Here is a 60948-nt window from a genome sequence, read left to right on the forward strand (position 1 = left end):
CATGAAGACCCTCTTTTGTGTCTGGAACAGGGGATGCCCTGCCTCCTTTTATCCTGGAGCCCCGGTCAGAGGAGGCTAATGAGCACAGGGCTGTACCTCTCTCCTCGGTGAGGGCAGCCCCCTCATTCATTCACCGATCCTTTCTGTGAAAGCCCGTGTGTTTACCGACGGCCAAGCCCTGCAGCCCGTCAGTCTGCACACAACACTCCTGCCCCGCCGTGCTCCCTCTCCCTGCTGTGGTGCACAGACGGTCAAAGCCCAGGACCACCTTTTCCCACTGTGTCTGGCTCAGAGGGGGGGGCTGCAGGGGACGTGGAAAAGACCAGTGTTTGTTTAAGCTAGTCTTTAAAAAGCAAGGGTAGGAAACTTGTTAAATGCACACCAGAGAGCCTCTGCTGTGCAAAGTGGGGCATGAAGGAGTGGAGCTGCTATGTTGAGGCTGCTGCAGGCCTCAAAGGTATCAGTGTCACTCAGGCAACTCCTAATGAATCCTTAAATGCCACCATAGGAAAAACACTTATCTAGAGCATATATGAGAATAAGTTATTATTATTATTATTATTATTATTATTATTATTATTATTATTATTATTATTATTATTATTATTATTATTATTATTATACTGTAATGGTTATTCTTTTATATATTATTAAAATAAGCACTGTTGATGGTAAATCACTGCAGGGTTGGGCATGTGCTAATGTATATGTCATTTTAATTATCTTATTAATTATTTAATGTCATTGTTATTATTTTTTTTCTACAGTTCAGTCTGAGGTGTAGTGAACCTTGAGGCCTTTAAAGTCTCAGTTTATCTTTTTTTTTTCTTCTTCTTTATTTGCACTTTCCCAGAAGAACTCGTTCTGAGTTAATACAGTAAGTGACATTAACTGGATAATTAAAAAAAACAAACAAAAAAATCGGTGTTAAATGCCAAGCAAGTATTCACCACCCACATCTTACGTAATACAATTTATTATTATTTTTCTTCAGAAATTACTTTTTGATTTGATCGTATTCATTTTTTGTTTATTTGTTTTTCTTGCAAAAAAAAAAAAAGTCTAACACTGTTTGACGGATTCAGTGAAGATCCTCATGTCGATTGCGACTTCTTCCACTTGAGAATCCCGCTCTTTGTGCCGATGAGAGTAAACATGTGTTTAGTTGTTTTGCATGTCTAATAGCAGATCAGGTTTTCACGGGTGACTTTGCTCAGCGGCCGCAGGAAGACGCAGCCCCGTCACGCCTGGACTCTGTCACAGAGCCGTCCCCGCTACGAACACAAAAAACCTCCAGAATTAGGTTAATTTGCACCAATAACGAGGGTGTTTTTAATGTCCTAATGAGGCTGTTAACGCAGCGTTGTCTTAAAGTAATTAAAGACGAGCGGCCCGGCTGGGAAGTGCCACATTTGACTGAGAGAAAAAAAAAAAAAAAAAAAAAAAAAAAAGGCTGATCTGAGCTATCACAATATTTTCTTTTCTTTTCTTTTGGAAAATTAAAAAAAAAATACATGAGATTTTTTTTTTGTTTTAATTAAGCAATTAAATCAATATATCCCGTTTCAGTACAAACAATATAAAGTATACATGCATTTTGCGTTAACCTGCAGTAGAACTGCTGTCTGGGCTCACCATCTCCCCCTGCACAGCCATGACGCTCAAGGAGGACATTTGCATTTATGCAGATTAAATTAATCTGTTGATCTCCGTGTCTGTCTAATGAAGGAGGCACCGTGCTATGTGTGGATCTGAATGTCTGTGTGCATGAGGAGGACGGGTTAATTAGGGAAACTGCGCCTGGGCTTTCCCTAAAAGGTCACACGTTGCCAAAGGCTTGAATACATTCTCCAGTCTTGACATGCCACAAAGTGACAAGTGCAATGACAGATTTTTTTTTTGTCATTATTTTCTTATTTATTTATTTTTCTCCCTAGAAAAAAAAGGCAAGACATAAGCCATTAAGAGCTTCACTGGATTATTTTTACATGGTTTGCTTTATCTCTCTCATTAATACATAGCCCATGGAAAGTTCATTAATTCATTTATTATTTCCATTCGTAAAGATTCCACTTTCTTGCGCTTTGTCCTCAAATCAGCCACAGATTTCATGCTATTTAAAATTACAGATCATCTACATGTCTGATCCATGGTAAATAATAGCCTATGTGATCCCAGTCATGACAAGTTTTCAGTTTTGAAAACAAAGCACTCTTTATTCACATCTCACTGGATTTATCACAAGACTGAAACATGGGTGTGAAAAATGTTTTTGCATGCTCCATATTTTTTCCAGCTGTCTCTTCCTGCTTTGGCCTCTTTGTGTGATGGTTCTTGCCTCCTTGTCTCATCAGATCATTCAAATACAGGCTCTACCTGACAAAGCACGGCCATCGGCTGATTTCTCGAGCACAATCCCGCACTTATTTGTGTGGCCGCAGAATGAAGTAAGAAGAAGCAGCAAGAACAAATGGCTGCTCGAGTTTAATCAACAGAATCAGTGACTTTATATCCTGTAACTTATCAAACACAAAGCACAGAATTTCCTTCCCTTCCAATCAGAGTGCGACACCGGCAACACCCATCCCAATATGACTACTGAATATTTCAGTTGCAACTGACTTATTTGATGCCTCCTGTTCTCATAAACACAGAAAAAAATGCAAAACATCTTTCATGGTTTCGTGTTTACAGCCACATGATTACCCCGCAAGACCTATGACAGAAACAGAAACCTCCAAAAGTCTCCACTCTAGGCGTCTCTGCGAGTTAATCAAGGCCCTTTGGTTGGATCGACTGACCCGTAGGTCATTCTGTTGACAAGTGTTCCAATATATTTGTCTGAAGTGTCTTATTCCGTTTTTGATCATATTTTAGGGTAAATCACAATTTTCTTACCCTTTAAAGATGAAAGCTCCACCAATTTGAAGGCATTGGGCTGTATTTAGGGCCACTTTATACGCTTCAAACACAACCGACCAAATGCTGAAATCTACATAGCATCACTTTAAATACACTGACCACATTTCATATTTTAGTATTTTACCGCTTTTATTCAACAAACACAAACTATACAACAAATTAAAGCGAAGACTCCACAGAATATGTGAATGTAAGAGTATGTAATTTTAGAGCAGCTCAGACTCAACAGAATGAAGCAACAGGGTAAGTCTTTTATATCATCGCACTAAAGCGTTCAAATATAAAAGTGCATGATTTCATTGTCTCCCAATGAGCGTGCAACAATAAAACGTCCAGCCCAATATGGTTGTTAGCAATGATTGCCTGTTTATGTCTTGATCTTTCTATCACTCCGTTACACCACAGTCTTGTTATTCGATCCCTCTTTGCACCCTGTTCTCATAAACACTCACTGAAAAAATTTTTTAAAACATCTTTCATGGTTTAGTGTTTACAGCCACATGATTGCCCCCAAAGACCTATGACAGAGGCAGAAATGTCTGAAAATATCCACTCCGGGCTTTTTTTTTTTTTTCATGTGAGGAATTCAAGCTCTTTGGTTGGACTGATTGGGCCACACCATGACTTTTTTGTTGACAACTGATCCCATACTCAAATACATGTGTCCTTTTTCCATTTTTGATCTCCTTTCAGGATAAATCTGATATTTCCTAAAACTTTGAAAAACAACTGCTGTATCTGGAGACAAAGCTGCATAATCCAACTGAATGAATCACCAAGTACCAACATCCATGTTCATATTTTATTGCACTGTTAATTTATGCCAGAGAGAGTAGCAAATGAAAGCAAAATGCCCACAAATTATAAGAATATAGTGTAAGTCTATGTGATTTATCATTAGAACCAAAAGGAAGAGTTTGATTTAACGCTTCTTGGGATTTCTTTTGCAGTTTGTTAGTATTGGCGACATCAACAATAAGAAAACTTCCAAATGCATTTATGTAAATGTTTGTCTGACTCTTGTCATTTGCAGCTATTCATTTTGTTTTAATAGACTTATCAAATCACAATTAATTATTTAATCTTACAAGATCATGGGGATTTAATAGTTGTAATTGGTTGCGCTATTCTGCAGTTTATCTGTAGTCAGTTGTAGAGCCATTGCAATAGTTTGCCATTGCTGGATTTCTACCCTCCTATTGTGAGGCTCATATAAGTTGGGGAAAAGCATGTGGTGAAAATTAGAGGCATTTTACAGAAACTGGTAACGGCCAAACCGCACAAGTCTCACAGTTTCTTTTACCGTCAGTTCTCCTTTCTCTGCCTGCCCTCATTTTCATGCAACCAGACACATTTGCAACCTTCAAAGTGATTCATCAAATAAATATATTAAACCAGTTGTAGTGGTGTGTGTTCCAGAAAGAAAACAAACAGGGTGAAAGATCCTTATTAGATTTCCCTTCAAGGAATAAAAGTTTGTATTGCAGGCCACACATCATTGGCTGGGCTGGATAAATGTAACTGAGTAGCATGAGTAAGTGTGCACAAAAAAAAACTGACGCACAATGTTACTGGTTTTGATAGTGAATTAGGAATGTTGATACAGTCCTGTGCTTCAGATGTAAAATGACTTCAGCAGTGCATCACAAATGACCCCAGCTCTTATTCCAAATGCATTTCAATCAATCAACTCTTATACAAATAACTCCGGTTTTCCAAACAAACCCCTAATCATCCTTTGAGAGTTGCCATGGCGTGTTATCTGCCCCTACCACCGTCGGATCTATAAACACCCAGGTGAGTGGGCCGGTATTAACAGATTTCATACCAGCCATTGTGGTGCGCCATGAATCAGGATGAGCCAAATCCCTCTCTGGGTCGACCCGACCAAACCGCAGTGCTGCACTCTGTTTGAATAATGTAAAAAGAGAAGTTTGTGCTGACACTGAAAATGACACAAAGCAAACAAGCGCAGTGTAAGTGACACAACGGATCCAAAAGATAAACATGTATGACTGAATAAATGGATTACATGTTCCCCTTGACAAAGTAGCTTTCTGCACCTCCGGGATTTTGAAGTTTGCCAAGTGTTGATTGCCACGCCCGGCCAAGTGAATAGATTTGGAGTTTGGAGAGGAGGTGGAGGTGGAGGTGGGGGCGGGGGTGTGCTGACTGATCCTTGCAGCTTTAGTAGGAGAGTCAGTAATATTTTCCTTTTTTACACTCGATTGATTTAAAAAAATTTTTGAGAGGGAAATACATTCCTGAATATACTTTGTAGAAAGTAATTTATATCAGAACGAAGGTTAAATACACAGCAGTGGTCAATTTTATGCTTTTAATATTTTAAACTTTTTTTTTTTTTGCCTTCTTTTTCTAAGTAAATAGATTAATCTTAAATTATTTGGAAATTGTAAGCCACTTATGGTTGGTTCAGAGATTTGTAATGATCAGAGAAAAGAAATGCACATTTTAAAATGTCATAATATTTATTTTTAGTTGGTGAAATTACTCATTGATGACATTATAGTTTGATTTCACACAGAATCTGTAAAGAGCAAGGGCTCAACTGAAGTGATAAAGCCAAGACATTATGGGAGTCTGCGCTGGCAGCTCCACTCATGATGAAGAGAGTGAGGCGTGCTGCAGCACGTCCCCGTTGCACATACATTATCTGAAGAACTGTGGGAATTCAACACAGGATCTGGCCTACTGCTGCGCACAAGCTCCGCAGTCTGGCCGACAAAATCTTCAACTTTGAGTGTCAGGTTTTTGAAAAAAAAAAAAAAGTGAACATGATGCTGAAAATTGCCATTTCCTGTGGTGCAGAGTTCGCTTGGCTTCTCTGTGACGACTGTGGAGCCTCAGCTGCACATATTGTAAGGTGAGAAGTAAATTATCTACAGTGCTGGATCGACCAAAATCAGCGTCCCCCCCCCCAGAAACACGCACACCTATGCACACTTCCACTCTGCTAGATGATGGCCCCCCTCAACCCCCCCACCCCCAATGTCCCTTTGAAGTGTGGACCCAGCAGTAAATTCTTGGGCTCTTTTATGCTCATTCCTATTTCGATTAGTGGGGTTAACAAGCCGCTGCAGCTCAGGCTAATGAGACTGTACCACGGAGAGGGGTCATCAGAGGTGGGATGGGCTGGGATTGGCAGCAGGGGGGGGCGGGGGTTAGGATGGATGACTCAGTCTTCTCCCTACTGAGTTAAATGAGATTTAAGGGAATCCTCAACATGTGCTGTTCACTCATGTTTCACGTGTAAACATTATTCATTTCAAAGAATGCTTGAATTCCAGAAAGGCCACCCCCCCCCCCCCCCCCCCCCGCTATCTGCCACCACAGTACTTTACAGAACGTCATGCAGAACTTGACTATTTTTACCTGGACAGTCTGTTACTTGTAAGCACATCCTCGCAGTCCAAATGCACTCACAAACATACCTCCCCGCTAACATGGGGGCCTTGTGCGGCCCAGTCCCGCTGGGGACAGATGGGCAGACAGGGAGGGGGGTCTCATTAAGGCAGGATGTACCAGGATGCAGTAAAACCTCTACTTTCCTTTCCTCTCCTCTGTGCTCTCAGCACACAGCGCTGTGGAGATCACAAACAGATGGAAGGGAGATGGATCAGTTGGTGACACAGAAAAAACCCTGCTGTAGTCACTTCATTCATGTTTAGCAGAAAAAAAATTGGAAGCACAGGGAAGTCAGTTTAGAAATGTGACAATCACAGAAAGCAGTAAAATGTATTATGCCTTAAGTTACTTACTCCTGAATCAAGATCTTGAATGCTTCTTTAGTCATTAACAAGTTTTTATATCGGAGATTACAACTAAAAAGCGTGATGGACGGTTTTTACAGAAGTCGTCACGGAGGCCCTAAATAACAACAGATGGGATTTACATGAAACACAGAGAAATGAGTCTACAGCACAGCCTGAGATAACATAATATGATGGAATATGTTTCATATCAAAAGGTCAGTTTCTTATCAATGGGCGATTGCTAATGTTTCTCTGTTAAATATATGGTTATGGACTTATATGGATTCATGAGCACTGGACTGTTTTTTTTCACCATGTAGTTCAAATGATTCATTTATGTCAACAGGATTCAAACAATGTAGTTTTGAGTTCATGTTGATAGTAGCTTGTCATGCTTTTTTTTTATTTAGTTTGAAAAAAATTCTGTCTTAATATTTACTTCCTTATAATCTTTGGTTGGTGAATGTTCTGTCAAACTGATAAGCTTTTCGAGTCTCTGCTGAATAACTTGGCTTCTTTTAGAGGCAGCCATGTTTGTTATTGCTGTAAACTTTGAAATGGGACTTTCACAAATTATAACTATCCAACATTTACTGGTACATGTTTATGTGTCTCCTTCAAATGAGACGTATCTTGAAGGATTGTTTGAATAGCTTTCTGTTCTAAGTATTTTGATGTAAAGTTGATCCAAGATGGCTGGAAACTCTCTATATTTTAAAGAATGTAGACAGGCGAGGGTATATTGAAAATATGCTTACTTACCTACAGTGAAGCTTGAAATTTCAATTTTTGAAGTGTGTATAACTTGAGTTGGTTTTTTTTTTTTTTTTGCCGTTGAAAAATGTCATTTTCACTTGAGCTGGGTATAGCCACCCTTAAAACTCAGGAAGTAAGTTCACATTCATTCTCTAACTGTCTGACATCATCTATTTAACAAACACCTTAAATAGAAAATTCATCAGTGATCATTGATAACGCACGGAGGCCTTGTAGGGTTGAAATGTGTACACAGACAATAACCAGTGAAGAATAGCCCTGGGGGATCCTGTTCCACACGTAAATGTTTTGTGGGGGTCAGCACACTAACAGAGCAATCCGAGACTCTCCCACGGAGGTTAAGTGTCTCGAACCAAGAGGTCAGGCCATCATTTAGCAAATGCATCTCCATCGCATGCGATGCCGGTCACATGCTGGCATGGAGATCAGCCGTGATGGCTGGCCAAGTGAGCAGACAAATGAGGAGATGATGAGAAGTGGGGGGCCTGTCTTGTCTTGTCTCCAGCAGCATCAGCCCTTCCCTGCTGTGTCTGTGGCTGTCTGTGCCGTGGTCCTAATCAGGCCAGTCAGCGCTGACACACAGCATACTGTACGGCAACGCTGCACCGCTCTCAGTCCCAAAGTATTCCCGCTCCCGTCAAGCTCACTGGAAAGAAATCACACTTTGGAAGCCTCACACAGACACAAGTATGCTTTTTAAAATGGTTTAATCCTATACCCTTCTTCATTTTAAGACGTTGTTTCTCATCCTGACATCTCTCAATCACTGCCTCTTTGTGTCACACTCCCATGAGAAGATGTGGGATGAGTGTGAGACAGATGTTCCCTTTAGGTAAAAATGTAGACACAAAGCTTTTGAGCCTGTTGCTTGAAGCTATGAAACAAGCATTGATCTATGTGGTATGAAAAAAAAAAAGACGATACAGACTGGAAAACAGGGTGAAGCTGTCCATATTTCATATGGGGGTTTCTCTTTAATTTCATCAAGCAGCACCTCAGGGGGGATTGAGAGGAGCAAGAGGAGGCGAGCGAGGGTGGACCACAGTGGGCATCAGGATAATAATGATAATTCAATTAAAAGGTTACTCACCTCCTTAGTCACTCAGGAGGGGAGAGGAACACCCCTGCCAGAGATGCGTCTTCCAGTCAATGAGACCTATCACAGCACAGACTAATTGAGGCCCGTGTTTTTTCAGTGTGTGTATGTGTGTGTGTGTGTGTCTAATGACAAGAAGAGGACCGGACCCTCAAACGCGTCCCCGGGCCTCCACTCCTAATTGGTTAATTTATCCTCACAGAACTCGTCTGCAAAGCCAGAGGCGCTCAGAGTGTAGAAGAAGGGAGAGAGGTACAGACAGACGGCTGCAGGGATCTGGGGGAGTGTGTGTGTGTGTGTGTGTGTGTGTGTGTGTGTGTGTGTGTGTGTGTGTGTGTGTGTGTGTGTGTGTGTGTGTGTGTGTGTGTGTGTGTGTGTGTGTGTGTGTGTGTGTGGTGTGTGTGTGTGTGTGTGTGTGTGTGTGTGTGTGTGTGTGTGTGACGGGGAGGAGAGCAAGTTTGACAATGACATCAGAGCATCACAGAGGATATTATCCCTTAAAGCGTCACATGTTTCTCACTAAATCTGAAACAGTCTCCTTCTTTTAAGAAATCTCTGCTCAAATCCACATTCCGACAGACCTTTTTTGATGCAAAACCTTTAGATTTTTGCTTTTGAATTCGTCTCTCTTCGTTCACTTGGTAGTTATAACCTCTCCCCCTCTCTCTCTCTCTCTCTCTCTCTCTCTCTCTCTCTCTCTCTCTCTCTCTCTCTCTCTTCCTCTCTTCTTTCTGCTTTGCAGAGATGGGTTACAGTGAGCTGGAGGGAAGGGCAGACATGTATAGTGCTTGTCTGGGTGATACTCACTGAAAGAGACAAGTATGTAATTTGCCCTTAGATGCAGCACAACACATAGTCCGCTCTTGCATAATATGCTGGTTACATTGGGTAAAATAAGGATTGTCAAAACTCCACTCAAGTAAAGATGAAGTTGTTTAGATTTCACTTCACTGCTAAACATTCATGCACTAAAGAAAGTTTGTCTCTTTCATTTTGGCTGGTTGCTGTTAAATCAAGAAGTGTGTGTGTGTTTTTTTAAGTTCTTTTTTAATAAAGAGCTTTGAATTTTTGGCATTTTTTCGCTGTTGCTATTGGCCGCCTGCATTCAGTGCGATTACATAGCTTTTCTCTTTCATTCCGTAAGGATTTTTGTGCATAGCAAATTATTAACTTCTGAATATTGGCCAACTTGTTGTTTTCCTACAGTACAGTACAATACAGTTATTCAATACGTGATTAATTATTGTGAGTCATTGTTCTGGATAAATAATAATCCCCCCATAACAAAACGCAGGTGATATTTGTGCTCTTCTTCTCAAACCCGATGCAACTGCTTTATTATCACAGACATAACACACATTCTTTTACCAATCCTTAGTGTACACACACACACACACACACACACACACACACACACACACACACTAGCATTCAGTCATAATGTTTTCTGCATGCCATCTTGTGTGTGAACAGTGCAGAGAATTAAAAGATTGTGACGACTGAGGGAACCTGAAGGCACCATTCTAATCTACAAATAGCACATAATGAGGCAGCCGTCCCACACAAAGCAGAGATAGAAAACTCCATGACTCCGGACCGTCCATCATCAAGTGTTTCATTTGGCATAAATTTTTTACAGAATGAGAAAAAGTTTTTTTTTATGTATTTTTTTTTTTTTTACAGAAACTTTTCAATATTGTTTATTAGGACGAATGTGTTTCCACCAATATATGAGTGCATGCAACTTTATGTGTGGTTCAACACAGCTGCATATCATATTGGTCATTTCTTTAAGTGACTCCTCAGTGAAAGTAGTTCACAAAATAAGGTTTAGTATAAGTACTAATCATGCATTAAGAAGTATTGAAAGCTGTGTATTAGATCATTGTTATGATTATTGTTCATGACACTATTAATGGTGTCATGAACAATATGAATGTTTTTATCTTTAAAGCTGAAATTTCTCAAGTGAAAAGCAGCAACTTTCCTATTTAAAATGAACTCATAATTTATTTTCTTCCATCCGGCGTGAGTACATTACACTTGCCACACTGGTCACTGTTACACTGTGGCATAATAAATTAATTATCACCCAAGTCTGATACTGATTTTAATTCCATGTGCAGAAACAAATTATATGTATGAAGTTTCAGTTAGATGGAAAATATTTTGTTAGTTGTGCTCTTTGTTTCTTTAAGTTAAGAATCAGCATAATTTTTTACATGAAAAAAAAAAAAAAAATTACCCTTAAAAATACCCCAAGAAAATAAAGCCAAAAAAAAAAAAAAAAACGTATTTCTGAAAACATTTGAGAAGCCATAAGACAGAAATCCCAACAGCCCAACCACTACCAGCAATACTGAACCATGTGGCTGCAGTTTAAGAAGGATGTAAGTCACATCCAGCAGCTCACCTTCAGCAGCATCACTGCTGAATGTAAGGTTGTGCGAACCAGGGTAGCCCGGACTGTAGTCCAGGGACTGTAAGGGGTCATCAAGGGGCGTCAGGGTGGATGCAGGAAGGAAGTAAAGCACAGCAAAGGCAGCGGAAGTGCTGGAATCAAGGATGAAACTGAAGACCCACGGAGGGAAGAGGTTCACTGAATTTGTCAAGCAGGGGGCATGGACAAAGTGGTTGAGCGCACTGCAAAGCAGGATCAACTGGTCCAACCATCATGCAAACAGATTTCACTGGAATGCAAGTCCGTGTGCTCAACACTGGCAGGGTCCACTGAGACTGACCATAGACCGCTGGAGAAACAGCACAGTGCTGTCATGAGATGTTTATTGCAAAGCGAGACACGTTTTCTGAGCTGATCAGTGTCATTCGAACATTATTAGTGCTGAGGCTTATGTGAGGTATTTCACAAGGATTAATGTTCTTTTTCTTTCGTATATATTCACATTCTAACCATTTTTCTATTAGTTCATAAATCCACCCGTCCTCTTTACCTTTTCTGTCTTTTTTTAACATTATGGTTAAAGCTACAAGCATCTATGGAACTCTTGCCAGCCCATCTTCACTCTAACCAGCCCAACATGGTGGAAGTCAACAGTCTTTCACATGGCTAACACTGAAAGACTGACTGAGCAAGGCCAATGTACAGTCACCAATAGTTATGCTGGGAAAATGTTGGGTTTTATGAGGAGGCTGGAGAACCCTGAGAAGATACAGTCACTGGAACCCAGATCAGATCTGAACAATAAGGACACAGCCATTAAATATGGAGAAATTCCTTCATTTATGTATAGTCAGATTTCTTTCTTTAGACTCAGTCCATCCCACAGGGGCATTGGGAAACCAAGGTTTGAAGCCTAGATATCTTTCAGGGCGACTTGGCCTTGCTGAAGAGTCTACATGGTGACAAATATTTTAGAGACAAGCAAGAACAACAACAAGCAACTTTCCCAATGATTCCAACCACTTATGTTGTGACTGTAAGCTTGTTTAATTAACCTCCAGGCAAACAATACGCACAAATGCTCACAATTACAGCTCCATTCGTCTTCTATACCACTTAATCCAGTGCAGGGTCACAGGGTGCTGGAGCCAATCCCGGCTTACTATGGGCAACACTCTGGACAGGTCGCCAGTCCATCACCGTCACACACACTCAATTCCATACCTTCATTTTTCAGACCATTTCTTGCTGTGAGGCAAGAGTGCTAACCACTGCACCACTGTGTGGTCCTGCAATATACCCAACAATAAATACACCATTTATAGTCGACTCTATGTTTTGATCAGTAATTGTTATTTATTCCCTTTTAATTCTCTCTCAATAACTCATTTTTTAAGTTAAAACAAATCGAAAGCCGTGCATCGTCCTATTCTTTCCTTGTGTAGCCGAGGCCCAAAGAGTTCAGCGAAGACGAGCCACGGTGGCGTACCAGAAAACATGGCCCGAGTCAAATCAAGTGTTTGTCTTGAACACATCCGCCCTGAGGCAAAGACGAGTGCAGCACCCAGCAGACTGCATGTGACATGACAGAGCTCCAAATGAACCCAAATGGACACACGCAGGCAAACGCTTTGTGTGTGTGTGTGTGTGTGTGTGTGTGTGTGTGTGTGTGTGTGCGTGTGTGTGTGTCCCAATGTCAGACATAAAGCAGTAAATGATACACATATGCACATACGTGCACACATGTTGTACGTACAGATGTAAACATAAACACAAAAAGCTGGAGCAGTGACGCAGCTTGAAGGGTCTCCCGTGCCTTTCGTGTGTCCCCTGACAGTCCCTCTCCCTCGAGCCTCCACCAGTTCAGGTCGAGGATGCTAAAGGAAAACACATGTAGAGTAAATAGATACAAGTAAAAGAAAGCAAACAGAACAACCAACTGTCATGTTCCTACTTTGGGAAACACTGGAGCATCAAATTTTCCATTGAATTTTCCATCAGAAGAAACGGAACCAAAATGCAAAACATCTTGTCAAATGTTCCATGTATGTGTGTGTGTGTGTGTGTGTGTGTGTTCTCGTATTTCTATCCTTGTTGGGGCCAAATGTCCCCACAAGGATAGCAAAATGTGAAACGACGTGCCTTGTGGGGACCTTTTTCCGGTCCTAAGTAGGAGAAACAGTGTTTTCTTGACCATGTTGTTGTTACTGAAAAAAGTAAAAGTGCAAAAACATTTCTTTAGGGTTAGGCTTTATTGTGGTGTGGGTTAGGGTTAGGGTAAGGGTCAGGGTTAGGGGCTAGACATGAATGGGAGTCAATGGAAGGTCCCCACAAGGCTAGAAATACGAGACTGTGTGTGTGTGTGTGTGTGTGTGTGTGTGTGTGTGTGTGTGTGTGTGTGTGTGTGTGTGTGTGTGTGTGTGTGTGTGTGTGTGTGTGTGTGTTTGTGTGCGTGCGAGTCTCTGCTGACATATGTGTGTTGAAGATTAATGTTAGTGTTCCAGTTATGACATTGTGTGTGTTTGTGTGTGTGTGTGTGTGTGTGTGTGTGTGTGTGTGTGTGTGTCTGTGTGTGTGTGTCTGTGTGTGTGTGTGTGTGTGTGTGTGTGTGTGTGTGTGTGTGTGTGTGTGTGTGTGTGTGTGTGTGTGTGTGTGTGTGTGTGTGTCACCATGTTTCTTCAGACATCAAAGAACAAGGCGAGGAGTGTCAGAAGTCATTTGGCCAGGATGGAGCCACACGGCACGCTGCCATTCACTTCGAATCAGCCGCACTAAGAGAGATCCAGCTCAGCCTGCAGGGCACGGCCACTGACACACACACACACACACACACACACACACACACACACACACACACACACACACACACACACACACACACACACACACACACACACACACACACACACACACACACACACACACCTCTGTCACCCCACCTCATTCTGCCTCACAGACACACCAAACACAAGGTCCCAAACACGCCTCATCACCCTGCCCCTGGCCACCCCTCTCGACCCGCCCAGACAGACACACACGTGCCCGAAAGAAATGCGCATAAAGACACCTACACTGTCCATACACCCGTACTTACACACACGGACGTCAAGAAACACACACATTTAATACACATGCACATGCACCAGACAAGTGCTGTCTCTCCAATTTATTGTCCTTCCATCCAGCACCATCTCAAAGATTTCCTTCCTTCCTGACTTTGTTGTCTCCCCGTTTCCTCTTTCTTCTTGTTTCTCTCCCTCCTCCCTTTCTGAGATTTCAGAGAAAATAGCTGAGGGCCAGATTAGAGGTTGGCTGCCTCTTTGCATTACCAGCAAAGATAAATATTCCCAGGATGACTCCCATTGCCTGGAGGATGTTTATGTGTGTACATGCTGCTCTACCTCCCAAAACACACACACACACTCAAGCACACAGAGACATGTATGGGAGCACATGTGCGGCTTAAACTCGAACACTCTGCTGTATTTCCGTTTTCCTCGGTGTGACGGAGTTGATTGAGCAGAGGGAGGTCATCTACATCTGTCTGCGCCTTACCTCACTATTACCTTTGGGTGTGTGTGTGTGGGTGTGTGTATGTGTGTGTGTTGTGTGTTTATTTATATACCAGCCAGGTGATAAGTGCAAACAGCTGCTCCGTGATGTCACTGTCACAGGCGGCAGGAAGAAAGCTGGAAGAGGCGGCGTGTGTCCACGTTTAAAAGATCACTTATCTTTCCATGTTTTTTTTTTTTTAGTTCGAAGAACGTTAGATAGGTTCTATCTTCACCGGTGATGCCAATAGTTTCTTTTAGAACCCAGTGAAAAGTCATTTCAATGTTTCAATTATTCTTTAGTTTTATTTACAGTCCTCTAAATAATAAAGTTCAGGTGAAGACTTGAGATAATGTTAAAAATCAGTTATTGTTCTTATATTTTAGTTTATCTCTACTGTCAAAATTAAGTTTCCACTCAGCTGTATTTTTCATTTATTCTCAAAGATAATTTTGTATTGTGTGTGAAATTATGGACTGTGAAGTTGCTCTAACCCTAAATCATGTTTGGATCTTCATAATTGAAAAGCTAAACATTAAAAATGACCGACAAAATGAAATTTTAGTAAAAAAATCATCACAAGACATAAAACAAAAACAGAAAAGAATTACCTAATTCATACATAAATACAAGAAATACATATTTTATAGAAAAATATCAATAGAAAAAAATATGAAAATATGTCATTGTGTCATGCAGTCTTGTCTGTGCCCTAAATGTCAAATAATTGATGAAAGCAGTCAATAAGAAAAGACGTATTTCTGTTAGTTGGTATTATAGTGTCCTCTATTATCCTAAAATGACAGAGCACTGTGAAACTTTAAAGTGTTCAACTGAAATAACAACAAGTTGAATAAACATTAAATTGGAGCAGGACGACAGGATTCTCTGATTTTAGGCGTGTAACATCACATCCGATCTGTATGATCAACAATTCAACAAAGTGCCTTTTTGTTATTATCATTATTATAATGCCCGTTACAGAACACAGTGAAATGTCTTCTGTGTGATGCTTGGAATTTCTCACATTTTTTTAATGTAACGCATGACTCGATGTTGCCCTTTAATTAGCAAAGCTGTCAAAATATTTGAACTTCTATCTGTCTCAGTGTTTCTTGGGGCGCAAGATTTATTACTTTACCAGCAATGAAGGAAACAAGTCTTTCCTGCTGTATTACTGATCTCCATCCTACATTCATGGCATCTGCTGATCCGAGTTCTGTTCGCGTTACGTCTCTTTCTGAAACAGAGACAGTGGGATCTGCAGTGGACGGATCAGGAGCAGCGGTTACTTCTATCTTTTTATCCCAGTCAGGGTCGCCGGGGTCTTCAGCCAGTTTCAGCTGACTGGCAGAGCAGACCTGGGGCCGCTCAGTAGACTGTCACGGGTAAAACACAGAGAGACAGACACACACACACACACACACACACCGCTGGAACATTTACTGTTAAATAACTTCAAATCCATGTTTTTGGACTTCTTGAAGAAACCTGAGGGACAACATGCAGGCTGAACAGAAATGCAGCAAATATTCACTCTTCTGGGTCATGTGCAGCTAAACCACTCACCTCTGCTTCCACCCCTGCATTGAAATTTAAAAAAAAAACCTTATTGAGATATAAAATCTCTTTTCCAAGAGGAATTTGGCACTTTCAAAGTAAAGTACTGCCACGAAAGAAAAAGATTATTTCATTTTGACTCATATGAAGACTGAGTGTGTGTTGACTATCAAAATTGGAAACACATTAAATCACTGATGGATATTCTTGTGAAAAGAAAATGTTGCTTGAATTGTAATCATATTGTTTTTTTTAAGTAAAACTGCAATGTACTCAAAATACTTTAAATATTAGCTACTTTTTATTAAGTCAAATAAGCAATGGCAGGATGTTTATTTAATCCGCCTACATAGGGTATCCTAATTCAAAGTAGTTTTTTAAGCAATTCAGCATATTGAAGTTACATTATTGCAATTCAGTTTATGAAGAATTTCTTTTGAATCAGTAACGTTTTCAAAACTGCACATAAAAAAGTACAAACATAAATCAGCAGGAACTAGTGATTTTAAAAGTAGCAAAAACTGAAGTCTTCAATTTTCATATGATTACAATGATATACTTATAGAGAATCCTCATTAAAGTATGACTATTAATAAAGTTTAGTAAATAATCTTTTAACTTCTTCTTGTGGTAGACAAGAATATTGGTTTCGCCTTGTGTTGCATTATTTTGAGCATGTGTGTGTGTGCGTGTGTTTGTGTGTGTGCGTGCGTGTGTGCATGCGTGCGTGTGTGAGTGTGTGTGTGTGGGTGTGTGTGTGTGCGTGCGTTCTCGTATTTCTATCCTTGTTGGGGCCAAATGTCCCCACAAGGATAGCAAAACGTGAAACGACGTGCCTTGTGGGGACCTTTTTCCGGTCCTAAGTAGGAGAAACAGTGTTTTCTTGACCATGTTGTTGTTACTGAAAAAAGTAAAAGTGCAAAAACATTTCTTTAGGGTTAGGCTTTGTTGTGGTGTGGGTTAGGGTTAGGGTAAGGATCAGGGTTAGGGGCTAGACATGAATGGGAGTCAATGGACGGTCCCCACAAGGATAGAAATACAAGACTGTGCGTGTGTGAATGTGTGTTTGTGTGTGTGTGTGTGTGTGTGTGCTTCTTGTGAGTATTTATGTCTCAACTTTATGACCCAGCGAGATGCCAGAATCTGTGAAGTCATGTACATGTGCATACACGCACTCCAGCAGTAGCAGTACACTCATTTCCTTTTTCCATCCTGGGTATTATGGTATGTTCACCAACAGATCTTTATTAGCTTTTTTCTTCTTCTTTTTTTTTTCTCCACCAGCTGGGAACAGTGTGAAAACAGATTTCATGTCCACGACCCTCTAAACAGCTGAATTTGTCTTTTATTTAGGAAATTCGGAAATTGTTCTGTAATTTGCGAAATTTCACGCTCGCCAATAACTTTGATCTTGAAGTGACAAATAAAACCGTGTGTAGTTGAGACTGAGCAGCAGCATGGTGGTCGACTCCGCCCACTCCAAGATCCCAGTTTTGTGTGGAGATTGCATGTTCTGCCTGTGCCTGCAGGGCTTTCTCTTGATTTCCCCCGCCTCGATTTAAAAAAAATATGCCTGTTCGAATGATTGACTGTGTGTGAATGTGTGTGCTTGTCTGCTAGAAAGATGTTATTCATGTGAGTGGCGAGCTGTGCAGGATGTACCCTGGCTCTCACCCAACGTCGGATCGGAGGGACTCCAGCTGCACACAGTCCTCCTCTGAAGGAAGCAGATATTGTTTGTTCACATCACAATCAGGGCTCAACAAGTTGGTGACAAGATCTAAGTGTCTGTTCAATTTCAAAAGCAAGATACCAGAAATCAGCGTGGTTGTAGAGAAGCCTTTTGTTGTAATTTCCATCTGTGAATGTAGCAGGGGTGGAGCAGAAATTTGGTGAGTGCAGTTTTAAGAACAGTACAATTAGTTTCGGGAACTTTTTTTTTCTTGTTCTTCTTCTTTTTATAGTAAAATAAGCCAAAGCACAGTCAAACATGGAAATCTTGTGACTGGAATATTAATGACAAAATTTTAATCGAACTCCCAAACAAACTCACCTTTCATTTCAAATAAAGGCTCTACAACATGTGACATGTCAGCGCTGAGCTCCGTCTGCGTCGTAACACCCCGAGACTCAAATTCCTCCTTAGACTTGAACTTGCATGACTGCATGGTGTCACCGCTAAATCATCATCTTTGGAGGCACAATTTATCACGGTATCTTTTTTTACATTTGCGTGGTTTGTCCTGTTAGTTAAGGTAAGCTGCCTCGAGTGAAACATTTTTACTATCATGACATCTCTGAGGTCACTCGTTATATGGGCGAAAAAGAACTGGCAGTACGCTGTTATGTAAAAACAGGAAGATGTCACGTACCGGTTGTAACCAATCACAGATCAATAAGGTCATGCGGCTCCACAGGCAGCCGACGATGGATGATGGAGGTGGACTCAGAGCAGTTTATCATGACCTCTTACCTAAACGTAGAAACTCAAGAGGCAAGAGGGTTTTATAATAACACAGGAATAGTAACTGTGATTTAACCCCTTTCAGTTTAAATGAAGCATTAGTTAGGAGATGAATAGCATGACTTTCTCAGGGGCGCAGATTAAGTTCTTTAGGGAAAATGCTTTTAAGGGGAGGAAATTGGAATCAGATGAAGATTAGAGAAAGATGTTCTCCCACAGAGGTAAAGTAAGGAGACAAAACAGAGCGAGGGAAGGAACAGGGATCCTGTGTTGTAGCTTACAGTATCAGTCTGAGAGGTAAAGGAAACTGCTAATGTCTGTACAATTACAATAAGTAACTTTATGAAACATCGGCCTCAGAAAAATGGTCCGTTTATGAATTCACTCATTCATTCATTGAGAGAGTGCAACTGCATCCTGAATTTGTGATCATTAAATGTTATTTCGTTTAAAAAAAAAAAAGAAAACGTGTTAAAATGTCATCTTGAAGAGCTGTTAATCCCATATTATTGCTTATAGGTTAAGACTTCTGAGACTTCTGACTTCCTTTGTCACTTCCCATATTCCATATTTCACTATTATCTGTCTCTCTCTCTCTCTCTCTCTCTCTCTCTCTCTCTCTCTCTCTCTCTCTCTCTCTCTGTGTCTGTCTCTCTCACTCACTCTCTCTCCATCTCAATCCGTCTGTCTGTCCTATTCATTTCTCTCCTTCTATCGAGAAGAGCAGAAAGCTCTGAGCCTGGTTCTGCAAAGGTTTCTGCCTCCTAAAAGGCAGTTTTTCTTTCCACTGCCACTGCTGCTTGCTTATGAGGGATTGTTGGGGTTGAATTGAATCGAATTAAAATTCTCTTGTGAATCGCTTCAGACTATTCAACCATCCACCTATTTTCTATCCCACTTAATCCCAGTGAGGAGGGTGCTGGAACCGCTCCCAGCTGACGACGGGTGAAGACAGGGTACACCCTGGACAGAGCAAACACACACACACACACACACACACACACACACACACACACACACACATTCCCACCCAATGGACATTCAGAGTCACCGTTTACCTTCAAATACATGTTTTCTGGTTGTGAGAAGAATCTCACAAGAGAAAGATCCACAGACACACAGGGAGAACAGGTGAAGTTCACAACTGGTACTAAAACTGAGAGAAACATGAAAAAAACGCCACAGAATTTCTGCTTCCTTTACATGTTTGTTTCTGTAAACACCCTCATTGGCATTGGTGCATCTGGGCCTCATGTTTCACACACAAGATCAAAAGACTAATGTTTTCCTCTGTCACGCCAAAGTTACATCCAAATACACGCACACGTCAAACCACACCAAATGTAAAGCCTCGATTTTCCCTATTTATTAATCTACCTGTTCAATTCTTATTACTGTTTTAATGTTAATGTCATGTGAGGAATGCAAGGGTATCTTTTGTGTGTGTGTGTGTGTGTGTGTGTGTGTGACCTAAATGTTGCTCCAGTTGGGTCGTGTGGTTGATGGTCGCGCTCTGAGTGGAGCAGTTGGTGCAGAGAAGCAAATGATGAGACGTGTCAGAACAAGACTGATATTTTCAAGCGGCACATTTTTTTCTCCCTGCTCGAGACTTCTGTCTGTCTGTTTGGACAAAGAGCTAAACACACACACACACACACACACACACACACACACACACACACACACACACACACACACACACACACACACTCATGAGCACTTCACACACTCACTTGCATTCTCTCTCTCCCTCACACATGCACACATGCAATCAGACTTATATACTTACACACACACTCATGTATGTCATTGTACTCTTGCTTTTATTCACGCTCACTGATGCATGCAGAGATAAAGACACACGCAGTCATATAAGAGCGTTTGGGAATAAGGTGATGTTTCATAAAAGCATTATGCCAACTTTTTATATCCCTAATCTATCACAGATGTCATTTATTTTTTAATGAAAAAACATTGAAATATGTAGTGACATGGCATTTAAAGTTCGGTGTGAGACTGATGTGCTGTGTTACAAGATATTTATTTAGTGTATCGTGCCACAGTCACACACATGCAAACGCACACGTGCTGTCATACCACGTCTGAGTCACACACTCTCTGGTGTCTTTAAATGTATTTCATAACACTGTGATGGATGAGCCCCTTTACAAAGGCATGAATGCTGAAATATGTCACCATTTCTGACCGGCTTTCAATGGGTGTATTTATTATTGTTGCAAGACGTGAAACAAATATGAGGGTTTCTTATCATGCTAGTTTTGGTGGAAGGGCGTTTTAATCCAGCCCACGGTCTTGCACATACGGATTTGTGTGTGTGAAGGGATGAAGAGCAATGCATCCGTTTAAGTTGAAAGCCTCGATAAGCGAGACACTCATGTTTCTCGCTAAACAATCAGATAGTATACAGCAGCAGTTCTCTGTGTAAACATGCTGAGATATGAGCTTTATCGCCCTCATATCACTGACATCTGGGATCTCTCAGCTCTCTCTCCTTCTCCCCTGTGCTCTTCGTGTTCCTTTTGTTTTTTCGTTCCTCTGACATGCCAGTTCATCCGGCAGCGGTTGCATCAGCAGAACCGTTGTCCGTAGCAGTCACGCTGATTTAGCTTCTCTCACTCCCTCTGTTCCTTTTTTTTTTTGTTTTCATATATTCTGAAAAGGCAGGTGCATGTGCGTGTACACACAAATACGCACTCTCTCACTTGATCCGCCTCACACACACAAGACAGAAAAGGCCTCTGTTAGCAGAAACTGGAGCGTGTGCTGTGTGATCAGTTGCATTTGTAGGTTTTTCAATTGAAAGCAATAAAAATATTTAAGATCATGCTCAAATGTTTGATATAACCGTTGATATAAACCACATTTTCTCCAAGGAGAGCAAAGACGCATTATCCCTGTTTTCGCTTTGCACTTATCTGAGCGTGTTCTTCTCACATACAGCAGCTTTCACTATATTTTACTTCATCTCCATGTCAACGCTGTCACAACACTGCTGCTCTCTTTCAAGACATTTTTTTTTTTTTTTTATATATTTCACTTTCCGTGTGTTGATAAATATCCGTGCAGACGGAGCTGAGCTGACAGTGGAAAATAACTTAGCAGCTTCCCCCACTGTTGTTTAAAGATGAGATACACCATTCTGACAATGGACACCGACACCTTTCGTCACCACCTCCTTTCTTTATGCAAAAACAGCGTTGTGGCTGGATGCCATGGGAAGGTACAGTAAACAAAACTCCTTTTTTTCCCCTCTCCTTCCAACACAAAAGCGTCCAACATAATTGAGGCATGCGAGTTTGCGGCTGGCTCATGCCAAACACTGGCTGGGTAAACTGTTGGAGGAGAAGAAATGAGCACTGACAAAAAAAAAAAAAAAAAAAAAAGAGAAAGCTATCGTTTCTGAGCGATATCTTTAAATTTATGAAAGCAAGTTGATTGCTGATCGCATTCTACATTTTTTTTGGATTCAAAATTGCTTGATTCTCAAGCAAAGCGTCTCACTGACACCCATTAATTTCACATGCAGTAGCAAGAGGCTGTCAAGTTGTTATTCCAATAAATGTCACAAGTTGCATAAGTATGGCCTTTCCTCGTCAGAGAGGAGCGCATCTCCCTCGCTCTGCACTACCCTGCGCACTGCAAACAAGTCTGGACAGCTTTGTATCTCATCCCTCTTTGGATAAACACAGGCAGGAAATGAATGTGGTTTTACAATGATTCACTCCATACTGGAAGCATTTGTTGTCAAAGAAATCCATTCAAAGCAGCTTTGGCCTCACATGTTTACTATTTTCTCTTGCTTTGGAAGATATGTATCTTTTCATTTGGCTGTTTCCTACCTCTGAAATGCACCTTACCAGAGACAGGGTTTCATTTTTGGGTCCAGTTTTCTTTTAAAATAGCACAAAAACCAAAGTATCTCACCCACTCCCTCTATTTCTGTCTGTATTTCATTCTGTCTTTACTCTTGTTTGGTTCTCTTCTTCCTCACTGATCTTACTCTGCCATATCCAGCACTTCTCCACGTTTCTCCTCTCCACTGGTATCTTTATTAGTGGAAAGTCAAAGCGCCCAGGGCCAGAGCTTAAACCATGAAGTACAGCTGGTTAGGGACTGCCGGCCAGAGTAATGAGCTTTACCTTTAGCTGAACCATAAAGACTGGTTCCTGCCTATAGGCATTCCTGCTTTAAAGTGAGGACAACGCACAAACACATGCGCGTGTAAGCTCGACGGCCCATCACCCGGGCTGCAACAGCAACACTTCCAACCGTTTACACGTTTCCCCCCATCATGTACAGCTTAAGACAACAAGTCCAGAGTAGTTTTATTTATTTATTTTTTTTTTTTGGGGGGGGGGGAGGGGGTTGATTGTTTTCGCAATCATAATTCCTTCAGTCTGAAAGGAAAGACAACAACTCTGGGAAAAATTCAAGGTGCTGACGCACCGCAGATGTTTTGTTTGAGACGAATCGCCAATAAATGTTCCCATAAATCTGGTTAATGACTGCCTGTAAACAATAGAATTGATTTTGAGGGTTTCAGATCACTTGATGGACTTGCTCCAGATTGCTAATGCTTCCTGACCTTAACACGCCGCCGGTTTCAGCTGACTGTTTAAACCCCGTTGTCAGTGTGGAAGTGGAGCAGTGTGTCTGTTAGCATGGGACCAAGCACTTTCAGAACTATCAAAAGAAATCCTGATCCGTGAGTTACACTGTTGTATTTTTTTATACAGTCCTTTGTTAGATCGGTTTTATTTTCCATGCTACCAGTACCAGTGTAAAATGACTACAGTGGAATTCTTCTTCTTCTCACAGACTTTGAGCCGGTTTGTGACGTAATAAGGTGAAATATCGTCATCACTTGTGTTGACTAACACACTCAAATATATCCTGACCTCTGTCGAGATCTTTATCCTTTTTCAGGTCTGTTTCGGTTTTACCGCTTGCGGTTTTCCTTCTTTTTTTTTTAACTTGCTGTCATCACCAACCTTGTTTCCAGTCATAGCTGTTTTCAATGAAACAAAAAAAGTCCAGACATAGTTAGCAAATGGAACAAGCTCCAGTAAACACACTGATATTTCTCCCACACACACACACAATTCGTTGGAAATCACTTTTCTCGGTGGAGCATAGTGATGGTACTATAACACTATCTGACCTGATGACTGTTTCTATAAACTTTAACACATTCAGATCAAACATTATAAAGTAAGGCAGACTTGCAATGAATCAGAGATCATCAAATATCTAAAGAGTCAAATTTTAAAGCAAAATTATAAACAAATCCTGTGAAATGTATTGAGTGGCAAAACATTTCAAGTTCTTTATATTATAGTCACATTTTACCTATTTTTCACATCTCGGACCTTCTGATCAGCACAGCTAAGAAGATTAAACGTACTGGTTATATGTGTTGCAACGCTCCAATAGGAAGCTGTCAATAATGGTATGTAAGACCAGACCAATTAAACACAGACGGAGATGATGCATAGGTTGAAACAAGGTGCAGAAATGGAACAGAATACAAATATCGATATAAAATATGCATATATGTTTTTTAATGCAACTTTTTTTTTAAGGCACTCTCCGAAACTCTTAAAAGTGAGATACTTTTCATTATTTTAACGTCATAAAATCTAAAGCATTAAGACATTTATTTCGAATTACAGATGTGGGAAAGCAATGTGCCCAATTCAATATGTATCCAACAAGATAGATAAGGCACTGTCTTCTTATTCAGTTTTACTTTCCTTCAGTGCAACTTGTTATTTTCTGACAAGGCTGTGAAATGTGCCAGATTTTTTTCTTTTTGTGATTTTTTTCATCAATTTATCAGATTTTCTTTTTAACAAGTCATTAATCAATCGTGAGATGTGCTTTTCCAAGGCAGAGCGGAAAATAAATCTAATGCTTTGTCATTATTTACACAAATTCAATAAAATGCCACTGCTCTTTCATTTTTATTTTGGTTTTCGATTAACAGCTGTCAGTTTTGAAGAAAGAGGAAAGAAATGAAGAAGCTACAAATTATGATCACAAACCTAATGAAGGCTCGGAAACCAAAATGATCTTCAGACAGACAGGTTGTCTTGTTTCAAGTCAACAGCAGTGTAACCCCAGCAGGTGGTTTTTAAAGCCTCCTTTCATGTTTGGTCAATGGGAAGTGACCATAACTGCGACCTCAGTTTGTCCCTGGATGTACAAGCTCCATTAGCCCCGCTTGGGAATCAGCCATGTGTCGACCGAAGATGATGAAAACTGCTGAACAGTGAGACACAGACAGATCAATAATCCCTGCTAAGACATAATCCAATTAACAGTAACAACACTGAGCAGCAAATGTTTCTTTTCATGACTTTCTTGTTGATCCACAGAAGATTTAACATTTTTTGGAGCAAAACATTGTGGAAAAAAAAAAAAAAAAAACAAAAAAAACAAGGAAAACCCCAAACGACCAACGGCACTGCGTTTGTGATGTTTTGTTGTCATGATTTCTGACTGCAGTGAAACCCAGTAAGAAGCGCGCTGTCTGTAAAGTACAGTGCGCTTTGTGTTTACGGGCCTGTTTGTTGACCGAGCAGCTTGTTCCGATTACTGCGCTCGAGCCAAGGTGAACAAGACTTGCCTGTGCGCTGGTTAACAGGAGGACGACTCCAGATGCTTTTCATTAGATAGATGAATGGCGGCAACCATCCTGTGTAATTTATCTGTTTTTGTGTCAGAGTAAATAAGGAAAAAGGAAGGGCCGTCTTACTGGTAGAGGCTGATTGTGTTTGTTGGAGAGGATCTTTTTCCAGTAAGGTGAGGGTGTTTGCAGCAGGTCTGGAGGAGCAGGCAGAGGGGTCTTTATTTTCTAGTGGCGGCAGCAAAGAGGCCAGCGAAGAGGGACACATGTTCCCTGAGAAACTGAGACATCTGCTGTCTGTGAGAAGAGAGCACCGGGAGGAGAGCGGGGATTGAGGGGTCTCTCCAATCCCGTCCGCACCGGCAGCGGCTGCGCGGCCAACTAATTGGTAAGAGGCCTGTGCGTGAGCACGAAAAGGAGGGGTGTCTGGGTGGCAAGCCAGAGAGGAAGGAGGACAGGCCACCTCATTCCCACACGATGAGGAGGAGGAGGAGGAGGAGAAGGGGAGGAGGAGGAGGAAAACAGCAACCAAAATACAGCAGAGGAGCAGAGTAATGGCTGTTTCCCCTCTCTCGCCCTCCTTTCCCTCTCTCTGTAGCCTTTCCAGACCCAGACTCCAGACTAGCTCCATCCTTGTAATTTAGATTAATTTCTTCCACATTTTCCTCAGGGATTAGGTTGCTGCCCCCAACCCCAACTCTACCCCCCCACCCCCCACCCCCTTCTAAACCCAGCGTACACACACACACACACACACACACACATTCAGGGATACACGCACGCACACCCCACTCACCCTTTAGTTGCTTAATGCTCTCATTATTGAGCTGCGATCCCCCCTACATCCACCCCAACCACACCCCCAACAAAGCTACCCCCCACCACCCCTCGAAAGAAAACATAAAAACACACACACTCAGCTAAAATTAGTGTTGATGGTCTAATGTCATTAGATGAATCCGGTTATTTGTTGAATAAAACCATTATGTCTTAAATAGTTTCAGCACTGAGAGTCGCCTCGGACACGTTGCTATTTTAAAGTTCTGACACCAAATGTTTTATTAATGCTTAAAAGCTGCTTTAGAAATGGGAATAATTATCGCACAGTGTGGCTTGTTATGGATCAATGAGGAGGATTTTCCATTTAACTTGTTTTGAACCTCTTTGATCATTTTTAAGGCTTTTTTTTTTAAACAAATAAAACTCAGCGACCACTTTTTGAGGACTTGCTCATTTGGACAGGGATGATGAAGCTGGTCTGTGTAAGGCACGAAGCAGTTAGCTAGTGTGGGGTTTCTCCGGTTGAAAAAGCAACACTTATCCAACTTCTGTACAAACTTCACTGAGACCGAAGTCAAGGGGCTGGAAATTATAAAAGCCGACTTTGGCCACAGAGCAGGGTAAACTCAAGCCTCAGAAACAGACAATAAAGCAACACCTGCCCACATCTAAGGCTGATTTATAGTCTCCCATTACCAGAAAACGCAGTGGAAGTACCTGGGAAAAAAAAAAAAAAAAAACATGGAACATGGAAACACCAACAAGGCCCCAACTCAGTTTCAAACAGGGCTAACCACTGTTCCACCATGTCATGGCAGTATCCTCCCCATGTTGCCCTCAAATTTTGCCTTGATTCCCAGGTGCTGCGGTGCAGCAGCACAGCGGTCAAATAAGAACAGAGTACTGGAACTCTAACTGGAACTCCGGAGTTGGTTTAATGCCAGTGAGTCACACTGGGAGGAGACGCCTTCAAAACAAGTAAACACTGGAACTATTGTAAATCCAGTAAATTTAGGCAAATACACCTTGCAAAAAAAAAAAAAAACCCAGTGCCCACATTTTTTTTAAATATATAATTATGTTTAATTATATAGTTTATTGCAAATTATCTGTTTGAACAATCCAAAAAGTTTATTTTCTGTTTCAATCTTTAAATAGTTTGCTAAAAGTCTTCTCTTTTTGGGCCATACCTCGAAATGTTTTTTTTAATGGAATAATAAATTATATGCTTTGCAGTTCCTGTCGGTTTGATCAGTCGTTTCGTTTTTCTGCCTCCTGTGAAGAATGTTATGCTTTAGGGTTTTTGTGGAATCCCTGCGTGTTATTATTGTGTCATGTTCATTCAGGCATCTGCAAAAACATTTCTTAAGTATTGGAAAATGTCATTCTCAGTTCACAGCACTATTGGACAATTAAAAAGAAGTTGTTTGAACATTTTCTTAATAGTTGCTGCTCTATTAATAATATATCACCAGAAAACTAAAATCCTAGAGGTGTGAAAATTATGAAAATGAACATAAACATAACAATGGGATAACATAACCTTCAATTCAAATATGATGAAAATGAAATTAAAAAAGGGACATTTCAGTAAATGCGTTTTTATTTCAATACCATTTCTAAAGCTAACGGTATCTTTTTCAGTTTTTAAAATATTCAAGTTATTGCCTTCCAATTGTTAAAAGTGAGGATAAACACTGTGCACTGCATACGCAAAGCAAATTAGTATTAGATTTCTATTAATTTTCCTCCCCAAAATGAGAAAAATATATAATTCATGTGAGATTTCGTCGCCATCATCTGTGGCTTGTCGCTAAAGACACGGGACCGTGTTTGAACTCATAAAGTGGTTTCAGTGGTCTGGAGCTACAAGTCAGTGATTAGTCCTGCTGCAAATAAGCCTTAATGTACAACAGATTTGGTAAAGACCTGCAGAAAGGAAGTGGTAAAATAAAGCGAAATGAGTGAAACTACAGTGTGAAGTATTTGAGGAAATTCACATGAAATGTAATAAAAAAAAAAGAGAGAATTGCAATTTTCAAGACTATTAAAAGAACCTTAGAAGTCTTCTGATCAATCCCTCTTTGTTTAGCTTAAAAGTTACTAAAATGATAAGAGAAAGGATCTTCACATAAGTTATAAATAGAATATGACAACATTTTTCCTTTTTGGTGCGATTTTTCCCTCTTTTGCGACAGCTTCGTCACGTGACTGGCAGTGACCTACATGGAAAGGTCATCCAGTCAGAGCTGGCAGAAATACGACTGCAGTTCAGTGGCTCTGAAGTTGACAAGTAGCCCTGGGCATCCTCATGAGAGCTGAAGATTATCTCCAATCGCTAATAAAAGACGTGGATAAATTTCTCTGGTTTTCAAGAAGACAAAGTGGAGGTAACAACCGAGCCCAACAAGCCCACGCTCGCCTCCATTTCCCAGCCAGTATTAGGTGTGTCAGAGGTGAATTACTCACACTGTCTCACAGTTGCGAAAAAAAAAAAAAAAAAAAAAAATCTTTGACCAGTTACCAAGAAGGCCGTGTTTTGGAAAACACGCATGGAAGAGTGACACATATCAAGCAGGTGCAGGTTATTAATTCTATTTTGTCTGATTAAAGCTGTAAGAAACAAGTTGTGCGATTCGAAGTTGTATAAGTTGCTTTTAATTGACATCCAGCCGTGTCTGAAGCTGCAAGCGTGCTCAGACAAGGATCAACTTCACTGACAATAAAGATGGGAGAAAGTGGATGGGGCATGCATGTGGGTAATAACTCCTGACTGACATTAGAAGAACCTCTGATATGACGGAGCGACAGAATCAAAGACAACCGTGAGAGAATAAAGGGAGCCTTCTCGCATCAGATCCTTGTGTTCAGCTGCCCGTCATTTAAGAAAATCTTTGTTATCTCTCTAAACCTTCACTCACAGCTCTTTCTCTATTACCATCATCTCCTCCCCCATAATCTGCTATCCCAGGGCCGAGCGCACAAGCTAACGCGAGCAACTGAAAGCAGTTAAAGTCAACCGCTGAGAGGGCAGAGAGCCACGGGGGCCGACAGGTCTGGTTAGACAGGTTCTGAGGGGAGAGGCTGATACTTGTTTAACTGCTATGAATCCCTCTCTGTTTTTTTTGCTGCGGATGCATTTCGAACCTGTAGCTGAGTGTATGCAGAACTCAGGTTTCACCCACTGACCCCTTAGAGCTAATTGAAATTTAAAGAAGTATTTATGTGAGATGTTGTTAAAGACAAGGGCGGATTTGATCGAGAATGCGTGGAAGCGTTGCAGGCAGCGACACTCAGAAGCTCCCGAAACACACTAACAGACAGACCTCATGAATCAGCAAAGGCCTGGCGAGGCGAGCGATGATTAAGCGCGCTCGCACCACATGCAAATCTCATCTACAGATGTGCATAACTGCTTTTGTTTTTTTTTTCTCACAGACATCAAAGGACGTATCATCTGCAGCAAGAAACCTGATGCACCGCATTTCCCATCACTGAAACTCAAAAGACAAGACTATTTGAAGCAACAACACACCTGCTCCAAACGCAGGAAGCCGAGAGGAAACGTCAGGATGGGACGTTCGGCGCACAGTCTAGTTAGCATGTGTCAATAGTTGAAGTTTGAACATAAACGAGCCATTTGTCTGCTCTCAGACGTCGTCCTTGCTCATCACATGATTCACTGTGGAGGTCCGCGCCTCCACTCAGCCACACAGCTTATTTGTGAAGCTAAGTGAGAGCAGATAATGATGACTACTGTTCCCTTTAGTTCAGCAGGGGATTTTTTTTTTTCCTTCCTAGTTTATTAATAGGAAAAAAAAAAATCTTTCAACACATGACTTGACCATCATCTGTGAAACATTACTGAAAAAGAGGCTACAGAAACAATGGCGCTATCCATTTATAAAAAGTATGTGCACGACTATGTGTGTGTGTGTGTGTGTGTGTGTGTGTGTGTGTGTGTGTGTGTGTGTGTGTGTGTGTGTGTGTGTGTGTTTGGCCTTCACAACTACACACTGACTCAGTGTATCAGGCTTGAGGCTTTCATTTTATTTCATTTTGTCCCCCCCGCCCCTCAAACTTCAGAACAGTTTTAACATATTTTTCAAAAAAAGTATATCATGCCCACTTCCTAACCTCTACGCGATAAAAAACTAACCCATTTATAAAAGTTTAAACACATCATAAAAAGTTGAAACCATACACCAGAGTGATACCATTATTTACAGAAGCCCGTTAAATTACAACATAAATTAGAAAATATTTACATCCAGGACACGACACTGGATAATATTCTGTTTGGAATTTAATGTCTAATTAGAAACATTTTTAAAAGAAAGAAGTATGTACATTTGCACACACTCTCACAACATACATGCAGCACACTGGCAGGACTGAGCTTGTTGGTAGGGTGATAATAACTCAGGGTTTTTAAATACTAAGGAGGATGAATACCTTGCTCACAGAAAAAAAAAAAAAAGTTTCACCGCCATCTTTTAAAGACAGTGTAATAATGGAAGCATTGCTGTGCCTGTAATCCACATAAACACTGAAGAGGCTTCTATCGTTGCAACTTTAAGATCTCTGGTTTTAGACCGAGCACGAACTGACATACTAATAATCACTTTTTTCTTCCAGCCCAAACACAAGGCTTAATCATCTCCCAGGAAAAACAAAAAGCACGATAACACTGGAGCCGTTTTGAAGTGGTTGTACAAATCGAGCACAAAGAATAAAGAAAACTAAGTGGATTTTCTTCTCTCTCTTTCACTCTCTCTCTCTCTCTCTCACACACTCACATGAAATTGTCCTTTGCAAGTCCATTGAGACACAGGAAATCATCGGATTTGCCTGCAGACAGAGCAGGAGGGGGGAACAGAGGAATTCACAGCCACTCATCTTGAAATGATGTCCTCTCGGGAGAAAAAACAAAACAAAACAAAACATGTATTTGTATATTTTGTTTTCCTCTTGCTTGTCAGGGAAGGTCCTATGGCGGTAGCGTCGCCACACCGTCGACCGTGTTGAACTGCATAGTGGTCGGTCTGACGCGGCGCTCGCTACATTTTCACAGAGTGGGCTCCCATCGAGGACCGGTCGGCGGCGTTCAGCGCGGACGCCAACAACGGCTCAGCTGAAAGTCCACAACTTCTCAAAAATAGAAATTTACAGTGCAAGAGTGCACACACACACACACGCACGCACACACACACACATACACACACTTGCGTACCAATTCAGCTCTCAAAATGACAATACTTAATATTGACGTTTTTTGTTTTTTTTTTCCTATTAAAAAAAATGTCCAAAAAAGGGGCAGACCACGCAGTGAGGGATTCGGGGGCTCTGAAGTTCATACGGATTCTCCTCTGAGCTCTCATTTCCTGTGCTTGTCTATTTTGTCGGCAGATTTGCTCCCACTGTCTGAGGATCCCTGGGTGTCGCTGCCGGAGCTCAGGTACATCTTGTCCACTTGTTTTAGAGACTCGTTCAGGTAGTTCTGCAGCGAGGTCATGGCGGCGCAGATGGCCGGGGAGCCGAAGCCGTGAGTGATGAGGCTGAAGTGAGTCAGGCAGCCTTGAATTCCGGGTTCCAGGATGGGCGCCGGTCTGGTGTTACCGATGGACGAGCGGTCCTGAGAGAGCAGGTCAGTGAACTCCTTGCAGATTTGCCTGAGGGGGCAGAAACCCAAAATGAGGAAGGATATACCACATGCACCGATTCACTGGAGCCTGAGAGGAAATCCCACAGATGATACCGTATGTGAAGCACTTCAGTCAGCTCAGTACACCACAAGTTAGTTTGTTATTAAAAATGTGTTGATATGTCTACTCGCTACACCTCATTCTGCCAAATGTGCAGAAAAAACATGCAACAATCAATCATTTTAAGTAGGAGTGACTGGTTCAAATGCTGCTGTCTGTCCCTGAGCAAGGCCTTGAACCCCAAATAACCCTTGAGAGCTGCAGTGCAGCAGCCCAGTGTGCACAGTCAGCTATAAATAGGAAAGGTTACATACACAGGAACAATTCGCCCCGGGCATTATAAAGTTTCCTTAAAGAAGAGACACCTACTTGGCAGCAAGCAGCATGTTCTTGCGGGAGTTGACGTCGTTGCGCTCCACATGTGGCCTTCCCAGGTACTCGGCGATGGCCTTTGCGGGGAACTCCGTCTCGCACACGTAGCCAAAGTCTCTTGCTAAATGAACCGCTTCGCCTGAAACAAAAGGTTTGCATGAAATAGAGGATGTGACACTAAAGTCACCTGTGATGTCAAAGCAGTCCAGAGTTGAACCTCCTTTTCAAAATGGTTAATTTGGTGTGTAAACCCAGTTCAATTCCAGACTTGAACTTTTTTTCATTTCTAAAATGGAGTTTGCATGTTTTCCTTGTGTTCTCTCCAGGTACTCCAAGCTTCATCCCAGACATTTCAAGCTGATTCAAGATAATCACACACATTCAGTTTGACACCTGCAGGCTATTTAAACTTAAAAATTCAATAAATATCCTCTGGACTGGCGACTTGTATCGGGTGTTCCCCCATTGTGAACCCGTCCCTCATTACCCTGAGTTGGATGAAGTAGTTAAAGAAGATAGATGAATGGATTATTCCAGCATGGTCTTTGACAGACTGGTCAAAGATCAAATACTGCACGGCGGGCTATTTATCAACTTACAGCATTAAACTAGGGACCGCACTTTGGGCCTGATTTACACAAGTATTGAGGCAGATGAAGTGTAGCAGTTGAACTACAAAATAATCAGCTGTGCTCAGTCTTCTCGCTTTAGGGGAGAGGAGCTACTGAGATGAATTTATTTCCATCTTCAGGGTGGTTTGACTTGCATGGTCATAATGGGCTTATGTGGATAAATGCTAGCAGAGGTTGCCCAAGGCGCCAACAACACCGCTTATTGATAGACACGCACATCACTTCAGGATGCAGGCAGCTATTCAGAAGCACAAGCTTTAAGGTCAGCTTGCCCTCCTGGCGAGCCGAACACAAGATAACAAGGCTTAATTCAGCTTTGAAGGTCTCTAAATAACACGAGCCTCCAGTCATTCTCCTGCACAGAATCAGAAGCCCATTTATAAAAATTAGGCACATAGGGAGCAAAAGAGGGGGGAAAAGAAAAAAAAGATTCTGCCTTAGCCGGCAGCAGGTAGCTGTGATTAAAATGATACAGTGATCACAACGGAGCGGCCTTGTCTGGGTCGCGGGATGGCTGTTTATGAAAGTGAAGGTCTCATGCTGTCATTCTGACTCCAGTGTAAACACAAAACAGTCTTTAAAATTAGGCGCGTGAAGCGCTGTTGCTATTTTACAGGATGGATGGATTTAAGGGTGCAATTTATTTGAGGATGTTCAGCTCAAAGCCCTGCTGCACACGGCTGTGCAATGCTTCAGTTATGACTGTGCAAACAGCTTTAGATAATCATACACCCACAACAGTAAAGCATATAATGCCAACTTTTCATTGCATTTTCATTCCTTTCATTCTTGTCTTTCATTAGTGTTGTGTAGGCACTTCCACCTTCCAATCAAATACAAACTTGGAAACGATACGGAATTTTTTGAACGCATTCGGATGCATTATTTTGCATGCAAAGTGCCTGCTCAACTGAAGACCTTTCTTTGCACATGGACGTAAAGACAAAGTCGTTCCATGATGACTGAGCATCAAAGAATGCAACGAAGACAATGTATTGCATTTCAAACACACGCTGTGTTGAACAGTCGACGTTCCCACATTCTCGCGTTATTAGAGCGACATTCCAGTCAGTGAAAACAGCAATTATATCCGAGAAGGTGCAATGTGCTACTGAGTGACATGTCATACCTTCTACTAGTGAGGTAAGTAGAGTGACGTTGGCTGCCTTTCTTCTTCCTGCAGGCAGGTTCAGCCCAATCTTATCCAGTTTTTCTCTCAGAGAACGACCTCCATTTTTTGATTTGGCTCTGCAGAAAAGAAAAAAAAAAACAAAGACTGAATTAGTGATGAGCCAGTGCACACTCTTGTGTTATTGGCATTTTGAAAAAGCCCTTAAGATATCCATCCCTCTGAGAAACAATCGGTATAGATTAGTGCAACATTATCTTTGTGTAAACATACAGTATAAATAACATGTTAGGGGAGACAGTCACTCATGTGAGAGGTCTCGTAAAGCAGCTTCTCTTGACCCCAAAAAAAAATTTAAAAAAAGGGAGTCTACCGATACTTACACTCAAAAAGACCAAGAAGAAAAATCACTCATACATGCATTTGCAGAAGCTCTTAAACTCCCCACTTGCCACAGCCGATTCAGTTTTCTGCATGACTGGCAGGCAGTCTCTCTGTCTCTCTCTCTCTCTGGCGGGTGAGCGAAGGAGTATCTTTAGGGAGGCATGTGTGTACGAACACCCCCGCCCTTTCGTCCCCTTCTCCCCCTTGTCCCTCAACTAACAATCCCCCTCCTATTGCTATATGACCTACTTAAAAGTGATTGTGTATTGTGGTGTGTGTGTGTGTGTGTGTGTGTGTGTGTGTGTGTGTATGTCAGCATTAACACAGGCACATGGGAAGTGGCAAACATCACTCCCCGACTACAAAACGCTCCGGTCAGGAGTGTTAAGCATGTACTGCAGCCTCACAGTCCCTCAGCAGAACGCCACACAAACACATGTGCCATGAAGTCAACTGCTCGGGCACGGGAGAACCCACAAATGCGGCAAACTTTGACAAATGCATAAATACGCACACAGAAACACACCCACAGCCCTTAGATTGGTGCTCTGTTGATAAACTGATCCTCAAAGGAAATGCTGAACCAAAAATTGCAGACCACACAAAGAATGTCACAAACTTCTTTTTAAGGGGGAGTTAAAAAAAAAAAAATAAAAAAAATAAAGTGATGAGCTTTGGTAAGTGAGCCAAGCTGTGCTTTTAAACTGCTTCTCCCATTGGCTGCTGAGCTTTTATCCGCAGAGCATCGACATCAAGCTACCGTAACGGCTTTCAAAGAAAATTTTGATCAAATTTGGTTAATGAGCGGTGCGATTTCATTACTCTGAAACCTTCAAAATGACAAGGATGAGGTAAAATACAAACAAATCCTGGCCAGCTGTCACGTTGAATGAATGTGAGCTCTGACCTGCGTAAAACGCCGCCCAGGAGCGATGCGTTGAGGCACTCTGGGGCTGACAAACGCCTCTGGACCTCAGCCACGGTGACCTTGTACTTGGACGTGGAGCTCAGCAGGGAGAGCCGGCCCGGTACGGAGCAGAACACCTCCGTGGGGTTTGATACCATCCCCAGCAGGGACTCTTTCTGGAAAGGAAGGCCCAGCGCGTTGCCTTTCGGTAGAGTGACAGGACCTGGAGAGTGACGGAAACATCGTACGTTAGCCAAACAGCAAACAAGTCCGTACAAAAAGAAAAGAAAAAAAAAAGAAAAAGAAACAAGAAAGGTTGAGCAACAGCGTGTTTATATGTGCACATTTTTTGGGGTATGTATATAAGCTCTAATCCTCTCTCTGAGATGAGAAAATCTGTGTTTTCTTTGAATGTAATCATAAGAGTGTGTGTGTGTTCTGCTCTGCACGACTGATGGAACCAGCCTGTTCTCTACACAGGGAAGAGAAGGAAAAGCTACTGCACAGCGTTTTGTAATATTCCGTGGTTCATGAACCACTTTATGTCAGATTTCTTATCAGCTGCAGTGCCGTCATGCCCAAACGCTATCCATGAACAGGTACACACACACAAACACCCCCTAATCTGAGCCACAGAAACACATCAACGCGGTGTGATTTGGTCTCTCAGACTCTGTGAAACCTGGACAGTGTAACTCTGTTTAAGAAAAATAAAACTTTTTTTTTTTTTTTTTTAAAAACAAAACATCAAAAAGAAGAAATTTAGTTTGCAGATTCAAAAAAATGTTCAAGCCACCACAAATGCACTGACAGTCATCAGACAGAACAAAAACAGTACAACAGCACACTACAATACAAAACAGAACTATCTTCATCCTCACCCGCAAGAATGCCCCCCTGATAATAAGTCCTCTGTAAGCGATCAAGGTTCCTGCCACCTCGTAGTCCTAATACTGAGACAAAAATCACAGAGTCATGTGAGTGCTTTCATTCTGCTGTGGGGCACATAGCTGGGAATGACATGCCATTGTTTACAAGTGGAAAACCTAGATTGCCCATAGCGTGCCCTTGAGCATGGGAACAATATAATGAGCCATCGCTGATTTCCGTAACCAATGCAGACTGGTTGGTTTATTGTGCTGTGCAAATGGCTCTCTGCTTGTAATTATGCCTTGTCGGATCACACATTTCGTTTGTGTGCTTACCAAAAGCAACAACACTTATTGACTGCAAAATGTCACGTTGCCATCAAACCAAAGACAACCTAATGGTCTAAATATTAACATGTGACGTCTTTGAGGCATGCCAGTGAGGAAAAAAATAACTAAAGTAGACTATTTAAATGGTTTAATGTATTGCATACTATTTCATGCGTTTGCACTGAGCAGAAACAATGCTGCCGAGGCTAATCTTTCCCTTAGTCTGTTTAATAGACTCCTGATGACAAAACAGCAGGAATAAGTTTCTCCCTAAAAACAGTTCAAGTCTCAACAAATTACTAAACTGTCTTTCACATGCGAACCTAATGCCACACCCCGCCAAAAGCTGGTTCTGCAGAGCCAAGCAGCTTCGAGATCAGCTCGTAATTTCCTGTTAACGTGAACAGCGATTGCAATTGCAAGCTTAACCAGCCTAACGATGATCCAAAGCTTTCCCCTTCTATCACAGTCAACATCGCTGTTGTGAGATTGCCCAATTTTTTTTTTTGTGTGTGTCATGTCAGCTACAGTCTGCAGAATTTGAAAGGGGGTTCGCTGCGTTCCCACTGGGCAGCCATTCAAGCGCCTTCACCAACAGAATAGGCAGAGGATCACGTCAAGCTCAGATAAGTGCATCTCATGGCTGTGAGGATTATCATTGTAAGCGCGAGTGCAAACAGAAGACTCCTCCTTTGCTGCACTCTCACACTGAGTGCCCTGACATGCCACTATAGAAGCATGACATTTCCAAATATGTAGAGTGGAAAAAAAAAATTAAATACACTCCTTACAGTAAATTTCCATCAGTAATTACTGCATGTTTGGTTGTGCACAGGCACACATACTACAGGTAGAAGTCCCCCCCCCCCAAAAAAAAGTTTTACTTTTATTACTTCGACAGTTAAATTACAGTTATAAAAGATAACAAAACCCACCTTTTTTGATTACGGTCTGGTCAGCCATGACAATACTGTGGTCATCCACATGCTGGTAAAAAAAAGAAAAAAAAATAGAAATGAGAAAAGTTGCAATGTTATGGGGGTAGGAAATGTCATTTTTCTTCTATTAATCATGTAGCATGTACAGTAACTATATTGCTGCACATCCATTACTATAACTCTTATTTCACATGATTTACAATAATGCCTATGTTTTAGAGAGCTATACTTTTTTATGTAAACGTGCATGCACATTACTCTAAGCTTTTTATTTAAACATGTACAGTTAAGTATCGCACCAGAACCAGAGCTACTTACTTGCACATCCTCCAGTCCGTGGCCCATGTCGTGCATGCCCATATTGTCACCAATAACCGAGGAGTCCAGACTGTGCGCGTGCGGGGGCAGCAGCTCCGGCCGGCGGAAGCCTTCCCTCCTCACCCCGGACGAGCCCCCCTCCAGGCCCAGGATCTGGCTGGCCAGGCCGCTCCTGCCGTGGCCCCCGAGCCCCTCCTGGCCCTGCCGGCCGGGCCACGGCTGCTGCTGGTTCGACGACGGGGACTGGTGGATGGAGTTGATGTTGAAAGGGTCGCCGAGGTGCGAGTAGGGGTCGCCGGACTGCGGGTAGGAGATGGGCTGGTAGGGAGGCGGGAAGTACGGGGGCTGGAAGTCCGAACTGGCCGAGTGTGAGAGGGAGGGAGACGGGCTGTAGAGGTGCTGGCTGACCGCGGGCAGGTGGGGCAGCCGGGGGTTGCCATTGCTGCTGCCGTCGTGTCTTTCCTGGACGGGGGGGGGGGGGGACGAGAGAGACTGAGAGGATGTCCGCAGCAGGCAGGTGGTCCACATTTAGCATTTAGCGGTTCTCTTTTTGAAATTTCTCCTTTTTTAATGACTCTAATATGATCTCAATTGCTGCTGTCAAATATTGATTATATTTTTTGTAGAAAAAATGTTAGCTCCTATGATCATTTTCAGATTAAATTACTTTTTTTCAGTCTCAGATTAATTTCCCGATTCGCAACTTTTGTCTCCTAATTTTTGTTCATTTGTCATCTTTTCCAAATCAATAATATGTTTTAGCGTTTTTCAGAAAAAATAAGTGACCTTAAAAAAAAAAAAATCTACCCACGCTAAATGTGGCAACAAACTTTTGCTCCATGACACAATGTTCTCACTATCTCTTTAAGAAAAACTCACCTCGCAGTCATCCTCATACTTCACGTTGTCTGCTAATTTCCACAACATGCTGGTCGAGAAAAAAAAATACAAAAAGAGAAAGAAAGGGAGAAAAAAAAAGAAAAACACCGTCGCCTGCGAGTTAGTCCAGGTAAGAAAAAATGAGGAGCTTCCTGGTGATCATGAACACGATTGTTGTTCTTCAGCTGCAGGAAGAAAAAAAAAACGCAGAATTGCGGGTCTGAAGAGCGGACTGACCGACCGGCTGACTCTCCCGCCACAGAAATGACTTTTCACAGCTGCTAGGAGCGAAAATAGTCGTTGTCAAACTGTATTCCTCCTCTCTCTCTCCGGGCAGGGCGCTCCGCGCTTCTGTTGTGAAAGTGGGAGCATCAGAAACTTGACTCCCTCTTATGGACAAAACGGCGACGTTCAGTCTTCTTGATGCAAACTTGAGCTCTTGTTCTATATCTGCGGCGCGGCGCCGGGTGGGCGGGACCCTGCGCCGTGACGTCACCGAGCAGGTAAATGAAGGCCGCGCTGATTGGCGGGCCGGTCGTCCAATCAGAGGTCGGTGCGTCTGTGCGGCTTCTCCGCCGATGTTAAAAAGTTAAAAGCCGTAATCCCGAGGTTTACTGTTGCTCACTTTTCCTGTAGTAATGTGAGGGATGTCTTTCACCGGATAATTTGTTTTACTGTTTCACTCAAGGCCTTTCATCACAGGGCCATAATATTTTCTTTATTATTTTATGAATAAACTAAGATTAATGTTCATCTTTGTCAAAACAGTTTTCCACTCATTTAGTAGCGATTTAGTGGCTTATATTAACATCGCTTAGATTAAATACGGGCGTTTCTTTTCAATGGTCTGATTGGAAGCCTTTATTTTATTGTTTGATGCTGTTTGTGTAAAAAAAAAAAAACAATACAACATTCACAATTGTTGCAGTGACGGTTATATGTTGGTTTGTTGCTGTTTCAAGGCAATATGATGAGTATTAAATAATATTCCAAAGTAGAAGGTAAACATCTCTATACAATGTTTAATAGACATTTTTTGGTTTAATATACCATTATGTAAATATGCACGAACTATTTAAACTAAATAATTATTGTCATTATCTGGCAGAATTGTTTGCTGTATATTTTTTTAAGGACACCTCACCCAAATAGTGTAATGTCGGTTGTAAATAACCATTTTTCTACATTCAGGTAAAAGCGTTTTTTTATGTAGAAAAATAAATAAATAACGCAATGTATGCAGTTTGAATTGTTGGGTAGACTGACAGGTATTTAAACAGACCCGTGACAATTTAATGTTGGTGTTTCACAGTGGTGGTTAAGTGCTCGTTTCAAACCGCAATAAGCCCCAGGGCTTAGCTGCATCATTCTCTCAAAAACCTCCAAAGCTCAAAGGATCTCCACAAACAGCTCTTTCTCGGCTTCATTTACATTTTGGTTGAGTTTTGCAACGCTTAAAAACAAAGCTGCTTTGAAGCTTTGATATTCATCACATTCCAAAATAGGGCTAAACCATGTTTTCTTTTTTCTTTTTTTTTTAAGTGAATCAGGCCTGAAGTCACCTGCTTTATTTCGATGCTGATGAGTTTTTGGAAATTTGCATTTGGTTGTAAAACTAAACATAAACTGTTACACACATTTTTATAGTAATTCTGTATTTTGATTTGGTATCAGGTGAGTCTCTGTTTTAATTTTCTCCTAATAGAGAGACCTTTATTAGGATGCCAGCCTGTGGTCCAAGCCAAGCTGGGAGCATCCGCTGCTCATGGGAACAGCGAGACATGGCCGGCTGAGGATTATCTCCGTTTTGCGTGTTGATTCTGATCTTGTTGTGATGCGAAGCAGAAGTGAAACGCCCGGCCTGAACGTTGAAACAAACATATTTACAGGGGTGAAGAAAGTTAGTCACGCGTGAAGAGTCGGTCATGTTTGGCCAATCCTCTTATTCGTTTGGTCAGTTTAACGAGAGCTTTCAGGCTGATATCAGGAGTGGGGTTATTGTGATTAGTGGACATGATATTCAATGTACACAGTGCTGCATTAAAAGATAATGGTATTTTCTTTTAAATTCGAAATTTCAGCTTTAATTTGATGAGAAGAAAGCACACCTGCAATTAATATAAATTAGCACGAACACGTTATTTTAAATCCTTTTGTTGATAAGCAGACAATTTTCTTAGATTTCTAATATTTTTATTGAAGTAAAAGCATGTTCTTATTTTTGTAGCGCAGTAAAAAGAAAACAAAGGTCATACAACGCTGTTCTCAGTGCATCTATTTCCAAACCACACTGGTTCGCAACCCAGTGGGCACAAACCTATTTACACAAACATTTTTGGAAGAATTAAGAATCAGTCTGATTAACACAGTCATTTAAAGAGCGCACAGATAAACACGATTATTATATTGCAAAGCGATAAAGAATATCTTTTAGGCGAAAGCGACAAACGTTTCAGTGGGCTTCAAATCAGATCTAAACGGGAAATCCGACTTACCCTCCAGTCTAACCTCTCCAGCACAGACATCTGCAGAGCTCCAGTCACTCCAATCCCACCGAGACGCCCGGAATGAGTGAAACCACGGGAGATTTACGTCGCTGACTTCACCTGATTGACGCGCAGTGCGCCTGCGCAGTGCGGAGCGCTACACCTGAGAGGAGCGCTTCAAAACAGTGTTCAGAGATGTCACATGCCAAAGAAATAACTCCCCCATTTAAAAAAAAAAAAAACCTACACGTTTATTCGTTTCGTGACACAAACCCGCACGCATTAAAATGAGTGTTATTGTTTTCAAAAGAGCTCAACCTTTTATTTTTAATAATGATAAAAGTGATTTCTGGAAAATATTGGATTTAATCCACACCGTTTTAGGTCTGATCTAATGATTATCCAGCACTGTATACAAAGAAGTAATTAATATCCTAGAGGCAAAACGTTTGGAATATATTAACATGATCTTCAATAATTATATTAATAGGACGAGGTGACAAATTCAAGAAGAGGTAATTCCACCCTCAAAGCCATATAGCCCCAGGCTGACCACAAGAATTTGCTTTCAAAAGCCACTAAAGCTTTTTTTTTTTTTTTTTAAGACAAAAAAACCCCCACTCTTGTTATCTGATCTCTCCAAAACTTTATCTTAGCTGATGAACGGATCAAAGTGTCTCCGGTATGTGGTTGAGAATGTATCCTATTTATTTTGTCAGGTCTTTACAACATAAACTGAAAAAAAAAGTTTCAGGCAGAAAGAAAAGCCACTCTCACCACGTTTGACGATTATTTCCTCAATATATGAGCGTGATCTTGATATTAACGATAAACTGTTTTTTTATATATATTTTTTGTACAGAAGTGTCGTTGTTGGAAAAGATTAGATCCATTTGAGTCATTTCTTTCGAAACTGATTTAAATGGCAAATAGCAGTAAAAATGGTTATGAATGCAAATCTCAACATAAGCTAGTTTAAAGGAACTTTACAGAGCTGGTAGTGCAATAATTCTTACAAGGTCCTTTATGAGGCAGTAGGTGATAGATGTAGTGTATATAATATTTGTTCCTTTAGCTCAATCTTTTCTCATTGCTCCCAAAACTGAGGCTGCATAACTTCCAAAACAGACCTTTATAATAAAAAAAGATCTCTACCAAAAACGGTTTTAATAATCAGAGGTGGATTAATTACAAAGGAACTTATTGCGCTGCAGGCCCAATGATTCTCTGTTGTCCTTCACATCCAATGATAACTGCGCAGAGAGCAGCAGTAAACCGCCACCACATGCCAAACTGAGATGAAGACAAAACAATACTCTGATTATTTTGATATTCAGTCACGATAATTGGCTTATTTATGGAGTAACGAACAGTTAATGGAAAGCAGACAGACTTCTCTCTTTGTTTGCTTCTTTCAGTGCGCGCAGACAGCTTGGATCCATCAGACGGAGTGGAGAGATAAACGGGCCTCTGCTGCCACCTTGTGGCTCCGCTCAGTCACTGCAGCAGCCTGGTCATGACTGCATGGTACAATAACCTCTTCATCACTCGTTTATCATAAAAATTAATTCAAATATGCTCTTCTGTTCTTTCAATAAATTGAATATTTCACATTGTGAAAGGATAATATTGTGCTTTTTGGTTACTACTCCACAATAATATATATATGTAAAATATATATAATTGTAATGTAAAATATTACTGTCACATATATGAGTGGATTATTATTATTTAAATCATATTTAATGTACGTTTAGCAAAATATATGAACAGCCTTAAATCTCTGTAGAAAAAAAATCATCCAGACTATCCTCTGTGTCTTCAATATCCACATTGTTTCTGTCTTTCATTGTTATGTTAGGATCTGGACTTTCATCTTGACCTTAGTCAGCTGCAGTTTTCTCCAGCATCCTTTGACCCTCAATTATAAACCAGTAGATTAATGAATGATGAATACTTGGAATATTTATTTCATTTCCAGCTGTAATATAATCCAAAGAATCCTTCTATGGAAATTTGTTACTCAGTTAATTCACCACATCCATGATATTACAAAAAACTGAGTAAAACATCTGCAAACAAGCTGCTTTCTTCTTTACCGAGAAGTCAGTTTAAAGTGTGTGTGTACTGCAGCTTTCAGTTTTTCACCTCTTATTGTTGGACAGCTCTCGCTGCCTCTGCATCACTGCAGATTTAAACAGGATAAGCTACGCATAAACCATAAACTGTATCTGCATTGCTGATGTTAGGAAACAGAAAATCACAATATGAAAACTGCTTTATACGTTTGGAAGACATAAAATATACTTTAGATGGCCCAAATGTTAAATCTGGTCAAATATGACAACTATGTTGAACAAACATTGAAACAATAAGACTTTGGGTTATCTATATGTAAGAGGAATTTTAAATACATGTGAACTTCAGTTGTTTTTGTTTGTTCTCCTGTTTGTCTTTTCATATCCTATTTACTATGATTTTATACCACTTCTATTACTGTATGTAGTAGATTGTTATTTTACATGTTCACAATATTACTGTTCTTCTATAAATACTTTACTGTGCATTAACACTGTATACAACATTTCTTTTTCTAAAACAAGTAATTAAAAGGTTTCAAGTAAAAGAAGCTGTTGCTCCCATGTCGATAGGACCCTCTGTGGTTTTTCTCCCAGACATTCACCTCCAGTATCGACACGTTCACGACCACGACAGGGAGCTGCTGCTGCTGTTGTCATCTCAGGCAGGTTGCCTTTTCTTACACTTTGTTTCACTGAGACAGGATGAAAGGATAGTTTTTCATTTTAATTGCAGCTAAGCCTGGATGGAAGTCAATGCAACGGACTTATATTTAGCGACGGCACTAAAATATTCATTATACATAAACATCAACATTCACACAAACTACCGGTACTATGATCGTTTACAGTGTGACTCTGCAGGCTCCTCGAGACAACCTCAACAAGACATGGACAAGTGACAGGACTGGAAATTAATTTATTGTGGCATTTTCTTGCAACATGCAAAAGAGAAAGCATATGGCATTGCAACAAGAAGAACAAAACATTTTTAACTTTTTAAAGAAAACAAAAAAAAGAGTGTGTTCAATTTCAATATGATGCACAAACATACTGTGTAAGTTTTCACATCAAAGGACGCCTACAAAGGCCTCCAGAAACACAAAGGGAGGCCCCTTCATCTGAAAAAATTACTGAAATACACTGAAGCCTGTGATGCCGCTAACTGAATAAAAGCCCATTACCCATTGTTCTGTCACACTGAAGTCCCTGCTCCTCGCTGCTGCTCCCCGTCATGTGCTTCTATTTGTGCACATCGGAAAATTCAATATACACAACAGATGCTTCAAAACAGTCATGTTGTTCACCTCAATCTTTTTCTTTATTATTTTTAGAGAATGGGTGAAGCAGAAACCAATGAAAGGACAAAAAAAAAAAAAAAAATCATCTGCTGAATCTGGTCAACATGAGGAAAATGAGGACTGAGCGGAGAGAGTATTAGGTTTGACTATAATCAAGATAAATAGGCAACAGATATTTGTAATCCAGTTAGATATTCTATAAAATGCCTTTAATCACCTTAGATAATGAGTGGAATTGATCCCGCATGGCCTCGGTTGTTCTTTTCACTGCTGCGGTTGTTTCAGCTCACATTACAAAGTTGCACTCTGTCCACTAGGAGACAGCAGAGATAATAAAGCCGCCGTGGTCCTCATTCCCCAGGCACCTGCCAGGGGGGACTCGGGGGTGCGGGGGAGTACACGGGGGAGGAATTAGGTTACAAAACAAAGAGTCTGTGCAGCTCGGGGAGCCGTGCACAAAATGTTCACAACATCCAAACACTGCGCTACGGGGACCGAAGAGACGAGCTGGAGACCAAGACACACACACCGGTGACATCACTGGAGGACGGGTGGGTCATAAACACTCGTAGGCCACAGCGTTAAGTGCTGGTAATCCTAAATACACAATCCTCCAATGACACCACGGCAACAAGACCTGATGTCTTTCTGGAGGGTTTGCATGTTCTCCCTGTGCACTGATTTGTTCTGGATGCTCCGGCTTCTTTTAATGAACCTAAAACCTGTTTATGAGGCTTGTCGACAGAAAGTGTGTTTGAAGATGATTGTCGGTTCCTGTGGTGGACTGAGGCCTTGACTTCAAAATATTTTCATATTTAACAAAATCAGATGGACAAAATCAAAAAAACTGTTTCAAATATACTGGAACTTTTTGGTTTTTAGTTTTCCCCAAATCAGGAATAACAAACTCATTAAGGTTCTAGGACCACGTAGTTGGGGCCACTTCAAATTTGTTCCTTTTTCTTTAGTGTAAATATGTTAGCAGTAACATTTATTCCCCCTAAACCTGTTCCCCTCCACAGTGATGTTGGCTAAATGCGGTCTGCAGGCTTGTGACCCTCTGATGTCGAATTGAACTAAAATCTATCTAGTATCTCGTTCAATTGAAAATTGGGTTTTGCTTTTTTTTTTTTTTTTATATCTTTAAATGGGAGCGATCTAAAAATGAGGGGCCTCAGTGGGAGCAGCAGCTATTAGAAGTGGTAGGGGGTGTGGGTGACCCAGTTGGACGTCTGCTCTTTGGTGCGCTTAGCTGAGCTGTGGGTGGTGAACAGGGATTTAAACGCCTCTGATTTCCCCTCCATGCTCTGGATGGACCTCTTGGTGGCCGAGGCCGTCGACGGTTTGATGCCTTTGGAGGATCCGGAGGGCTCGGCCTCAGCTGGGAGGAACAATGAAAGAGGAAACATAACATGAGAGCGGAGGTAAGACCGGGACACTAAACCACACAGAACATTTTTATAAGTGAAAGGAAAAATGTTTAATGTGATTTTTTAAATCAATTGCTATGTGCATTTTGATGTCAATTTAACTTTCATTCACTGGCAAAGTAATGTAAAACTAAATGAAAATTAAAGATGCCAGTTGAATTTAAATTCTCACATTAAAAAAAAAAAAATTGTCTCCATTTTCTTTTACATTAAGGTGAAAGGTTTAAAAGGCATCATATCTTCAAGATACCCACCTGGCTCACTTTTCTCACTACCGTTTTGACTTGAGCTGCTTCCTGCTACATCCACGGGTGGAGACTGAGAAGCTTCTGGGAGGAAAAAAAATAAATGAAAGAGAGAAAGGAGACCGGTCAGTAAGTACACGGTCAGTTAAAACAACTCACGATCCTCCAAAAACACAACAGTCACAGCCAAGAAAGAAATCTTATCAAATCTTTGGGTATATAAGTTGCATACAATGTCAATTAGAAGTGACAACTCCTAAATGGTGTAGAAATAAGGCATTTAATGGAGAAATAAAGGGAAAAACTGAAATCCATGGTGGAAGGCTACAATCTAATGCAACATCAATGCCTTATACTTGCTAAACTACTAGAATTAAAGAATTAAAGTCACATTGTGAGGGTGAGCTTGTGAAAACAACTTTGCTTTATATTTAGATATAACAATTAATACCTGGCTGTTTTCCAATGGCTCAACTTAATGGTTTAAAAAAAAAAAAAGCCTCTTTTTCTTTTGTGATCACAGAAAGCGTTTGACACAAGCAGGAAGAGCGCACTTCTGTATCGTAAAGAGGTGTTTTTCAGCCAACATCCTGTTCACTGCTGAGCTGCGAGCTTTGTGCTGTCCTGAAGAGGAAACCACACCAACGCTCTCTGAGGACAGGCTGCAGCTCTCTGAACCTGCAGGAACACAGAAACCCTCTCTACCTGCATCAGTATGACGCCTTTTTACTTTCAGTTTTTCTTTTTTCCCCTCGCTCATTTATGAGAATCACTGAGTCCCAGTTTCATCAACTTTAAATCAATGTTTCATCTGTTAACAACACTTCCAGTAAACCTCTGTTGACCTCACTGCAGGTGGGTGTTGTCTTCCTAAAAAAAGAAATGACTATAAAGCAACAAAATGTTCTCGGGCCAAGGGTGAGGGGAGGTATGAATCGACAGTGAGTCTGTAAAACGTTAAGAAACCAGTTACATCAAGCCAAGACAAAGCAAAGTTGTTTCTTTGTTGTTATGACAGTGAATAAAATGTGCTCTCTGCTGGTGGCAGCAGTGATTTACGGCGGAGGAAGTCCAGCTCTGTGCTCATGAGCCAACAACTTCCAGGGAATAAGAGCGAATAAAGTACCTCACGAAGCAAGTCTTGTTTGTATTTTATGATTAATGAGCTCGACTGGACAAAAGCGATCACGGGATGGGATATGACAACAGGCAGGTGGTTAACCACAGGTTATGAATATCATCCTCGGCCTTTCTGTGAGTTCATGTTTTGAATAGCACGTCAGCAGATTCAAAAATTATCCAAATGAAGAGCATTTTCAGGCATTTTGCAGAGTGCTTAGCTTTGTTTATGTAAATGAGGAACAAAAGTGGACTGGAGGTTCACACAGACCTGATGGTGTGGACACAGTCTCAGCTGCTTTGCTCTTCTTTGACTTCTGAAAGAAAGAAAAGACAAACTGGTGATCAGAGAATGCGCGAAAAAAATTATCACCATGTTCTGAAGTTTATCCTTTAATAAAAGTTGAACATTATTGGTACCTTTGTCTTGGTTTTAGCCCGTCTCTCTTCCATCTTCTCCTTTAGCTTCTCCACCTCTTCCTTAGTGCCGTTGAGCACGACGATGTCCGCATTTGTGAACGGATCCCCACACTGAAAACACACACATCACGTAAAAAGGTAAGAAATAGAGAAACCGACCTCCAGTCGTGGCAAAGGAGACAATTCAAACTTATCAACGGCTCTTGACAGTCAACAGAAATGTGACAGTTTTTCAAAGTGACAAGAAAATTTGATTTAGAAATTCATAAGTACGTGTTCATGTGTTGACTGGATTTAAAGATCTGATCTGCAAGCAAATTGGACTTGTTTTAACAAGGTTCAGATGCACAACAGATAAAGAGATGGAGCCCTATTTTGTCTTGCAAAGACACGTTTTGTTTACCTTGCTTGATGGAAACCTTCGAAACTGTCTAGTTAGCTACGGCGGGCAAATTTTCATACAAAACCGCACTTTTATTCTATATGGAAAAATAAAAATGGAAATATGTGGCCAAACATTCAGGAACACTAAAGTGACAACATCCAAATAACTTCCCAGACACAACAAATCATTTTTCACTTTATTTGCATAAAGCAAACTAAACTCTGAAGCAAAAGGGAAACTTGCAAATCCAGTCATACACACATGCTCATATTAGGGAACTGAATGACCGAGACAGAGGGAACTTAAAGATCTGATCTTTATTCTGAAATTAAACTTCCTTCCTAAAATGTTTGATTCTCGAATGACAAAACTCACAAGATCTTCCGACTAAAAATCAATCACATTTGTGCAGACAACTCTTCAAAGGGATTGATTTTAGGGATTTGTTTTGCAAGAGAATTTGATTTATCCACAGCAGTTTCTAAAATACTGATAGAAATACCTCACAAAAGGGAAAAGTAATCCTGTGTGAATGTCAAAGAAACTCTAGCTGGAAAAAAAAGATTCTTTGTGGACGAGCCAAACAAATTAAAAAAAAAGGTATAAGTCTGACAAGATTCATGATTTTTGTGTTTTATCAGAACAGTGAAGGTAATACAGGACATTTATTAGGGGGAAAATGGCCTCACACAGTCACATAGAAATACAAATATTAGAGTCCTGAGTGACCAGCAGGGGATCTATTGTGCGAGAGCTATGTGGGCTCAGTGGGTGTGAACTCTGGCCATGTGCTCTGTTCAACACAAGAGGGATAATCTCAGAAGCTGAGCAAGCAGCAAACAAACTCTGTGCTGCTCTGAAGTCACTCACTCGGCTGTGGCTGTTACCACAAACGACCGAGGCCGCCGGTGACCCGGGATTCTTACCGCGCAGGCAGGAAACCAGCCGGCACAGAACCAGGCGGACAGGACAGGACGGACAGACGTCACTCGCTGGGGAGAGACCGCGGATAAATCGATATGGACACCTGCTATCGGGCGGATGAACTGGAATTTACCATGTCTGAGAGGGCGAAGAAGCAGGGAACCTGAAGTGAACAGGTCAGGTGAAATATATGTGAGAGCAAGGTGTGTGTGTGTGTGTGTGTGTGTGTGTGTGTAAGAGAGAGAGTGACTGGGTGTTACTGCTGGTAACCAGGCAGGGATGGACTTGTCTCATGGGGTTGCAGAGGGGAGCGACTTAATCAGCAATGAGCACAGCTACAAAAACACACACACACACACACACACACACACACACACACACACACACACACACACACACACACACACACACACACACACACACACACACACACACACACACACACACACACACACACACACACACACACACACACACACACACACACACACACAGAGAGAGTGTGCCTCACTGTGACGGTCTGAAGCTCAGAGAGCGCTGCCTCCCTGCCGGCACTAAACTAAACATCTCTGACGACCAAATTTAGCTGAAAAACACTTCAGACCGCGCTGCTGCTGCTGCTGCTGCTGCTGCTAATGGAGCTGATGGAAATGACTTGTGTTCGCTGCAGGACCGTGAATGGATCGTACCAACGCGGCTCGATGTAGCTGTCTGGGTGACAGAGGACCAAACCGGATCAAGTTTAACAAGTTCACCGGAACGGACGACAGACAGACCTGCGACAAAGGTAACGGATTATCTCACTGCTATGTATCTGCGTGTTCGAAGATGATAAAGATAAACGTAAAGACCAAAGCTCAGATTAAACAGCGTGAACGGAGAAGTGCAATCCCTGACTGACTATAAGAGAGGTGAAACAATAAGTACGTGATAGAACAAGTCTTCGGGAATGAAACCGAAAATAAACGAGAAAATGAAATACAGCAGCTTGGCTACATTTCCCCCACTGTCTGTGTTGTCGGTGGGATTCATATCCACTGGAGATTAATAAACGCTCACATTACTATGGCAGCACCCCAATGGAAATCCGCATCTTTACCGCTACTTTCACCTGGGCTTTGACAGCAGGGGGATTCATTTTATTTCTCGCTTATTCCACTTTGGACAGTTGGCCGTGTTCACTAATGAGCAGAGAAACGGCTGCGAACGAGACAGAGTTACGGCAAATTCTGTGTTGCACATGGGGAGATCCTAAAATAGCCCAAAACTGCTCGCTTCATGCCTCACAGAGGCTAATTATCACTCAAACTAATAAAATGAGCTGGTTTTTCACGGAGCTACACTCCCTAGAACACTAAACCAATATTCAAATCAACAAGTCAAACCCAATAATCAGATGGCAGCCATGCAGCACATGCTGATGCTGCTGATATAAAATGACAGTAATTTTTAAATCAAATGCTGACTAATTTTTCTTGAAAATGAATGATTTGCAGAGGAAGAACAGAGTATTATGTCAGATTTTAAAAACAAATCAAACAACAATTATGAAGAAGCTTTGGAAGCAAAAAAAAACTTTGATCTCTCAAAGCTTGTCTCCGTTGAGAGCTGTGACTTCTCAAGAAAGAAACAAAAAACAAAAAGCTTCTCGGTCCTCCTGCTGAGACATAAAGTCTATTTCTGCCTCTCATCTACTTTCTTCAACAGGAAGTATTCGTAAAAGTTCCTCACTGGCAGCAGCTACACACTCGTCATATACCGGTCTACACTTTGATTTGTGACTTAAACTGTCTCAGCGAGGATGACGTGTGAAGACATTTCCTACAAAAACAAGCGTAACAGCCCAGTGATAAAGGGATTTTGGAATAGAACTGCTGCACTTATTAAACATCATATACAGCCTGCAGCATGCAAAACACAAGCAAATTCTGACAGCTTGTGTCTAATGATGTGTGTCATGAGTGAAAAGCTATTCGGGTTCCTTTTAAATATTGCAAAATGTGTTCAAGGTACTCTGTTTTTCAAATAACAATAAGCTTAAAAGCACCCAGGGTCCAAGTCTGACACTTCCTACCTGGATTCTATTGACCTCGTCTCTTCTATTCTGACATGAAACCATTTGTCTGTTTCCGTATCTCGCTGTTTGCTTATTCGATGCTATCTGTTGTACCTTTGCACATGCAGCTTTGGAGTTTTCTGTTCTGCAAATAACCAACTGTGATGTCTCTGTTACAGGAAGCTTATCTGTGGAGGTGTCGAGGAACCGAAGAGAAACACGGTTATTATGCGCCAGCTCGAAGGGACGAAATGCAGCTTCCTTTTGTGCCTCGGGCTGAGTATCATCATCGGTTCACTCATTTATCTGAGAACCCGGATGCCAGCTGAGCTCAACCCCTCGCAGCCCAACAACCCCGCAGCCGGTTGCAGACCCTTCGCCACTGAATGTAAAGCCTTTCTGCCTGGCATGGAGACAGGAGTGCAGTGGTCCCGACGAGACTGCCAGGTACGCATGTTTGTTTTATCTGTACAAGCAAGCAGTGATGGGAAGGAGAGTAGGAGTGCTGTTGCTATTGGCTATTATACAAGGCTATTACATTCAGAAGTGTTATTTTTGTGTCTACAGGTGGAGAGTTACGCTTTAAATGGTGATCTGCAGTGCTCCAACTTAACCAGAGACCTACACTTCATCACGAAGCCTTTAAGTCTTGAAGAGGAGGCCTATCCGTTAGCGTTCATTGTGACCGTTCACAAAGAATTGGAGCTTTTCGTCCGCCTGCTTCGGGCCATTTACATGCCACAGAACGTGTACTGCATTCACGTGGACGCCAAGGCTCCGAGCGAATACCGGACGGCCGTGGAGACGCTAGTCGGCTGCTTCAATAACACCTTCCTCTCCAGTCGCAGCGAGACGGTGACTTACGCCGGGTTTTCTCGCCTGCAAGCCGACGTGAACTGCATGAAGGATCTAATAAAGTCCGAGATCGGCTGGAAGAAGGTGGTGAACCTGTGTGGACAGGACTTCCCGGTCAAGAGCAACCTGGAGCTGGTGCGGTACATGCAGAGCAAAGAGTGGAGGGACAGAAACATGACGCCTGGGGTCAAACAGCCGGCGTCAATGAGGTACAGGACGCACCTGCAGCACAAGGAGATCACGGGGTCACATGTAGCTCCCAAAGGGCGGGGACTGAGGAAAGGACCTCCGCCGCACAATCTGCAGGTGTATTTTGGAACCGCCTACTACGCTCTCACGCGGCCTTTTGTGGAGTTTGTTTTGAAAAGCCCAGTCGCCCACGACCTACTGGATTGGTCCAAAGACACGTTCAGTCCAGACGAGCACTACTGGGTGACACTGAACCACGTCAAAGGTAAACAATAAGCTTCAAGAGGATCAATGAACATGATTATCTTCCTTCAGTTTGAATGTATTAAGCAAAAATCCATGAACTCTGTTAGTTAAAAAAATAAAAAAATCAGTGTGTTTGAGTCGTACGGCACAAGAAAAGTGGCCTCAGACAATGAGGCAAGAATAAAACATGAGTTGATTTATCATTCAGGCGGCACATTGTGCAACAGAGGCTGAAGTCAAACATGGAAGAGGTTCTTGACCACAATGACATCAGCAAATATTACAGCAAGGAGTCACTGCCACTTATAAGGAAATGCAGTATGATTTAATGTGGGACAACAAACGGCAATCTTATTTAGGAATATCTCATTCTCCTGCAATGATTTTAAAAGGAGCCTGTTGGAAATTTACTACCACGATTCACAGCCGATCACTACCGATCAAAAGTTCATGGAAACCAACATTCATCTGCATTTGTATTAAATAACTGATATATAAAATATGTTAAATTAGACTACAAGTAAGTACATTATTGATTTTACGTTTATCTTACAAATATTTAAGATACAAATCATCAAGAAAATGAGTTTGCTGTTAACATGCTTTGGCCACAATAAAATGTTTGTTTTCATTTATATAACCAACAGTTCACATGTATGTGCAGCAAGAGAAGGAGGCAAAACAGTCAACAATTCACACAATCGTGGCCACTTTCCGTTTCACAACATAAACAGCGTTGGGTACTAAGTGCCAACTGGATGGTGGATCATTTCCCCCCACATCTAATAAAGACTATCAACGCAGCAATTTCCGGAACCTTTCCTATGGGAAGTTTCCGAAGCCAAGCTAGAAACACGTCCTGAGCTGGACCAAGTAAATGTTCACAATCACATTAAGTTACATAACAGTGATTAGCTCCGTGTGGTTGTATGCTTGAAGGAGCTCCGGGGAGCCACATTGACGGAGGTTGGGCGGGAGACATCCGGGCGATCAAGTGGAGGGACCAGGAGGGACGAGCACACAGCGGGTGTAAAGGTACAGTACAGACCAGCAGGTTCACGAACACAGTGATGATTCTGTCAATCAGTTCTATTCCTGCAGAGCACACTTAGCTTCCTGCATCCTGTTTAAAGTACAAAAATATCAAGTATTCCTAAAATAGTACTTCTTATTCATCAATACATGACCAGCCACGGGTGTCTTCTTCACCGGGTGGATGTTTGACTCTACACAGGATTAGGAAACAGATTACTGGCTGTCTATTATTTACTCAACAAAACAAGATAAGGGGACTGTTTAAAGACATAAAGGCTTTCTGTGGCGTTTCCTGAGCATTTCCTGTGACCTTCAACAAATGGCAGTTGTTTAAGAAAAGCCCCAGCTATGTTATGGCTTTCATGACATTGTTTCAAATCAGCTTGTAACTTATTTGTTTCATAATCCAGTGTGAAAACAGAATTTTTATACTGTCAACACAATTTACATGCTGCACGCTTTTCTCCTGTGTATTCAGCATTAATTCGACAAAAACTACTCCTGAGAAACGCGTGCATCGGGGAACCTGACCGCTGCGCTGCTGTTTTACAGGGCATTACGTCCGGGACATCTGCGTGTACGGAGCAGAAGACCTGCCGTGGATCATCAACAGGAACAGCATGTTTGCCAATAAGTTTGAAAGCAAAAGCTTTCCTGAGGCACTGGACTGTCTGGAGCAGTGGCAAAGGAACAAAGTGCTGAACCAGGCCGCCGTGCCCGTCGAGCCCTCGTGGCTGCTGGCCACGCACGTCCAGTCAAAGAGCGGCGGCAGCGGCGGATTATTTGCACTCGTTCAGTGGTTGTCCTTGTCAAAATGGGAGCGGGAGAAAATTAAACTGAGAAAGGCGGGATGACTGCACCGTGTGCCTCGATGTTCGGATGTACAGCTGAATGTACTCGTGAAGCTTTAACTTAATTTTTTTTATCATGCATACCTACATCAAGTATTCAATACATCAAGGATTCAACGATTTTAAATAACTTATTATTGTCTAGTTTATTATAAATGCTTTAGACTAATATATTGTTGGTTGTCTGTCTGGATTTTCAACAGTTGCAAAGTAGAAAGTATACACAAATAAAAAGAATTATGAGAAAACAAGCATTCTGCTCTCTTCATAAAATACAGCAAACACGATGTTTAAAGCTCATTTTCACATTACAAAATGCAAGACATCTCAGAAAGCGTGTGAAAGTTAATATGTGGTACTTTGCTTTATTCACTGAAATCAAAGTTCCTACTCAGTGAAATGAAAGCGTTCGCTGTCACGCCAAGCTTTACATTGTTTTCTTGCTTCATTCAAGGAACTAGTGTACGATTTGATGCGTGTGTTCTTCAAGTATAACTAGACAGGGTAAAATATAACTTTCAATGTGTCTCCAAACCGTCACTGGCCACAAGGAACACCTGCGACTGGGTGCATGTGTCTGTGTTACTTCATGGTACACGTGAAACATAAGCCACTGGGTTTATGATAAAATGAATCTACTCGCTCAGTGTCATGTGTGAATGCTCAAAGTTTTCAGGTCAAAGCTTATCCAGACCCATCAAGCTCTGACAGAGGAAGAAAACAAAACAAAGAGGGTCTTCACACCTGTCGGCTTTAAACCTGTGAAGCCAGCAGGAGGACACTATATAAAACGTACAGTCTAAACATATATTATGAAAAAAAAAGAAGAAAAAATTAACAGCATTTTTCCAGGCCGAATATTACAATAACTGTGTAGCATGAGAAGAGATGGGTAATGGACAGGATCTGTAAAGACAGATTTCTCATCACTCTTTCAATAACATTTCAGGTCATTCAGACTGCAAAAAGCAATAAATGGGAAGGCTTGCGGAACGTCTTCATTTGCACTAAAACAAAGGGGAAAGATCTGAAGTTGTCATCTTTTGTCAGTTGTCACGTCATCCTTTCACTGGTCAGGCGCTATCAAGAACAAACAGGACTTTACTGGCCCCCTGTTATGGACCCCCTTTATGGACACGTGTCGATAACAAACGAGATAACCAAGACCATTTCAGAAGCCACTCCCAGTCCAGTTTCAATTCAAGTTTGAATGCGGCACAGACAAAGGAGCAATAAATAGACCAAACAAAGTAAACAGGGGGGCTGTCGCTGGGCAACCATCTAATTTCTAATTCAATAACAACAATCTTATTTGGGTTATACGAAAAGCACATGAAAAGTCTCTGTATGTGTATAGCTTCACCTAGACTTATAGTTTAACTTGAGATGAAGATAAACTAAAGTTTAATAAAGTACTGAAGCATTGGTGTCTTGTGTTTAAGTATTTTTGTCTTGTAGCTGTGCTTCTTGATTTGACAGTAGTCTATTTAATACATTTTCACACACACTGGTTTCTCTGCGGTGAACTGCTACATGTCTAACATCCTATTTTGTACTCTCTGCTGCTTTCAGTCAGCTTTGAGGAGAACAGCTGAAGAGGAAACAGTGGTGTAACTTAACTGGATCTTACACTACACAGTGTTATTAAACCTCAAAAAGACAGATAAATATTTCAGTTTTATTTAAAAGCAAATCTGACAGACATGATTCATACTGCCATTGCTGTAATTCTAATAAATGTGTGTGGTTTCATTTAAAGGTGCATTAAGGAGTTTTACAACCTTAAAAATACTTATTTTCCACCATAAATATGTTACACATTTTTAATGATGTGTACAATGTGCCCTGACATATTCATTACAAGTACCTCTAACAGCGCTAAATTGTCACTTGAAAGTTGCAGTGCCGGTCCGGCACCAGCATTTTTTGGAGAGAATTTGAAAGGAATGACGTAATGCACGCTCCGGCTGGATAGGTTTCATTTTGTCCGCCATTACTCCGCCAGATGCTTAGTGAGCAACAACTGAGCAGGATCTTCCAGAAAGTAAGAAAAGACTGGCTTCTAGCACTGCCACAGCTCCAGCACAGACTCTACCAGGTAAAAGAAACTTAAATCTTACTTGAGCGCTACTAAACGAGCGAAGACGGAGTCCCCCTCTAAGCTGCATTACGCCCAAGGCCTGCAGGGGGCGCTGTTTCGCATAAAACGTGCAAACTCCTTAAGGCACCTTTAATGATTCTTTTCATTTGAACTTGAGATAGTATCTTTATACTTAGGCATTCAAGATATTATTGATTTGAATTTTAATTGATCAAGAAAATTCGGAAGCATTTTTTACTTTGAGAATTCATACCTTTATATTTAACTTACAGAAAAAAAACTGCCATTTATCCTCATCCCACTTAAAGTACAGAACATGCTGAAATATTATAAGCTGCAAACACAAAAAGCACTGTCGTAAACAAAAGTGGCTCAGAAATATATTACTAGTAGCATGCTAATGATTTAATTCTCATACTTAATGTGTACAGACAGTGAACTTTTGATAAAATCGAAATAGAAAATTTTGTCCCAAGAAGTACTAACATATATACTTACGAGTTTACTCCCAGTATATTGATCAGAGTGTACTTGTACACAAAGCAGACTTCTTAAAATGAACTTGAAGGTCAGGGTTGCCTCATTGAGCAGCTCTGAGCTGAATGGAACTTTGCGTAAAATCAAACGAACAGCACATGAATTATATTTCTAAAGGCATTTAAGTTGAACAGACTGGCTAATAACTTTGCTCACTTAACCAGGTAATCTATCATTCTCGCCAAACTTCACTCTCTTTTCATCTCGCTTCACTGCATCTGGTAAAGAGTTTCCTCATGTGCATCTGCGGACGTTGCAGTGTGTGTGTGTGTGTGTGTGTGTGTGTGTGTGTGTGTGTGTGTGTTTGTTTCACCGTGCCGGAATACTGTAAGCCCTGAGTAAATGACAGGCTTTAGAAACACAGGAGGTCTCAGCTGTTGTGCATAATGTTAATAATGATAATGGGAGCAGAAAAAGGGCCTAGAGTGACTTCTTTCTGGATATGTGATATAAAACATGAGCATCAGAGTTCACTACTCCCGAAATCCACAAAAACAAAAGTTAGTTAATGACAACGAAATATATCAAGCACATAAATAACTTTTGCACATAACCTGGACGACTGCTATAAAAACTGCCTACTAGTAATGAGTTTCTTTCATCAGCCTTTTTTTAGACACGGAAAACAAAATTTTCTTTACCTTATTGTTTGAATTACTGCCAACAATTTTAACTACACTTTGAGAACTGCAGGAAATACAGTTAAATAAACAAAGTCAGCTACAATTATGGCTCAATAGATGAAGGGTTAGGCCTACAGCATCAATTTTCCACAAAAAAAAATTGTGAATTCTACACACGTTTTGACCAATTTCAAACTGTGGATCAGAGAAGTTTTCACGTCGAGAGAAACAAGAGCAGTCATCATCATTCCTGCTTCCGACCTCAAAATAGTGTGTGCATGGGAAATTGTGACCATAGTTTTTAAACTACTTAAAACTAACAGATGGAGACCCAAAATAGGCTATAGGCCCATTTCTGGAAAATTCCCATGTGAGACCAATTGGGCCACTGAGACAAGCGGGTTAAAGAGTGGAACAGCGAAGCTAAAAATGAGCAAATTATGCACGTTCACATACTCTGCCTTGACCAGATTAAGGAGGGTGGATTACTCAGAAAATACACAAAGAGATATGCAGCATGTGGTGATTTCCCACACTTTGCTACTTAATGCTTCCAGAAGTTTTCGTCAGACTTTATTTCACAGCGCTGTGGCTTGTGTGTCCATATTGCGTATAACAGAAAATTTTAGAAAAATATCAAAGTTGAAGCAAATGAAAGAATGTCAATATATCCCTTCTCATCTGAGACCTAAAAACTTCCTATGTCTCTCTAATTGATGCTTCACAGAGAGAGATTAGACCTTGAGGTGACCTTCACTGGGTGTTGGAATGTATAGCTGGAAATATGACAGCAGTTGCCAACCAAGTAAATATCCCAGCTTCTTCACTACAAAAGCATTCCTGGTTAGAAGAATCACCCTGGCAGAAACACTGTCCGGAAAATCAGTGATAATACTGTAAATCTTTTAATGAGTAGCCATGATGATAAAATATCGATTTTAGAAAATGGCGTGAAACGCTAACAGGAGGTAACCGACTGCAAGCAAATAAAGAGACAAAAACATGAGGTATGCTCACCTTGTGGCAGATTTCTGTCTGGACCTCCTTCAGAGCTCTGTCAGAAAAGACACAGCCACACGTCTGCAGGTAACAGAATCTGAAAAAAGCAACAGTTGGGTTATTTTTTTTTCTTCATATTCCTAGTGTGTAGTGCCATCAGCACACACTGTAAAGGATGAGCCTGAAGCCAGATTCTGATATCCGAAAACATGCTAATTCTATGTAAAATAAAACAGCTGAGTTCCTACAGTTTCCATGTGTCAACACATTGTATACTACTGTAACAGAATTATTCCTCAAAAAGAGAGACCCTTCCATGAAGAAAACTATTTATGTCTATTTTATTATCCCTTTAATCCCAATGATATGATTTACCTGTGCCTTCCATTCATCTCCAGCCCGACGACAGGGCAAATGAACATGCCGCAGTGGACGTCCTCATATTTGTCTCCTTTAGCATTTCTTCTCTCCCCCTCCCATTCAGGGTTATCGGTGAGGTTGAGTTCCTTAATATCCTATAGTAACAAAAGAAGAATAAGAACCAGAATATTGCACAAGCAAGAAAAACTACTTATTCTTGTTTAGTTTAATAAATTACATAAAAACAAATATACCCTTGTCCCACGGATATGTGCAACAGCCTCAGTGTTGGGCCTCTCAGCAGACTTGTCGAGAAGGTATTCAATGATCGCATCTTTGTTATAGAGCCTGAAACAACATAAACCAGACTTAAAGAACATAGTTTGACATTATTATGGAATTGAGTGGATTTGCAAACTAAACACTTTTCTCCACATCAAATGCAGTGCAGAAACAATCAATACAGGTCTACTCTACTGCATCAGTAAACTATATTTTCTCTTCATGGGTAACAGGTAAGTGATAACAGGAAGACTTACTTTCCCAGTTCACAGGAAACGATGGGACGTCTGAGTTTCTCCTGGCTCAGGGCGCAATGCTTCCACTTGGCTGCCAATTCAGCATTTTTATCGGCCTGGAAACATAAACAGAATGCCGCCATAAACACTTATTCTATACTTAATCACCACTTTAATAAATACACCTACATAGAATTCAAAACCTGTGCCTTTACAAATATATTTATGACACTGTTGTCTACAGTAGCTTTCCATAAATACATCGTTTCATAGCCTCAGGCAGGCCCTTCAACCCTACTGGACCAGCCATCCAGGAGTCACAGGGAAATTCAGAATCAAATTAAATTTACTGTTATTATTTATAACATCTAAAATTGTCACATTTTTTCACAACGAAGGCCAGCACCCTTTGTTACATTACTGTTTGTGTCCAGCACCTTGCCAAGCAGTGCTAGCAAGTGTTACTTCACCAGATTACTGCTCCACAGTGTAAAAAAAAAAAAGAAAATAGTTTTTATTGACTTGTTTACTGAATTTGAAATCCAGAAACATTTAATCACGACAGTCATATAAATACTAGGAAAGAAAAAGTGGCGCATCAAAATTGCGTTTTTATCAAGTGATAATTGTTATTGAGCAAAACTCAGCCAGATAATTCTCATCCTTTCAGAGCTCATTTTTTATGTGACTGACAAAATTAGTTGTCCAATGTTCTGTAGATATTCTTGTGTTTACGACCTCAGAAATTAGTCGTAGTTAAAATTGTTCTGTCCCACGGAATGTATAAAAAGTACACATAATAATCACTATAAGCCACACACTAAAAGAAGAACTTGTGACAGAGTTTCTGTCTTGCATCGTCTGAATTTGTAAACGTGAGCAGGTTTGAAGCCCATAGCTTTAGAAATGGCAAAAGAAAACTTGGTAAAGAAACAAATGTATTGAAGATTTGATAGCTGTAATTAAAGATCATACGGAGAGAGCTTAACTTCTTCTTTAATCACTGTGTGAGGAAAAACTACGAAGATATTTACACTCTGACTAGCATTAGCTTGTTAGCACCAAGCTGACAGCTAACGACAATACGAATTAAAACATTGTAAGAAAAAGGAATTAAACACAGGAAACTCGCCTTTTCGACTTTCTTGGGTCCTTTCACGAGCTCGTGTCTTTTGGGGATCGTACCACCGTCACATCCCATCCTGAAGGTAAAGTTTAATCGAAGTCGTTAGCTAACACGGACAAAAGCTGCTCGGAGACCGGAAGTCCCTGCTTGTAAACAAACAACGAGAGATTTGCAAAGATCGCGAGATGTGTGAGGAACCTGAGGTCGCCCTCTAGTGGCTGAAGGAGGAATTACTGAAGTTGTGTTTGAGGGCTGCAGCCACAGAGTGGAGGCATCGCTCCAAATATCGGTAGAAATCATCTCAATTAAAAACAAAAAACCCTACAAAAAAAAAAGAAAGAAAAAAAAAACGAAGCAAATGGGAAGCACGGATACAACTCACCCGAGTACTAAAGGCAACAAATTAATTCATATGAATTTTGTTTTCTTTTTATGCCTATATTTGATAATAATTAATGATTTCTTTACAACAAAGTAAAAACATTTATTTAACCACAAAAATAATAGTGGGAAAATACACATAAAGAAGAAAACCGATTAAAATTGTTACATTAAACTGAAGCCCCTTTGACAGTACATCACTCTAGTCATGTACTGTATGTAAACAACTTCACACCGATTATTTCA

At 41.1% G+C, this 60948-nt stretch overlaps 4 protein-coding genes across 6 annotated transcripts in view; 1 reads left to right on the top strand and 3 right to left on the bottom strand.

Annotated features, from left to right (window-relative positions):
- The window catches only part of LOC115388121 (transcription factor AP-2-beta-like), a 49351-nt gene extending 47695 nt beyond the window's left edge, over positions 1-1656 (bottom strand). Inside the window, exons 1-2 of the mRNA XM_030091063.1 lie at positions 1636-1656; positions 166-301 (exon numbers count right to left, since the gene is read on the bottom strand). Of these exons, the coding sequence (XP_029946923.1) occupies positions 166-301; positions 1636-1656 (157 nt within the window). The remainder of the gene's footprint in view (positions 1-165; positions 302-1635) is intronic.
- Positions 1657-30003: 28347 nt separating this feature from the next.
- LOC115389188 (transcription factor AP-2 gamma) lies at positions 30004-38810 on the bottom strand. Of its 2 annotated transcripts, XM_030092647.1 has the most exons (8): positions 38438-38810; positions 37559-38020; positions 37238-37289; positions 35985-36056; positions 35104-35326; positions 33813-33931; positions 32049-32190; positions 30004-31646 (listed from the first exon to the last, which is right to left on the bottom strand). In XM_030092647.1, the coding sequence occupies exons 1-8, from the start codon at positions 38483-38485 to the stop codon at positions 31352-31354; spliced, it is 1413 nt and encodes a 470-aa protein (XP_029948507.1). In that variant the 5' UTR covers positions 38486-38810; the 3' UTR covers positions 30004-31351. The 2 variants fall into 2 exon arrangements, with proteins under 2 accessions (XP_029948507.1, XP_029948508.1); XM_030092648.1 differs by lacking the exon at positions 35985-36056.
- A 6563-nt stretch (positions 38811-45373) lies between these two features.
- rtf2 (replication termination factor 2) lies at positions 45374-60463 on the bottom strand. Of its 2 annotated transcripts, none has more exons than XM_030092018.1 (9): positions 60328-60463; positions 59217-59311; positions 58932-59025; positions 58693-58832; positions 58336-58414; positions 47517-47627; positions 47368-47413; positions 45987-46058; positions 45374-45683 (listed from the first exon to the last, which is right to left on the bottom strand). In XM_030092018.1, the coding sequence occupies exons 1-9, from the start codon at positions 60394-60396 to the stop codon at positions 45496-45498; spliced, it is 894 nt and encodes a 297-aa protein (XP_029947878.1). In that variant the 5' UTR covers positions 60397-60463; the 3' UTR covers positions 45374-45495. The 2 variants fall into 2 exon arrangements, with proteins under 2 accessions (XP_029947878.1, XP_029947877.1); XM_030092017.1 differs by having other exon boundaries at positions 45987-46061.
- On the top strand, positions 48702-54308 carry gcnt7 (glucosaminyl (N-acetyl) transferase family member 7). Its single transcript, XM_030092016.1, has 6 exons — positions 48702-49001; positions 49496-49612; positions 51061-51328; positions 51449-52190; positions 53111-53206; positions 53759-54308. Exons 3-6 carry the CDS (start codon positions 51110-51112, stop codon positions 54058-54060), a joined length of 1359 nt encoding a protein of 452 aa, XP_029947876.1. The 5' UTR covers positions 48702-49001; positions 49496-49612; positions 51061-51109; the 3' UTR covers positions 54061-54308.
- Positions 60464-60948: the final 485 nt, after the last annotated feature.

Source organism: Salarias fasciatus, chromosome 5, assembly GCF_902148845.1.
Source record: "Salarias fasciatus chromosome 5, fSalaFa1.1, whole genome shotgun sequence".
In the NCBI taxonomy this organism is placed as follows: Eukaryota; Metazoa; Chordata; class Actinopteri; order Blenniiformes; family Blenniidae; genus Salarias; species Salarias fasciatus.

What these genes read in the sequence shown, in the direction of transcription:
- rtf2 (XM_030092017.1), bottom strand. Translation starts at nt 60,396, where the DNA reads ATGGGATGTGACGGTGGTACGATCCCCAAAAGACACGAGCTCGTGAAA. An exon ending in GAGATGAATGGAAGGCACAG is followed by an intron (nt 58,415 to 58,692) that starts GTAAATCATATC and finishes TGCTTTTTTCAG; the next exon opens with ATTCTGTTACCTGCAGACGT. An exon ending in GACTGTGTCCACACCATCAG is followed by an intron (nt 46,062 to 47,367) that starts GTCTGTGTGAAC and finishes TTTTCCTCCCAG; the next exon opens with AAGCTTCTCAGTCTCCACCC.
- gcnt7 (XM_030092016.1), top strand. Translation starts at nt 51,110, where the DNA reads ATGCGCCAGCTCGAAGGGACGAAATGCAGCTTCCTTTTGTGCCTCGGG. An exon ending in GGTCCCGACGAGACTGCCAG is followed by an intron (nt 51,329 to 51,448) that starts GTACGCATGTTT and finishes TTGTGTCTACAG; the next exon opens with GTGGAGAGTTACGCTTTAAA. An exon ending in AGCACACAGCGGGTGTAAAG is followed by an intron (nt 53,207 to 53,758) that starts GTACAGTACAGA and finishes GCTGTTTTACAG; the next exon opens with GGCATTACGTCCGGGACATC.
- LOC115389188 (XM_030092647.1), bottom strand. Translation starts at nt 38,485, where the DNA reads ATGTTGTGGAAATTAGCAGACAACGTGAAGTATGAGGATGACTGCGAG. An exon ending in AGTATGAGGATGACTGCGAG is followed by an intron (nt 38,021 to 38,437) that starts GTGAGTTTTTCT and finishes CCCCCCGTCCAG; the next exon opens with GAAAGACACGACGGCAGCAG. An exon ending in AACATGCTGCTTGCTGCCAA is followed by an intron (nt 31,647 to 32,048) that starts GTAGGTGTCTCT and finishes CTGCCCCCTCAG; the next exon opens with GCAAATCTGCAAGGAGTTCA.